The sequence below is a fragment of the Ochotona princeps genome, chromosome 3 (assembly GCF_030435755.1).
Source record: "Ochotona princeps isolate mOchPri1 chromosome 3, mOchPri1.hap1, whole genome shotgun sequence".
NCBI lineage: Eukaryota > Metazoa > Chordata > Mammalia > Lagomorpha > Ochotonidae > Ochotona > Ochotona princeps.
The window spans coordinates 1,026,869-1,095,267 of record NC_080834.1 but is presented as its reverse complement, the minus strand read 5'-3'; positions in this window follow the sequence as shown (position 1 = coordinate 1,095,267).

Sequence of the window (68,399 nt, the reverse complement as noted above, 5' to 3'; positions counted from 1 at the left end):
CGGTAGGGTTTAGGGTTCCAGATAGGCTTAGGGTTAGGGTTAAGGTTAGTCTGTGGTTTAGGGTTTTTGTTAGGGTTAACGTTAGGTTTAGGGTTGGTATAAGCATTAGGGTTAGGGTTAGGGTTAGGGTTGTGTAAGCATTTGGGTTACGATTTGGCTAGGGTTACAGATAGGCTTAAGGTTGGGGTTAGGATTAGGGTTTGGGTTTGTGTTACTGTTAGGGTGAGGGTCAGGGTTCATGTAAGCATTAGGTTGAGGGTTAGGTTTAAGATTTTGTGTTAGGGTTAGGGTTAGGGTTAGGTTTTGCGTGAGGGTAGGGTTAGGGTTAGTGTAAGCATTAGGGTTAGGGTTAGGGTTTGTGTTAGGTTTAGGCTTAGGGTTAGGTTTTGTGTTAGTGTTAGTGTTAGGCTTAGGGTTGGGGTTAGGGTTGGTGTAAGCATTAGGTTGAGGTTTATAGTTTTGGTTTATGTTAGGGATAGTGTTAGTTTTAGGGTTAGAGAATGTTAAGGTTAGGGTTAGGCTTAGTGTAGGCATTTGGGTTTCGGTTTGGGTTAGGATTCCAGGTAGGCTTAGGGTAAGGGTTAGAGTTAGGGTGAGGGTGTGTGTTAGGGTTAGGGTTAGGGTTTGATTTACTTTTGGTGTTAGATTTAGCGTTAGGGTAAGCGTTAGGGATAGGGTGTGGGTTAGGTTTAGGGTTAGGGTTGGTGTAAGCAATCGGTTTAGGGTTAGGGTTTGTTTTAGGTTTAGGGTTAGGCTTAGGGTTAGAGAGTGTTAGGGCTAGGGTTAGGCTTGGTATAAGCATTAGGGATAGGGATATGGTTAGAGAATGTTAGTGTTAGGATTTGGCTTGGTGTATGCATTAGGGTTAGGGTTAGGGTTCGTGTAAGCATTCGGTTTAGGGTTAGTGTTAGGGTTTGTGTTAGGGTTTCTGTTAGTGTTATGGTTAGGCTTAGGTTTAGAGAGTGTTAGGGCTATGTTTAGGCTTGGTATAAGCATTAGAGTTAGGGATATGGTTAGAGAGATTTAGGGTTAGGATTAGGCTTGGTGTATGCATTAGGGTTTGGTTTAGGTTTGGTGTAAGCATTAGGTATAGGGTTAGTGTTAGGGTTTGTGTTTGTGTTTTGTTAAGGTTAGGTTTAGGCTTAGGGTTAAAGAGTGTTAAGGTTAGGGTTAGGCTTGGTGTAAGCATTTGGATTAGCGTTTTAGTTAGGGTACCAGGTAGGCCTAGGGTTAGGGTTAGTGTTAGGGTAAGGGTTAGGGTTGGCGTAAGCAATACTGTTATGGTTAGGTTTACCGCTAGGGTTAGGGTTTGTGTTAGAGTTAGGGTTAGGGTTAGGTTTTTTCTAAGGGTTAGGCTTAGGCATAGGGTTAGAGAGGGTTAGGCTTAGGGATATGCTTGGTGTAAGCATGTGGGTTACTGTTGGAGTTAGGGTTCCAGGTAGGCTTAAGGTTAGGGTTAGGGCTAGGGTTTGTGTTAGGGTTAGGGTTGGCCTTAGTATTACCGTTAGGGTTAGGGTTAGGTTTGGTGTAAGCATTAGGTTTAGGGTTAGGGTTAGGGTTTGTGTTAGTATTAGGATTAGGGCTAGCATTGGTGTAAGCATTAGATTTAGGGTTTGGGTTAGGGTGAGGGTTAGGTTTAGGGATAGGTTTGGTGTAAGCATTAGTTTTATGGTTAGGTTTGTGGTTAGGGTTAGTGTTTGTGTTAGGGTTAGGGTAGTGATAGGATTAGGCTTAGGGTTAGGCTAGGTGTAAGCATATGCGTTACTGTTGGGGTTAGGGTTCAAGGTAGGCTTATTGTTAGCGTTAGTGTTAGAGTTAGGGTTTTTGTTAGGGTTAGGATTAGGTTAGGGTTAGGATTGGTGTTAGTTTTAGGGTTAGAGTTAGGGTTAGGTTTGGTGTAAGCATTAGGTTTATTGTTAGGGTTAGGGTTTGTGTTAGTGTTAGGATTATGGCTAGGGTTGGTGTAAGCATTAGATTTAGGGTTAGGGTTAGGGTTTCTGTTAGGGTTAGGGTTAGGCTTAGAGTTAGAGAGTGTTGGGGTTAGGGGTAAGCTTGGTGTAAGCATTAGGGTTAGGGTTAGTGTTAGAGAGGTTTTGTGTTAGGGTTAGTGTTAGTGTTAGGGTTATGGTTCGGGTTAGGGTTGGGGTAAGGATAATGGATAGGGTTATGGTTAGGGTGGTGTAAGCATTAGGTTTAGTGTTTGGGTTAGGTTTTGTGTTAGGGTTAGGGTTAGGGATATGGTTAGGTCTAGGTTAGTGTTTGTGTTAGGGATAGGGTTATAGTTAGGATTAGGGTTAGAGTTGTTGTAAGCATTACGTTTAGTGTTAGGATTCGTGTTTTTGTTAGGGTTAGGGTAAGGCTTGTGGTTAGAGAGTATTAGGGTTGGAGATAGGCTTGGTGTAAGCATTTGGGTTACGGATTCGGTTAGGATTCCAGGTAGGTTTAGGGTTTATGTTAGGTTTAGGGTTAAGCTTACGGTTTGTGTGAGGGTTAGGGTCAGAGTTAGGGTTAGGTTTAGGGTTGGTGTAAGCATTAGGTTTAGGGTTAGGAGTAGGTTTGTGTTAGGGTTAGGGTTAGGCTTAGAGTTAGAGAGTGTTAGGGTTAGGGTTAGGGTTGGTGTAAGCCTTTGGGTTATGGATGGGTTAGGGTTCCAGGTAGGCTTAGGGTTAGGGTTAGGGTTAGGGTTAGGCTTTGTTTAGCATTAAGGTGAGGAATAGGTTAACTTTAGTGTTGGTGTAAGCATTAGGTTTAGGGTTAAGGTTAGTGTTAGGGTTAGTGTTAGGGTTAGTGTTACGGTTAGGGATTGTGTTAAGGTTAGGATTATTGTTGGTATAAGCATTAAGGTTAAGGTTAGGGCTAGTGTTTGTGTTACGGTTTTATTATGGTTAGGGTTAGGGTTAGGTTTAGGGTGAGGGTTAGGGTTAGTGTTAGGTTTGGTGTAAGCATGAGGGTTAGGGTTAGAGTTAGGGTTAGGTTTAGGGTTGGTGTAAGCATTAGGTTTAGGGTTAGGATTAGGGTTTGTGTTAGGATTAGGGTTAGGCTTAGAGTTAGAGAGTGTTAGGGTTAGGGTTAGGGTTGGTGTAAGCCTTTGGGTTACCCTTGTGTTGGGGTTCCTGGTAGGCTTAGGGTTAGGGTTAGGGTTAGGGTTAGCGTTTGTGTTAGGGTTAGGGTGAGGGTCAGGGTTGGTGTAAGCATTAGGTTTAGGGTTAGGTTTAGGATTTTGTGTTAGGGTTAGTGTTAGGGTTCGGATTAGGGTTAGGGTTCATGTAAGCATTAGGTTTAGTGTTAGGGTTAGGGTTAGTGTTAGGGTTAGGGTTAGGTTTAGGATGAGGGTTTGGGTTAGGGTTAGTGTAAGCATTAGGGTTAGGGTTACGGTTTGTGTTAGGTTTAGGCTTATGGTTAGGTTTTGTGTTAGGTTTAGGCTTATGGTTAGGCTTAGGGTTAGGGTTAGGTTTGTTGTAAGCATTAGGTTTACGTTTAGGGTTTTGGTTTATGTTATTTATAGGGTTAGTTTTAGCATTATAGAATGTTAAGGTTTGGTTTAGGCTTGATGCAAGCATTTGGGTTACAGTTTGGCTTAGGGTTCCAGGTAGGCTTAGGGTAAGGGTTAGGTTTAGGGTGAGGGTGTGTGTTGGGGTTAGGGTTAGGGTTTGATTTAGAGTTGGTGTTAGATTTAGGGTTAGGGTAGCGTTAGGGTTAGGGTGAGGGTTAGGGTTAGGGTTAGGATTAGGGTTGGTGTAAGCATTAGGTTTAGGGTTAGGGTTAGTGTTTGTGTTAGGTTTAGGGTTAGACTTTTGGTTAGAGAGTGTTAGGGCTAGGGTTAGGCTTGGTATTAGCATTAGGGTTAGGGATATGGTTAGAGAGTGTTAGGTTTAGGATTAGGCTTGTTGTATGCATTAGGGTTATGGTTAGGGTTGGTGTAAGCATTAGGTTTAGGGTTAGTGTTATGGTTTGTGTTAGGGTTTGTGTTAGAGTTAGGGTTAGGCTTAGGGTTAGAGAGTGTTAAGGTTAGGGTTAGGCTTGGTGTAAGTGTTTGTGTTACCATTTGGTTTAGGGTACCAGGTAGGCCCAGGGTTAGGGTGAGTGTTAGGGTTAGTGTTAGGGTGGCGTAAGCATTAGATTTAGGGTTTGGGTTAGGGTGAGGGTTAGGGTTAGGGATAGGGTTGGTATAAGCATTAGTGTTATGGTTAGGTTTATTGTTAGGGTTGGGGTTTGTGTTAGGGTTAGGTTTAGTGATAGGGTCAGGGTTAGAGTTAGGTTTTTTTCTAAGGGTTAGGCTTTGGCTTAGGGTTAGAGAGGGTTAGGCTTAGGGTTATGCTTGTTGCAAACATATGGGTTACTGTTGGGGTTAGGGTTCCAGATGGCTTAGGGTTAGGGTTAGTGTTAGGGTTAGGGTTTTTGTTAGGATTAGGTTAGGTTCAGGTTAGGATTGGTGTTAGTGTTAGGGTTACGGTTAGGGTTAGGTTTGGTGTAAGCATTACGTTTAGGATTTGGGTTAGGTTTTGTGTTAGGGTTAGTATCAGGGATATTGTTAGGGTTGGGGTTAGTGTTTGTGTTAGGGATAGGGTTATAGTTAGGGTTAGGGTTAGATTTGTTGTAAGCATTACGTTTAGTGTTTGGATTAGTGTTTGTGTTAGGGTTAGGGTTAGGCTTGGGGTTAGAGAGTACTAGGGTTGGAGATAGGCTTGGTGTAAGTATTTGGGTTATGGATTCGGTTAGGGTTCCAGGTAGGTTTAGGGTTTATGTTAGGTTTAGGGTTAAGCTTACGGTTTGTGTGAGGGTTGGAATTAGTTTACGGTTAGGTTTAGGGTTGGTGTAAGCATTAGGTTTAGGTTTAGATGTAGGTTTGTGTTAGGGTTAGGGTTAGGCTTAGAGTTAGAGAGTGTTAGGGTTAGGGTTAGGGTTGGTGTAAGCTTTTGGCTTACGGTTGGGTGAGGGTTCCAGGTAGGCTTAGGGTTAGGGTTGTGTTAGGTTTAGAGTTAGGCTTTGTTTACGATTAGCGTGGTTGTTAGGGTTAGCGTTAGTGTTTGTGTAAGCATTAGATTTAGGGTTAAGGTTAGTGTTAGGGTTTGTGTTAGGGTTAGTGTTAGGCTTAGGGTTTATGTTAGGTTTAGGGTTATTGTTGTTGTAAGCTTTAAGGTTAAGGTTAGGGTTAGTGTTTGTGCTAGGGTTATTATTAAGTTTAGGGTTAGGGTTAGGTTTAAGGTGAGGTTTAGGGTTAGGTTAAGGGATGGTGTAGGCAATAGGGTTAGGGTTAGGGTTAGGGTTAGGGTTAGGGTTTGTGTTAGGGTTTGAGTTAAGGTTTGTGTTAGGGTTAGGGTTAGATTTACGGTTATGGTAAGGGTTGGTGTAAGCATTAGGTTTAGGGTTAGGCTTAGGGTTTTTGTTAGGGTTAGGGTTAATCTTAGGGTTAGAGAATGTTAGGGTTAAGTTTAGGCTTTGTGTAAGCATTTGGGTTACAGTTTGGCTTAGGGTTCAAGGTAGGGTTAGGGTTATGGTTTGGGTTTGTTTTAGGGTTAGGGTTAGGTTTTGTTTTATAATTGGTGTTAGGGTTACGGTTAGGGTTAGTGTTATGGTTAGGGTTAGGGTTAGGGTTAGGGGTGATGTAAGCAATATGTTTATGTTTAAGGTAGGGTTTGTGTTAGGGTTAGGGTTAGGGTTGGTGTAAGCTTTAGGTTTAGGTTTAGGGTTAGGGTTTTTGTTAGATAAGGGTTAGCGTTAGGGTTAGAGTTAGAGATTCAGTATTAGGGTTAGGCCTGGATTAAACATTAGTGTTAGGGTTAAGGTTAGAGAGTGTTAGGGTTAGGGTTAGACTTGGTGTAAGTTTTAATGTTTGGGTTAGGCTTGGTGTAAGCCTTAGGTTTAGTTTTAGGATTAATGTTTGTGTTAGGGTTAGGGTTAGTGTTAGGGTTAGAGTTAGGGTTAGGATAAGGGTGAGGGTTAAGATTAGGGTTAGGGTTGGTGTCAGCATTAGATTTAGTGTTAGGGTTAGGGTTTGTGTTAGGATTAGGGATAGGGTTAGGGTTATGGTTAGTGTTGGTGTAAGCATTAGCTTTAGGGTTAGGGTTTGTGTTATGGTTAGGGTTTGGCTTAGGGTTAGAGAGGGTTAGGGTTAGGGTTAGGCTTGGTGTAAGCATTTGGGTCAGTTTGGTTTATGGTTCCATGTAGGCTAAGGGTTAGGGTGAGGGTTAGGGTGAGGATGAGGGTTAGGGTTGGTGTAAGCATTAGTGTTATGGTTACGTTTGTGGTAAGGTTAGGGTTTGTGTTAGGATTAGGAATAGGATTAGGGTTAGGGTTAGGTTTAGAGAATGTTAGTGTAGGGTTAGGTTGGGGTAAGTAATTGGGTTACAGTTGGGGTTAGGGTTTGTGTTAGGGGTTGTGTTAGGGTTAGGGTTAGTTTTACGGTTAGGGTTATTGTTAGAGAGTGTTTGGTTAGAGTTAGTGTTGGTGTAAGCATCTGGTTACGGTTAGGGTTAGGGTTCCTGGTAGGTTTAGAGTTAACGTTAGGGTCAGGGTTAGGGTTAGGGTTAGGGTTAGGGTTTGTGCCAAGTTTAGGGTTTTTGTTAGGGTTAGTGTTCGGGTTTGTGTTAGGGTTAGGTTTAAAGTTAGGGTTAGGGTTGGTGTAATAGTTTGGATTACGGTTGGAGTTAGGGTTCCAGATAGTTTTAGGGTAAATGTTAGGGCTACGAATAATGTTAGGGTTTGTGTTAGGGTTAGGGTTAGGGATAGGGTTAGGTTTGGTGTAAGCATTAGTATTAGGTGTAGGGTTTGTGTTAGGGTTAGGGTTAGTGTTAGGGTTAGTTTTAGGGTTTGGTTTAGGGTTCGGGTTAGGGTTATGGTTAGGGTTATGATTAGGGTGGTGTATGCATTCGATTTAGGGTTTGGGTTAGGTTTTTTTTATGGTTAGGGTTAAGGATATGGTTAGGGTTAGTGTTTGTGTTAGGGATAGTGTTATAGTTAGGGTTAGGGTTATATTTGTTCTAAGCATTACGTTTAGTGTTAGGATTAGTGTTTGTGTTAGGGTTAGGGTTAGGCTTGGGGTTAGAGAGTATTAGGGTTGGAGATAGGCTTGGTGTAAGCATTTGGGTTACGGATTTGGTTAGGATACCAGGTAGGTTTAGGATTTATGTTAGGTTTAGGGTTAGGCTTACGGTTTGTGTGAGGGTTAGGGTTAGAGTTAGGGTTAGGTTGAGGGTTGGTGTAAGCATTAGGTTTAGGGTTAGGGTTAGGGTTTGTGTTAGGGTTAGGGTTAGGCTTAGAGTTAGAGAGTGTTAGGGTTAGGGTTAGGGTTGGTGTAAGCCTTTGGGTTACGGTTGGGTTAGGGTTCCAGGTAGGCTTAGGGTTAGTGTTAGGGTTAGGGTTAGGGTTAGGGTTAGGGTTATTGTTAGGCTTGGTTTAAGGTGTGGTGAGGGTTAGGGTTAGCGTTAGTGTTGGTGCAAGCATTAGAGTTAGGGTTAAGGTTAGTGTTAGGGTTTGTGTTAGGGTTAGTGTTAGTCTTGGGGTTTGTGTTAGGGTTAGGGTTATTGTTGGTGTAAGCGTTAAGATTAGGGTTAAGCTTAGTGTTTGTGTTAGGGTTACTTTTAGGGTTAGGGTTAGGGTGAGGGTTAGGGTTATGTTTAGGGATGTTGTAAGCATTAGGGTTAGGGTTAGTGTTAGAGTTAGGGTTTGTGTTAGGGTTTGAGTTAAGGTTTGTGTTAGGGTTAGGCTTAGATTTACGGTTAGGGTTAGGATTGGTGTAAGCATTAGGTTTAGGGTTAGGCTTAGGGTTTTTGTTAGGGTTAGGGTTAATCTTAGGGTTAGCGAATGTTAGGGTTTAGTTTAGGCTTTGTGTTAGCATTTGGGTTAGAGTTTGGCTTAGGGTTCAAGGTAGGGTTAGGGTTAGGGTTTGTGTTAGGGTTATTGTTAGGTTTTGTTTTATAATTGGTGTTAGGGTTAAGGATAGGGTTAGTGTTATGGTTAGGGTTAGGGTTAGGTTTAGGGGTGGTGTATGCAATAGGTTTATGGTTAGGGTTAGTGTTTGTGTTAGGGTTAGGGTTAGGGTTGGTGTAAGCTTTAGGTTTAGGTTTAGGGTTAGGGTTTGTGTTAGATTAGGGTTAGCGTTAGGGTTAGTGTTAGAAATTTAGGATTAGGGTTAGGCCTGGTATAAGGGTTAGAGTTAGGGTTATTGTTAGTGTTGGTGTAAGCATTAGCTTTAGGGTTAGGATTTGTGTTAAGGTTAGGGTTAGGCTTAGGGTTAGTTAGGCTTAGGGTTAGGGTTAGGCTTGGTGTAAGCATTTGGGTCAGTTTGGTTTATGGTTTCATGTAGGCTTAGGGTTAGGGTTAGGGTGAGGGTGAGGGTGAGGGTTAGGGTCGGTGTAAGCATTAGTGTTAGGGTTTGGGTTAGGGTGAGGTTTCGGGTTAGGGATAGGCTTGGTGTAAGCATTAGTGTTATGGTTAGGTTTGTGGTAAGGTTAGGGTTTGTGTTAGGTTTAGGAATAGGGTTAGGGTTAGGGTTAGGTTTAGAGAATGTTAGTGTAGGGTTAGTGTTGGGGTAAGTAATTGGGTTACAGTTGGGGTTAGGGTTTTTGTTATGGTTTGTGTTAGGTTTACGGTTAGGTTTACGGTTAGGGTTATTGTTAGAGAGTGTTAGGTTTAGAGTTAGTGTTGGTGTAAGCATCTGGTTTACGGTTAGGTTTAGGGATCCTGTTAGGTTTAGAGTTAACGTTAGGGTCTGTGTTAGGGTTAGGTTTAGGATTTGTGTTAGGGTTAGGGTTTGTGTTAGGGTTAGTGTTAGGGTTTGTGTTAGGGTTAGGGTTAGGTTTAGAGTTAGGGTTAGGGTTGGTGTAATCCTTTGGATTATGGTTGGAGTAAGGGTTCCAGGTAGTTTTAGGGTTAAGGTTAGGGTTAGGAATAATGTTAGGGTTTGTGTTAGGGTTAGGGTTAGGGATAGTGTTAGGTTTGGTGTAAGCATTAGTGTTAGGTGTAGGGTTTGTGTTAGGGTTAGGGTTAGTGTTTGTGTTAGGGTTAGAGTTAGAGTTAGAGTTAGGGTTAGGGTTGGTGTTAGTATTAGGTGTAGTGTTAGGTTTTGTGTTAGGGCCAGGGTTAGGCTTTGGGTTAGAGAGTATTAGGTTTGGGTTAGGCTTGGTGTAAGCATTTGAGTTACAGTTTGGGTTAGGGTTCCTGTTAGGCTTATTGTTAGGGTTCGGCTTAGTGTTAGGGTTGGCGTAAGCATTAGTGTTAGGTTGAGGGTTAGGCTTAGGGTTAGGGTGAGGGTTATGTTATGGTTAGGTTTAGGGTGAGGCTTACTGTTATGGTTAGGTTTTAGGGTTATTGTTAGGTTTAGGTTTTGGGTTAGGGTTAGGGTTAGGGTTTGGTTAGGGTTTTTGTTTGGTTTAGGGTAAGGCTTAGATTTAGAGAGTGTTAGGTTTAGGATTAGGCATGGTGGAAGCATTTGGGTTAATGTTGGTGTTATAGTTCCAGTTAGGCTTAGGGTTAGGGTTAGGGTTCGGGTTTCTGTTAGGTTTAGGCTTAGGGTTGGGTTTTGTGTTAGGGTTAGGTTAGGGTTGGTTTAAGCAGTAGGTTTAGGTTTATGGTTGGTTTATGCTAGGGATAGGGTTAATTTTAGGGTTAGAGAATGTTAAGGTTAGGGTTAGGCTTGGTGTAAGCATTCGGGTTACGGTGGGTTAGGGTTTCAGGTAGGCTTAGGGTAAGGGTTAGGGTTAGGGTGAGGGTGTGTGTTAGGGTTAGGGTTAGGGTTTCATTTAGGTTTGGAGTTAGATTTAGCGTTAGGTAAGCGTTAGGGTTAGGGTTAGGGTTAGGGTTAGGGTTAGGGTTAGTGTAAGCAATAGGTTTATGGTTAGGGTTAGGGTTTGTGTTAGTGTTAGGGTTAGGGAAAGGGAAAGGGTTGGTTTAAGAATTAGGTTTAGGGTTAGGGTTAGGGTTTGTGTTAGGTTTAGGGTTAGGCTTACTGTTAGAGAGTGTTAGGGCTTGGGTTACGCTTGGTATAATCATTAGGGTTAGGGATATGGTTAGAGAGTGTTAGGGTTAGGATTAGGCTTGTTGTATGCATTAGGGTTAGGGTTAGGGTTAGGGTTGGTGTAAGCATTAGGTTTAGGGTTAGTGTTAGGGTTTGTGTTAGGGTTTGTGTTAGGGTTAGTGTTTTGGTTAGGTTTATCGTTAGGGTTAGGGTTTGTGTTAGGGTTAGGTTTAGGGATAGGGTTAGGGTTAGGTTTAGGTTTTTTCTAAGGGTTATGATTAGGCTTAGTGTTAGAGAGGTTCTGGCTTAGGGTTATGCTTGGTGTAAGCATATGGGCTACTGTTGGGTTTAGGGCTCCAGGTAGGCTTAGGGTTAGGGTTAGGGTTAGGGTTTGTGTTATGGTTAGGGTTTTTTTAGGGTTAGGCTTGGTGTTAGGGTTAGAGTTAGGTAAGTGTTAGGGTTGGTGTTAGTGTTAGGGTTAGGGTTAGGGTTAGGTTTGGTGTAAGCATTAGATTTAGGGTTTGGTTAGGGTTTGTGTTAGGATTGGGGTTAGGCTTAGAGTTAGAGAGTGTTGGGGTTAGGGTTAGGCTTGGTGTAAGCATTAGGGTTGGGGTTAGTTTTAGAGAAGTTTTGTGTTAGGGTTAGTGTTAGCGTTCGGGTTAGGGTTAGGGTTCGGGTAAGGGTGATGGTTACTGTTATGGTTAGGGTGGTGTAAGCATTAGGTTTAGGGTTTTGGTTAGGTTTTGTGTTAGGGTTAGGGTTAGTGTTTGTGTTAGGGATAGGGTTATAGTTAGGATTAGGGTTAGGTTTGTTGTAAGCATTACGTTTAGGGTTAGGATTAGTGTTTGTGTTAGGGTTTGGGTTAGGCTTGGGGTTAGAGAGCATTAGGGTTGGAGATAGGCTTGGTGTAACCATTAGGGTTACAGATTCGGTTAGGGTTCCAGGTAGGTTTAGGGTTTAGGTTAGCTTTAGGGTTAGGCTTACAGTTTGTGTGAGGGTTAGGATTAGAGTTAGGGTTAGGTTTAGGGTTGGTGTAAGCATTAACTTAAGGGTTAAGGTTAGGGTTTGTGTTAGGCTTAGGGTTAGGCTTAGAGTTAGAGAGTGTTAAGGTTAGGGTTAGGCTTTGTGTAAGCATTTGGGTTACCGTTTGGGTTAGGGTACCAGGTAGGCCTAGGGTTAGGGTAGTGTTAGGGTTAGGGTTAGGGTTGGCGCAAGCATTAGATTTAGCGTTTGGTTTAGGGTGAGGGTTAGACTTAGGAATAGGGTTGGTGTAAGCATTAGTGTTATGGTTAGGTTTTTCGTTAGGGTTAATGTTTGTGTTAGGGTTATGTTTATTGATAGGGTTAGGGTTAGGTTAGGGTTTTTTCCAAGGGTTAGGGTTAGGCTTAGGGTTGGAGAGGGTTAGGCTTAGGGTTAGGCTTGGTGTAAGCATATGGGTTACTGTTGGGTTTAGGGTTCCAGGTAAGCTTAGGGTTAGTGTTAGGGTTAGGGTTTGTGTTAGGGTTAGGGTTGGTATTAGTGTTAGGGTTAGGGTTAGGGTTAGGCTTGGTGTAAGCATTAGATTTAGTGTTAGGGTTAGGGTTTGTGTTAGTGTTAGGGTTAGGGCTAGCGTTGGTGTAAGCATTAGATTTAGGGTTAGGGTTAGGGTTTGTGTTAGGGTTAGGGTTAGGCTTAGAGTTAGAATGTGTTGGGGTTAGGGTTAGCCTTGGTGTAAGCATTCTGGTTATGGTTAGTCTTAGACAGGTTTTGTTTTAGGGTTAGTGTTAGTGTTAGGGTTAGCCTTAGGGTTAGGGTTAGGTTTCGGGTAGGGGTGATGGTTAGGGTTATGATTAGGGTAGTGTTTGCATTCGTTGTAGGGTTTGGGTTAGGTTTTGTGTTAGGGTTAAGGTTAGGGATATTTTTAGGGTTAGGGTTAGTGTTTGTGTTAGGGATAGGGTTATAGTTAGAGTTAGGGTTAGATTTGTTGTAAGCATTACATTTAGTGTTAGGATTAGTGTTTGTGTTAGGGTTAGGGTTAGGCTTGGGGTTAGAGAGTATTAGGGTTGGAGATAGGCTTGGTGTAAGCATTAGGGTAATGGATTCGGTTAGGATACCAGGTAGGTTTAGGGTTTATGTTAGGTTTAGGGGTAGGCTTACGGTTTGTGTGAGGGTTAGGGTTAGAGTTAGGGTGAGGTTTAGGGTTGGTGTAAGCATCAAGTTTAGGTTTTGTGTTAGGGTTAGGCTTAGGCTTAGAGTTAGAGAGTGTTAGTGTTAGGGTTAGGGTTGGTGTAAGCCTTTGGGTTACGGTTGGGTTAGGATTCCAGGTAAGCTTTGGTTTAGGGTTAGGGTTAGCGTTAGTGTTGGTGTAAGCATTAGAGTCAGGGTTAAGGTTAGTGTTAGGGTTTGTGTTAGGGTTAGTTTTAGGCTTAGGGTTTGTGTTAGGGTTTGTGTTAGGGTTAGGGTTATTGTTGGTGTAAGCATTAAGATTAGGTTTAGGCTTAGTATTTGTGTTAGTGTTACTATTAGGGTTAGGTTTAGGGTGAGGGTTAGGATTAGGTTTAGGGATGGTGAAAGCATTAGGGTTAGGGTTAGGGTTAGAGTTAGGGTTTGTGTTAGGGTTAGAGTTAAGGAATGTGTTAGGGTTAGATTTACTGTTAGGGTTAGGATTGGTGTAAGCATTAGGTTTAGGGTTAGGCTTAGGGTTTTTGTTAGGGTTAGGGTTAATCTTAGGGTAAGAGAATATTAAGGTTATGTTTAGGCTTTGTGTTAGCATTTGGGTTAGAGTTTGGCTTAGGGTTCAAGGTAGGGTTAGGGTTAGGGTTAGGGTTTGTTTTAGGCTTAGGGTTAGGTTTTGTTTTATAATTGATGTTAGGTTTAAGGTTAGGGTTAGTGTTATGGTTAGGGTTAGGGTTAGGTTTAGGGGTGGTGTATGCAATAGTTTTATGGTTAGGGTAGGGTTTGTGTTAGGGTTAGGGTAAGGGTTCATGTAAGCTTTAGGTTTAGGTTTAGGGTTAGGGTTCTTGTTAGTTAGGGTTAGCGTTAGGGTTAGGGTTAGAGATTTAGGATTAGGGTTAGGCCTGGTATAAGCATTAGGGTTAGGCTTAACATAGGAGAGTGTTAGGGTTAGGGTTAGACTTGGTGTAAGGTTCGTGTTTCGGTTAGGCTTGATGTACGCCTAAGGTAGTTTTAGGGTCAATGTTTCTGTTAGGGTTAGGGTTAGAGTTAGGGTTAGGGTAAGGATGAGGGTTAGGATTAGGGTTAGGGTTGGTGTCAGCATTATATTTAGTGTTAGGGTTAGGGTTTGTGTTAGGATTAGGGATAGGGTTAGGTTTAGGGTTTGGGTTTGTGTTAGGGTTAAGGTTAGAGTTAGGGTTATGGTTAGTGTTGGTGTAAGCATTAGCTTTAGGGTTAGGATTTGTGTTACGATTAGGGTTAGGCATAGTGTTAGAGAGTGTTAGGGTTAAGGTTAGGCTTGGTGTAAGCATTTGGGTCAGTTTGGTTTATGGTTCCATGTAGGCTTAGGGTTATTGTTAGGGTTAGGGTCAGGGTTAGGGTTGGCGTAAGCATTAGTGTTAGGGTTAGTGCTAGGGTTAGGGTTAGGGTTTGTGTTAGTGTTAAGGTTTGTGTTAGGGTTAGTGTTAGGGTTTGTGTTAGGGTTAGGTTTAGAGTTAGGGTTAGGGTTTGTGTAATCCTTTGGATTACGGTTGAAGTTAGGGTTCCAGGTAGTTTTAGGGTTAATGTTAGGGTTAGGAATAATGTTAGGGTTTGTGTTAGGGTTAGGGTTAGGGATAGGGTTAGGTTTGGTGTAAGCATTAGTGTTAGGTGTAGGGTTTGTGTTAGGGTTAGGGTTAGTGTTAGGGTTAGGGTTGGCGTAAGCATTAGTGTTAGGGTTTGGGTAAGGGTGAGGTTTCGGGTTAGGGCTTAGGGTTGGTGTAAGCATTAGTGTTATGGTTAGGTTTGTGGTAAGGTTAGGGTTTGTGCTAGGGTTAGGAATAGGGTTAGGGTTAGGTTTAGAGAATGTTAGGGTAGGGTTAGTGTTGGGGTAAGTAATTGGGTTACAGTTGGGGTTAGGATTTGTGTTAGGGTGTGTGTTAGGGTTAGGGTTAGATTTACATTTAGGGTTATGGTTAGAGAGTGTTAGGGTTAGGGTTAGGGTTGGTGTAAGCCTTTGGGTTACTGTTGGTTAGGGTTCCAGGTAGGCTTAGGGTTAGGGTTAGGGTTAGGGTTAGGGTTAGGGTTAGGGTTAGGCTTGGTTTAGAGTGAGTGTGAGAATTAGAGTTAGCGTTAGTGCTGGTGTAAGCATTAGAGTTAGGGTTAAGGTTAGTGTTAGGGTTTGTGTTAGGGTTAGTGTTAGGCTTAGGGTTTGTGTTAGGGTTAGGGTTATTGTTGGTGTAAGCATTAAGGTTAGGGTTAGGCTTAGGGTTTGTGTTAGGGTTACTATTAAGGTTATGTTTAGGGTGAGGGTTAAGGTTAGGTTTAGGGATGGTGTAAGCATTAGGGTTAGGGTTAGTGTTAGAGTTAGGGTTTGCATTAGGGTTAGAGTTAAGGTTTGTGTTAGGCTTAGGGTTAGATTTACGGTTAGGGTTAGGATTGGTGTAAGCATTAGGTTTAGGGTTAGTGTTAATGTTAGTGTTATGGTTAGGGTTAGGGTTAGGGTTAGGTTTAGGGGTGGTGTATGCAATAGGTTTATGGTTAGGGTAGGGTTTGTGTTAGGGTTAGGGTAAGGGTTCATGTAAGCTTTAGGTTTAGGTTTAGGGTTAGGGTTCTTGTTAGTTAGGGTTAGCGTTAGGGTTAGGGTTAGAGATTTAGGATTAGGGTTAGGCCTGGTATAAGCATTAGGGTAGGCTTAACATAGGAGAGTGTTAGGGTTAGGGTTAGACTTGGTGTAAGGTTCGTGTTTCGGTTAGGCTTGATGTACGCCTAAGGTAGTTTTAGGGTCAATGTTTCTGTTAGGGTTAGGGTTAGAGTTAGGGTTAGGGTAAGGATGAGGGTTAGGATTAGGGTTAGGGTTGGTGTCAGCATTATATTTAGTGTTAGGGTTAGGGTTTGTGTTAGGATTAGGGATAGGGTTAGGTTTAGGGTTTGGGTTTGTGTTAGGGTTAAGGTTAGAGTTAGGGTTATGGTTAGTGTTGGTGTAAGCATTAGCTTAGGGTTAGGATTTGTGTTACGATTAGGGTTAGGCTTAGTGTTAGAGAGTGTTAGGGTTAGGGTTAGGCTTGGTGTAAGCATTTGGGTCACTTTGGTTTATGGTTCCATGTAGGCTTAGGGTTATTGTTAGGGTTAGGGTCAGGGTTAGGGTTGGCGTAAGCATTAGTGTTAGGGTTAGTGCTAGGGTTAGGGTTAGGGTTTGTGTTAGTGTTAAGGTTTGTGTTAGGGTTAGTGTTAGGGTTAGGTTTAGAGTTAGGGTTAGGGTTTGTGTAATCCTTTGGATTACGGTTGAAGTTAGGGTTCCAGGTAGTTTTAGGGTTAATGTTAGGGTTAGGAATAATGTTAGGGTTTGTGTTAGGGTTAGGGTTAGGGATAGGGTTAGGTTTGGTGTAAGCATTAGTGTTAGGTGTAGGGTTTGTGTTAGGGTTAGGGTTAGTGTTAGGGTTAGGGTTGGCGTAAGCGTTAGTGTTAGGGTTTGGGTAAGGGTGAGGTTTCGGGTTAGGGCTTAGGGTTGGTGTAAGCATTAGTGTTATGGTTAGGTTTGTGGTAAGGTTAGGGTTTGTGCTAGGGTTAGGAATAGGGTTAGGGTTAGGTTTTGAGAATGTTAGGGTAGGGTTAGTGTTGGGGTAAGTAATTGGGTTACAGTTGGGGTTAGGATTTGTGTTAGGGTGTGTGTTAGGGTTAGGGTTAGGTTTACAGTTAGGGTTATGGTTAGAGAGTGTTAGGGTTAGAGTTAGTGTTGGTGTAAGCATCTGGTTTACGGTTAGGGTTAGGGTTCCTGGTAGGTTTAGAGTTAACGTTAGGGTTATGGTTAGGGTTAGGTTTAGGGTTTGTGTTAGGGTTAGGGTTTGTGTAAGGGTTAGTGTTAGGGTTTGTGTTAGGGTTAGGTTTAGAGTTAGGGTTAGGGTTGCTGTAATCCTTTGGATTACGGTTGGAGTAAGGGTTCCAGGTAGTTTTAGGGTTAATGTTAGGGTTACGAATAATGTTAGGGTTTGTGTTAGGGTTAGGGTTAGAGTTAGAGTTAGGGTTAGGGTTGGTGTTAGTATTAGCTGTAGTGTTAGGTTTTGTGTTAGGGCCAGGGTTAGGCTTTGTGTTAGAGAATGTTAGGTTTGGGTTAGGCTTGGTGTAAGCATTTGAGTTACAGTTTGGGTTAGGGTTCCTGGTAGGCTTATTGTTAGGGTTCGGCTTAGTGTTAGGGTTGGCGTAAGCATTAGTGTTAGGGTGAGGGTTAGGCTTAGGGTTAGGGTGAGGGTTAGGGTTAGGGATAGGGTTGGTGTAACCTTAGTGTTATGGTTAGGTTTAGGGTTATTGTTAGGTTTAGGGATAGGGTTAGGGTTAGGGTTAGGGTTTTTGTTTGGGGTAGGGTAAGGCTTAGGTTTAGAGAGTGTTAGGCTTAGGATTAGGCATGGTGGAAGCATTTGGGTTAATGTTGGGGTTACAGTTCCATTTAGGCTTAGGGTTAGGGTTAGGGTTTGTGTTAGGGTTACGGTTAGGCTGAGGTTTAGGGTTTTTGTTAGGGTTAATGTTAGGGTTAGGGTTGGTGTAAGCATTAGGTTTAGGGTTACGCTTAGGGTTTGTGTTAGGGTTAGTGTAAGGATTAGGGTTAGCGTTAGGGTTGGTGTAAGCATTAGGTTTAGGGTTAGGGTAAGGGTTTGTATTAGGGTTAGCTTTGTCCTTAGAGTTACAGAGTGTTGGGTTTAGGGTTAGGGTTAGGGTTGTGTAAGCATTTGGGTTACGGTTTGGTTAGGGTTGCAGGTAGGCTTAGGGTTAGGGTTAGGATTAGGGTTTGGGTTTGGGTTTGTGTTATTGTTAGGGTTTGGGTTAGGGTTGGTGTAAGCATTAGGTTTAGCGTTAGGTTTAAGATTTTGTGTTAGGGTTAGTGTTAGGGTTAGGATTAGGGTTAGGGTTAGTGTAAGCATTAGGGTTAGGGTTAGTGTTAGTGTTAGTGTTAGGCTTAGGGTTAGGATTAGGGTGAGGGTTTGGGTAGGTTTAGTGTAAGCATTAGGGTTAGGGTTTCTGTTAGGTTTAGGCTTAGGGTTAGGTTTTGTGTTAGCGTTAGGGTTAGGGTGGGTGTAAGCATTAGGTTTAGGTTTATGGTTTTGGTTTATGCTAGGGGTAGGGTTAGTTTTAGGGTTAGCGAATGTTAAGGTTAGGGTTAGGCTTGGTGTAAGCATTTGGATTACGGTTTGGTTTAGGGTTCCAGGTAGGCTTAGGGTAAGGGTTAGTGTTAGGGTGAGGGTCTGAGGGTTAGGGTTAGGGTTTCCTTTAGGGTTGGAGTTAGATTTAGCGTTAGGGTAAGCGTTAGGGTTAGGGTGAGGGTTAGGGTTAGGGTTAGGGTTGGTGTAAGCAATAGGTTTAGGGTTAGGCTTAGGGTTTGTGTTAGTGTTAGGGTTAGTGTTAGGGTTGGTGTAAGCATTAGATTTAGGATTAGGGTTAGCGTTTGTCAAAGGGTTAGGGTTAGGCTTAGACTTAGAGAGTGTTGGGGTTAGGGTTAGGCTTGGTGTATGCATTAGGGTTGGGGTTAGTGTTAGAGAAGTTTTGTGTTAGGGTTAATGTGTTAATGTTAATGTTGTGGTTAGGGTTAGGGTTCGGGTTAGGGTTCGGGTAAGGGTGATGGTTAGGGTTATGGTTAGGGTGGTGTATGAATTAGGTTTAGGGTTTGGGTTAGGTTTTGTGTTAGGGTTAGGGTTCGGGATATGGTTAGGGTTAGGGTTAGTGTTTGTGTTAGTGATAGGGTTATAGTTAGGATTAGGGTTAGGTTTCTTGAAAGCATTACGTTTAGGGTTAGGATTAGTGTTTGTGTTAGGGTTAGGGTTAGGCTTGGGGTTAGAGAGTATTAGGGTTTCAGATAGGCTTGATGTAAGCATTTGGGTTTCAGATTCGGTTAGGGTTCCAAGTAGGATTAGGGTTTATGTTAGGTTTAGGGTTAGGCTTACCTTTTGTGTGAGGGTTACGGTTAGAGTTAGGGTTAGGTTGAGGGTTGTTGTAAGCATTAAGTTTAGGGTTAGCGTTAGGGTTTGTGTTAGCGTTAGGGTTAGGCTTAGAGTTAGAGAGTGTTAGGGTTAGGGTTAGGGTTGGTGTAAGCCTTTGGGTTACAGTTGGGTTAGGGTTCCAGGTAGGCTTAGGGTTAGGGTTAGGGTTAGGCTTTGTTTAGGGTTAGGGTGAGGGTTAGGGTTAGGGTTATTGTTGGTGTAAGCATTAAGGTTAGGGTTAGGTTAGGGTTTGTGTTAGCGTTAGTGTTAGGCATTAGGGTTAGGTTTAGGGTGAGGGTTAGGGTTAGGGTTAGGGTTTGTGTTAGGGTTTGAGTTAAGGTTTGTGTTAGGGTTATGGTTAGATTTATGGTTAGGGTTAGGGATTGGTGTAAGCATTAGGTTTAGGGTTAGGCTTAGGGTTTTTTTTTAGGATTAGGGTTAAACTTAGGGTTAGAGAATGTTAGGGTTAAGTTTAGGCCTTGTGTAAGCATTTGGGGTACAGTTTTGCTTAGGGTTCAAGGCAAGGTTAGGGTTAGGGTTAGGGTTATTACTAGGTTTTGTGTTAGGGTTAGTGTTAGGTTTGGTTTTATAATTGTCATTAGGGTTAAGGTTAGGGTTAGTGTTATGGTTAGGGTTAGGGTTAGGGTTTTTGTAAGCAATAGGTTTATGGTTAGGGTAGAGTTTGTGTTAGGGTTAGGGTTAGGGTTAGGGTTGGTGTAAGCATTAGGTTTAGGGTTAGGGTTAGGTTTTGTGTTAGATTAGGGTTAGCGTTAGGGTTAGGGTTAGAGATTTAGGATTAGGATTAGGCCTGGTATAAGCATTAGGCTTAGAGTTAAGGTTAGAGAGTGTTAGTGTTAGGGTTAGACTTGGTGTAAGTTTTAGTGTTTGGGTTAGGCTTGGTGTAAGGCTTAGGTTTAGTTTATGGTTAATGTTTGTGTTAGGGTTCGTGTTAGGGTTAGTGTTAGTTTTAGAGTTAGGGTTAGGGTAAGGATGAGGGTTAGGATTAGGGTTAGGGTTGGTGTCAGCATTAGATTTAGTGTTAGTGTTAGGGTTTGTGTTAGGATTAGGGATAGGGTTAGGTTTAGGGTTGGGGTTTGTGTTAGAGTTAGGGTTAGAGTTAGGGTTATGGTTAGTGTTGGTGTAAGCATTAGCTTTAGGGTTAGGGTTTGTGTTATGGTTAGGGTTAGGTTTAGGGTTAGAGAGTGTTAGGGTTAGGGTTAGGCTTGGTGTAAGCATTTGGGTCAGTTTGGTTTATGGTTCCATGTAGACCTAGGGTTAGGGTTAGGGTTAGGGTGAGGGTTAAGGTCGGCCTAAGCATTAGTGTTAGGGTTTGGGTTAGGGTGCGGTTTCGGGTTAGAGATAGGGTTGGTGTAAGCATTAGTGTTATGGTTAGGTTTGTGGTAAAGTTAGGGTTTGTGTTAGGGTTAGGAATAGGGTTAGGGTTAGGTTTAGAGAATGTTAGGGTAGGGTTAGTGTTGGGGTAAGTAATTGGGTTACAGTTGGGGTTAGGATTTGTGTTAGGGTTTGTGTTAGGGTTAGGGTTAGGTTTAGGGTTAGGTTTATGGTTAGAGAGTGTTAGGGTTAGAGTTAGTGTTGGTGTAAGCATCTGGTTTACAGTTAGGTTTAGGGTTCCTGGTAGGTTTAGAGTTAATGTTAGGATCAGGGTTAGGGTTAGGGTTTGTGTTAGGGTTTGTGTTAGGGTTAGGGTTAGGGTTTGTGTTAGGGTTAGGGTTAGAAGTAGGGTTAGGGTTGGTGTAATCCTTTGGGTTACGGTTGGGGTTAGGGTTCCAGGTAGTTTTAGGGTTAATGTTAGGGTTAGGAATTATTTTAGGGTTTGTGTTAGGGTTAGGGTTAGGGATAGGGTTAAGTTTGGTGTAAGCATTAGTGTTAGGTGTAGGGTTTGTGTTAGGGTTAGGGTTAGTGTTTGTGTTAGGGTTAGGGTTATAGTTAGAGTTAGGGTTAGGGTTGGTGTTAGTATTAGCTGTAGTGTAAGGTTTTGTGTTAGGGCCAGGGTTAGGCTTAGGGTTAGAGAGTGTTAGGTTTGGGTTAGGCTTGGTGTAAGCATTTGAGTTACAGTTTGGGTTAGGGTTCCTGGTAGGCTTATTTGTTAGGGTTCGGCTTAGTGTTAGGGTTGGCGTAAGCATTAGTGTTAGGGTGAGGGTTAGGCTTAGGGTTAGTGTGAGGGTTAGGGTTAGGGATAGGGTTGGTGTAACCTTAGTGTTATGGTTAGGTTTAGGGTTATTGTTAGGTATAGGGATAGGGTTAGGGTTAGTGTTAGGGTTTTTGTTTGGGGTAGGGTAAGGCTTAGGTTTAGAGAGTGTTAGGCTTAGGATTAGGCATGGTTTAAGCATTTGGGTTAATGTTGGGGTTACAGTTCCAGTTAGGCTTAGGGTTAGGGTTAGGGTTAGGGTTAGGGTTTGTGTTAGGTTTAGGCTTAGACGTAGGGTTAGAGAGTGTTAAGGTTAGGGTTTGGCTAGGAGTAAGCATTTGGGTTACAGTTGTGTTTAGGGTTCCAGATAGGCTTAGGGTTAGGGTTAACGTTAGGCTGAGCTTTAGGCTTTTTGTTAGGGTTAATGTTTGGGTTAGGGTTGGTGTAAGCATTAGGGTTAGGGTTAGTTTTAGGGTTTGTGTTAGGGTTAGTGTAAGGGTTAGGGTTAGCATTAGGGCTGGTGTAAGCATTAGGTTTAGGGTTAGGCTTAGGGTTTGTATTAGGGTTAGCTTTATCTTTAGAGTTACAAAGTGTTAGGGTAAGGGTTAGGGTTAGGGTTGTGTAAGCATTTGGGTTACGGTTTTGTTAGGCTTCCAGGTAGGCCTAGGGTTAGGGTTAGGGTTAGGGTTAGGGTTAGGGTTTGCGTTTGTGTTATTGTTAGGGTGAGGGTCAGGGTTGGTTTAAGCATTAGGTTTATGGTTAGGTTTAAGATTTTGTGTTAGGGTTAGTGTTAGGGTTAGGCTTAGGGTTAGGTATATGGTGAGGGTTTGGGTTAGGGTTAGTGTAAGCATTAGGGTTAGGGTAGGGTTTCTGTTATGTTTAGGCTTAGGGTTAGGTTTTGTGTTAGGGTTAGGGTTAGGGTTGGTGTAAGCATTAGGTTTAGGTTTATGGTTTTGGTTTATGCTAGGGATAGGGTTAGTTTTAGGGTTAGAGAATGTTAAGGTTAGGGTTAGGCTTGGTGTAAGCATTTGGGTAAGCGTTAGGATTAGGGTGAGGGTTTGGGTTAGGGTTAGGGTTGGTGTAAGTAATAGGTTTAGGGTTAGGATTAGGGTTTGTGTTAGTGTTAGGGTTAGGGTTAGCGTTGGTGTAAGCATTAGATTTAGGGTTAGGGTTAGGGTTTGTCTTAGGGTTAGGGTTAGGCTTAGAGTTAGAGAGTGTTGGGGTTAGGGTTAGGCTTGGTGTAAGCATTAGGGTTGGGGTTAGTGTTAGAGAAGTTTAGTGTTAGGGTTAGTGTTAGTGTTATGGTTAGGGTTAGGGTTCGGGTTAGGATTCTGGGTAGGGTGATGGTTAGGGTTATGATTAGGGTGGTGTATGCATTCGGTTTAGGGTTTGGGTTAGGTTTTGTGTTAGGGTTAGGGTTAGGGATATGGTTAGGTTTAGGGTTAGTGTTTGTGTTAGTGATAGGGTTATAGTTAGGATTAGGGTAGGTTTGTTGTAAGCATTACGTTTAGTGTTAGGATTAGTGTTTGTGTTAGGGTTAGGGTTTTGCTTGGGGTTAGAGAGTATTAGGGTTGGAGATAGGTTTGGTGTAAGCATTTGGGTTTCAGATTCGGTTAGGGTTCCAGGTAGGTTTAGGGTTTATGTTAGGTTTAGGGTTAGGCTTACGGTTTGTGTGAGGGTTATGGTTAGATTTAATGTTAGGTTTAGGGGTTTTGTAAGCAATAGGTTTATGGTTAGGGTAGGGTTTGTGTTAGGGTTAGGGTTAGGCTTAGAGTTAGAGAGTGTTAGGGTTAGGGTTAGGGTTGGTGTAAGCCTTCGGGTTACGGTTGGGTTTGGGTTCCAGGTAGGCTTTGGGTTAGGGTTAGGGTGAGGGTTAGGGTAAGGGTTATTGTTGTTGTAAGCATTAAGGTTAGGGTTAGGGTTAGGGTTTGTGTTAGGGTTAGTGTTAGGCATTAGGGTTAGGTTTAGTGTTAGGGTTGGTGTCAGCATTAGATTTAGTGTTAGGGTTAGGGTTTGTGTTAGGATTAGGGATAGGGTTAAGTTTAAGGTTGGGGTTTGTGTTAGGGTTAGGATTAGAGTTAGGGTTATGGTTAGTGTTGTTGTAAGCATTAGCTTTAGGGTTAGGGTTTGTGTTATGGTTAGGGTTAGGTTTAGGGTTAGAGACTGTTAGGGTTAGGGTTAGGCTTGGTGTAAGCATTTGGGTCAGTTTGGTTTATGGTTCCATGTAGGGTTAGGGTTAGGGTTAGGGTGAAGGTGAGGGTAAGGGTCGGCCTAAGCATTAGTGTTAGGGTTTGGGTTAGGGTGAGGTTTCGGGTTAGGGATAGGGTTGGTGTAAGCATTAGTGTTATGGTTAGGTTTGTGGTAAGGTTAGGGTTTGTGTTAGGGTTAGGAATAGGGTTAGGGTTAGGGTAAGGTTTAGAGAATGTTAGGGTAGGTTTAGTGTTGGGGTAAGTAATTGGGTTACAGTTGGGTTAGGATTTGTGTTAGGGTTAGGGTTAGCGTTAGGTTTAGGGTTAGGGTTATCGTTAGAGAGTGTTAGGATTAGAGTTAGTGTTGGTGTAAGCATCTGGTTTACAGTTAGGGTTAGGGTTCCTGGTAGGTTTAGAGTTAATGTTAGGATCAGGGTTAGGGTTAGGAATTATTTTAGGGTTTGTGTTAGGGTTAGGGTTAGGGTTTGTGTTAGGGTTAGGGTTAGAAGTACGGTTAGGGTTGGTGTAATCCTTTGGGTTACGGTTGGGGTTAGGGTTCCAGGTAGTTTTAGGGTTAATGTTAGGATTAGGAATTATTTTAGGGTTTGTGTTAGGGTTAGGGTTAGGGATAGGGTTTGGTTTGGTGTAAGCATTAGTGTTAGGTGTAGGGTTTGTGTTAGGGTTAGGGTTAGTGTTTGTGTTAGGGATAGGGTTATAGTTAGGATTAGGGTAGGTTTGTTGTAAGCATTACGTTTAGTGTTAGGATTAGTGTTTTTGTTAGGGTTAGTGTTAGGCTTGGAGTTAGAGAGTATTAGGGTTGGAGATAGGCTTGGTGTAAGCATTTGGGTTTCAGATTCGGTTAGGGTTCCAGGTAGGTTTAGGGTTTATGTTAGGTTTAGGGTTAGGCTTACGGCTTGTGTGAGGGTTAGGGTTAGATTTAAGGTTAGGTTTAGGACTGGTGTAAGCATTAAGTTTAGTGTTAGCGTTAGGGTTTGTGTTAGGGTTAAGGTTAGGCTTAGAGTTAGAGAGTGTTAGGGTTAGGGTTAGGGTTGGTGTAAGCCTTTGGGTTACGGTTGGGTTAGGGTTCCAGGTAGGCTTTGGGTTAGGGTTAGGGTTAGGGTTAGGCTTTGTTTAGGGTTTGGGTGAGGGTTAGGGTTATGCTTATTGTTGTTGTAAGCATTATGGTTAGGGTTAGGGTTAGGGTTTGTGTTAGGGTTAGTGTTAGGCATTAGGGTTAGGTTTACGGTGAGGGTTAGGGTTAGGGTTAGGGTTTGTGTTAGGGTTTGAATTAAGGTTTGTGTTAGGGTTAGGGTTAGATTTATGGTTAGGGTTAGGATTGTTGTAAGCATTAGGTTTAGGGTTAGGCTTAGGGTTTTTTTGGGGGTTAGGGTTAATCTTAGGGTTAGAGAATCTTAGGGTTAAGTTTAGGCCTTGTGTAAGCGTTTGAGGTACAGTTTGGCTCTGGGTTCAAGGTAAGTTTAAGGTTAGGGTTAGGGTTTTTGTTAGGTTTTGTGTTAGGGTTAGTGTTAGGTTTTGTTTTATAATTGTTGTTAGGGTTAAGGTTAGGGTTAGTGTTATGGTTAGGGTTAGGGTTAGGGTTTTTGTAAGCAATAGGTTTATGGTTAGGGTAGGGTTTGTGTTAGGGTTAGGGTTAGGGTTGGTGTAAGCATTAGGTTTACGGTTAGGGTTAGGGTTTGTGTTAGCGTTAGGGTTAGGCTTAGAGTTAGAGAGTGTTAGGGTTAGGGTTAGGGTTGGTGTAAGCCTTTGGGTTACGGTTGGGTTAGGATTCCAGGTAGGCTTAGGGTTAGGGTTAGGGTTAGGCTTGGTTTAGGGTGAGAGTGATGGTTATAGTTAGCGTTAGTGTTGGTGTAAGCATTAGAGTTAGGGTTAGGTTTAAGGTTAGTATTAGGGTTTGTGTTAGGGTTAGTGTTAGGCTTAGGGTTTGTGTTAGGGTTAGGGTTATTGTTGGTGTAAGCATTAAGGTTAGGGTTTGGCTTAGTGTTTGTCTTAGGGTTACTATTAGGGTTAGGTTTAGGGTGAGGGTTTGGGTTAGGTTTAGGGATGGTGTTAGCATTAGGGTTAGGGTTAGTGTTAGAGTTAGGGTTTGCATTAGGGTTAGAGTTAAGGTTTGTGTTAGACTTAGGGTTAGATTTACGGTTAGGGTTAGGATTGGTGTAAGCATTAGGTTTAGGGTTAGGGTTAGTGTTTTTTTTTTTTAATTTTATTTTAAATTCATTAATTACATTGTATTATGTGACACAATTTCATAGGTACTGGGATTCTCCCCACCCCTCCCCAAACCCTCCCACCATGGTGGATTCCTCCACCTTGTTGCATAACCACAGTTCAAGTTCAGTTGAGATTCCCCCATTGCAAGCATATACCAAACATAGAGTCCAGCATCTTATTGTCCAGTCAAGTTCAACGGCTTCTTAGGTGTACACTCTCTGGTCTGAAGACAGAGCCAGCAGATTATCATCCCGATCAATTAAAAGCTCCAACATACCATCAGCAAAAATTTACATCACCATGGAATTAATTGACATAGTAATGAGTAACCAATATGTTAAAAGTAAATGCGAGTTCCCAGCCACCTTCTGTGACCACCTCATTGACATTTCAATTTTAGTTTATACACAACCTATAACATTCAAAACATAACATGTTATACATAAGATCATATCATCTTAAATTAAGGCAAACATGTGGTATTTAACCTTTTGGGATTGGCTCATTTCCCTTAGCATTATGGTTTCCAGTTTGGCCCATTTGGCCACAAAGAACTGCATTTTGTTTTTTTTAATAGCTGAGTAGTATTCCATGGAGTAGATGAACCATAGCTTTCTTATCCAATCCTCTGTTGATGGGCATTTTGGCTGCTTCCATGTTTTTGCAATTACTGATTGTGCTGCTATGAACATAGGAGTGCATGTTGGTTTCTCATAAGACAAGTGTTCTGGATATATTCCTAGGAGTGCTATTGCCGGGTCATACGGTATGTTGTATTTGAGTTGTTTGAATGTTCTCCATACTGATTTCCATAGAGGCTGTACCAGCCTGCAGCCCCACCAGCAGTGGAGTAGGGTTCCCTTTTCCCCACAACCTCGCCAACAAGTGTTGTTGGTGCTTTTATTCATGTGGGCCAGTCTTACTGGTGTTAGGTGGTACCTCATTGATGTTTTAATTTGGATTTTCTTATTGCCAGGGAACTTGAGCATTTTTCATATGTTTATTTGCCATTTAGGATTGTTCCTTTGTGAAGTGTTTGCCCATTTCCCGTGCGGTTAGGGTTAGTTTTAGTGTTATGGTTAGGGTTAGGGTTAGGTTTAGGGGTGGTGTATGCAATAGGTTTATGGTTAGGGTAGGGTTTGTGTTAGGGTTAGGGTTAGGGTTGATGTAAGCTTTACGTTTAGGTTTAGGGTTAGGGTTCTTGTTACATTAGGGTTAGCGTTAGGGTTAGGGTTAGAGATTTAGGATTAGCGTTAGGCCTGGTATAAGCATTAGGGTTAGGCTTAACATAGGAGAGTGTTAGGGTTAGGGTTAGACTTGGTGTAAGGTTTGTGTTTCGGTTAGGCTTGATGCAAGCCTTAGATAGTTTTAGGGTTAATGTTTCTGTTAGGGTTAGGGTTAGAGTTAGGGTTAGGGTAAGGATGAGGGTTAGGATTAGGGTTAGGGTTGGTGTCAGCATTAGCTTTAGTGTTAGGGTTAGGGTTTGTGTTAGGATTACGGATAGGGTTAGGTTTAGGGTTGGGGTTTGTGTTAGGGTTAAGGTTAGAGTTAGGCTTATGGTTAGTGTTGGTGTAAGCATTAGCTTTAGGGTTAGGGTTTGTGTTATGATTAGGGTTAGGCTTAGTGTTAGAGAGTGTTAGGGTTAGGGTTAGGCTTGGTGTAAGCATTTGGGTCAGTTTGGTTTATGGTTCCATGTAGGGTTAGGGTTAGGGTTAGGGTTAGGGTGAGGGTTAAGGTTGGCGTAAGCATTAGTGTTAGGGTTAGTGTTAGGGTTAGGGTTAGTTAGTGTTACGGCTTGTGTTAGGGTTAGTGTTAGGCTTTGTGTTAGGGTTAGGTTTAGAGAATGTTAGGGTTGGTGTAATCCTTTGGATTACGGTTGGAGTTAGGGTTCCAGGTAGTTTTAGGGTTAATGTTAGGGTTACGAATAATGTTAGAGTTTGTGTTAGGGTTAGGGTTAGGGATAGGGTTAGGTTTGGTGTAAGCATTAGTGTTAGGTGTAGGGTTTGTGTTAGGGTTAGGGTTAGTGTTAGGGTTATGGTTAGGGTTCGCTTTAGGGTTCGGGTAAGGGTGATGGTTAGGGTTATATTTAGGGTGGTGTATGCATTCGGTTTAGGGTTAGGGTTAGGTTTTGTGTTAGGGTTAGGGTTCGGGATATGGTTAGGGTTAGGGTTAGTATTTGTGTTAGGGATAGGGTTATAGTTAGGCTTAGGGTTAGATTTGTTGTAAGCATTACGTTTATTGTTAGGATTAGTGTTTGTGTTAGGGTTAGGGTTAGGCTTGGGGTTAGAGAGTATTAGGGTTGGAGATAGGTTGGTGTAAGCATTTGGGTTACGGATTCGGTTAGGATACCAGGTAGGTTTAGGGTTTATGTTAGGTTTAGCGTTAGGCTTACGGTTTGTGTGAGGGTTAGCGTTAGAGTTAGGGTTTGGTTTAGGGTTTGTGTTAGCGTTAGGTTTAGGGTTAGGGTTAGGGTTTGTGTTAGCTTTAGGGTTAGGCTTAGAGTTAGAGAGTGTTAGGGTTAGGGTTAGGGCTTGGTGTAAGCCTTTGGGTTACGGTTGGGTTAGGGTTCCAGGTAGACTTAGGGTTAGGGTTAGGGTTAGGGTTAGCGTTAGTGTTAGTTTAAGGTGTGGGTTAGGGTTAGGGTTAGCGTTAGTGTTGGTGTAAGCATTAGATTTAGGGTTAAGGTTAGTGTTACGGTTTGTGTTAGGGTTAGTGTTAGGTTTAAGGTTTGTGTTAGGGTTAGGGTTATTGTTGGTGTAAGCGTTAAGGTTAGGGTTAAGCTTAGTGTTTGTGTTAGGGTTACTATTAGGGTTAGGTTTAGGGTGAGGGTTAGGGTTAGGTTTAGGGATGGTGTAAGCATTAGGGTTAGGGTTAGTGTTAGAGTTAGGGTTTGTGTTAGGGTTTCAGTTAAGGTTTGTGTTAGGGTTAGGCTTAGATTTACGGTTAGTGTTAGGATTGGTGTACGCATTAGTTTTAGGGTTAGGCTTAGGGTTTTTGTTATGGTTAGGGTTAATCTTAGGGTTAGCGAATGTTAGGGTTTAGTTTAGGCTTTGTGTTAGCATTTGAGTTAGAGTTTGGCTTAGGGAACAAGGTAGGGTTAGGGTTAGGGTTAGGGTTGTTTTAGGCTTAGGGTTAGGTTTTATTTTATAATTGATGTTAGGGTTAAGGTTAGGGTTAGTGTTATGGTTAGCGTCAGGGTTAGGTTTAGGGGTGGTGTATGCAATAGGTTTATGGTTAGGGTTAGGGTTTGTGTTAGGGTTAGGGTTAGGGTTGGTGTAATCAATAGGTTTAAGTTTAGGGTTAGGGTTTGTGTTAGATTAGGGTTAGCGTTAGGGTTAGGTTTAGAGATTTACGATTAGGGTTAGGCCTGGTATAAGCATTAGGGTTAGGCTTAAGATTAGAGAGTGTTAGGGTTAGGGTTAGACTTGGTGTAAGTTTAGTGTTTGGGTTAGGCTTGGTGTAAGCTTTAGTTAGTTTTAGGGTTAATGTTTCTGTTAGGGTTAGGGTTAGTGCTAGGGTTAGAGTTAGGGTTAGGATAAGGATGAGGGTTAGGATTAGGGTTAGGGTTGGTGTCAGCATTAACTTTAGTGTTAGGGTTAGGGTTTGTGTTAGGATTAGGGATAGGGTTAGGTTTAGGGTTGGGGTTTGTGTTAGGGTTAGGGTTAGAGTTAGGGTTATGGTTAGTGTTGGTGTAAGCATTAGCTTTAGGGTTAGGGTTTGTGTTATGGTTAGGGTTAGGCTTAGTGTTAGAGAGTGTTAGGGTTAGGGTTAGGCTTGGTGTAAGCATTTGGGTCAGTTTGGTTTATGGTTCCATGTAGGGTTAGGGTTAGGGTTAGGGTTAGGGTTAGGGTTAGGGTTGGCGTAAGCATTAGTGTTATGGTTATGGTTAGGGTGAGGTTTCGGGTTAGGGCTTAGGGTTGGTGTAAGCATTAGTGTTATGGTTAGGTTTGTGGTAAGGTTAGGGTTTGTGCTAGGGTTAGGAATAGGGTTAGGGTTAGGTTTAGAGAATGTTAGGGTAGGGTTAGTGTTGGGGTAAGTAATTGGGTTACAGTTGGGGTTAGGGTTTTTGTTAGGGTTTGTGTTAGGGTTAGGGTTAGGTTTAGGGTTAGGGTTATTGTTAGAGAGTGTTAGGGTTAGAGTTAGTGTTGGTGTAAGCATCTGGTTTATGGTTAGGGTTAGGGTTCCTGGTAGGTTTAGAGTTAACGTTAGGGTTATGGTTAGGGTTAGGTTTCGGATTTGTGTTAGGGTTAGGGTTTGTGTTAGGGTTAGTGTTAGGGTTTGTGTTAGGGTTAGGTTTAGAGTTAGAGTTAGGGTTAGGGTTGGTGTTAGTATTAGGTGTAGTGTTAGGTTTTGTGTTAGGGCCAGGGTTAGGCTTACGGTTAGAGAATGTTAGGTTTGGGTTAGGCTTGGTGTAAGCATTTGAGTTACAGTTTAGGTTAGGGTTCCTGGTAGGTTTATTGTTAGGGTTCGGCTTAGTGTTAGGGTTGGCGTAAGCATTAGTGTTAGGGTGAGGGTTAGGCTTAGGGTTAGGGTTAGGTTTAGGTTTAGGGATAGGGTTGGTATAAGCTTAGTGTTATGGTTAGGTTTAGGGTTATTGTTAGGTTTAGGGATAGGGTTAGGGTTAGGGTTAGGGTTAGGGTTAGGGTTAGGGTTTTTGTTTGGTTTAGGGTAAGGCTTAGGTTTAGAGAGTGTTATGCTTAGGATTAGGCATGGTGGAAGCATTTGGGATACAGTTTGGCTTAGGGTTTAAGGTAAGGTTAGGGTTAGGGTTAGGGTTTTTGCTAGGTTTTGTGTTAGGGTTAGTGTTAGGTTTGGTTTTATAATTGTTGTTAGGGTTAAGGTTAGGGTTAGTGTTATGGTTAGGGGTAGGGTTAGGGTTTTTGTAAGCAATAGGTTTATGGTTAGGGTAGGATTTGTGTTAAGGTTAGGGTTAGGGTTAGGGTTGGTGTAAGCATTAGGTTTAGGGTTAGGGTTAGGGTTGTGTTAGGGTTAAGGTTAGGCTTAGAGTTAGAGAGTGTTAGGATTAGGGTTAGGGTTAGGGATTGTGTAAGCCTTTGGGTTACGGTTGGGTTAGGATTCTGGGTAGGCTTAGGGTTAGGGTTAGGGTTAGCGTTAGGGTTAGGCTTTGTTTAGGGTTAGGGTTTGTGTTATGGTTAGGGTTATTGTTGGTGTAAGCTAAGATTAGGGTTAGGGTTAGTGTTTGTGTTAGGGTTAGTGTTAGTGTTAGGGTTAGGGTTAGTTTTAGGGTTAGGCTTAGGGTTTTTGTTAGGGTTAGAGAATGTTAGGGTTAAGTTTAGGCTTTGTGTAAGCATTTGGGTTACAGTTTGGCATAGGTTTCAAGGTAGGGTTAGGGTTAGTGTTATGGTTAGGGTTAGGGTTAGGTTTTGTTTTATAATTGGTGTTAGGGTTAAGGTTATGGTTAGTGTTATGGTTTGTGTTAGGGTTAGGTTTAGGGGTGGTGTAAGCAATAGGTTTATGGTTAGGGTAGTGTTTGTGTTAGGGTTAGGGTTAGGCTTGGTGTAAGCATTAGGTTTATGGTTAGGGTTAGGTTTTGTGTTAGATTAGGGTTAGCGTTAGGGTTAGGGTTAGAGATTTAGGATTAGGATTAGGCCTGGTATAAGCATTAGGGTTAGAGTTAAGGCTAGAGAGTGTTATTGTTAGGGTTAGACTTGGTGTAAGTTTTAGTGTTTGGGTTAGGCTTGGTGTAAGACTTAGGTTTAGTTTATGGTTAATGTTTCTGTTAGGGTTAGGGTTAGGGTTAGTGTTAGTTTTAGAGTTAGGGTTAGCGTAAGGATGAGGGTTAGGATTAGGGTTAGGGTTGGTGTCATCCTTAGATTTAGTGTTAGTGTTAGGGTTTGTGTTAGGATTAGGGATAGGGTTAGGTTTAGGGTTGGGGTTTGTGTTAGGGTTAGGATTAGTGTTAGGGTTATGGTTAGTGTTGGTGTAAGCATTAGCTTTAGGGTTAGGGTTTGTGTTATGGTTAGGGTTAGGTTTAGGGTTAGAGAGTGTTAGGGTTAGGGTTAGGCTTGGTGTAAGCATTTGGGTCAGTTTGGTTTATGGTTCCATGTAGGCTTAGTTTTAGGGTTAGGGTTAGGGTGAGGGTGAGGGTCGGTCTAAGCATTAGTGTTAGGGTTTGGGTTAGGGTGCGGTTTCGGGTTAGGGATAGGGTTGGTGTAAGCATTAGTGTTATGGTTAGGTTTGTGGTAAGGTTAGGGTTTGTGTTACGGTTAGGAATAGGGTTAGGGTTAGGGTTAGTTTTAGAGAATGTTAGGGTAGGGTTAGTGTTGGGGTAAGTAATTGGGTTACAGTTGGGGTTAGGATTTGTGTTAGGGTTTGATTTGGGTTAGGGTTAGGTTTACTGTTAGGGTTATTGTTAGAGAGTGTTAGGGTTAGAGTTAGTGTTGGTGTAAGCATCTGGTTTACGGTTAGGGTTAGGGTTCCTGGTAGGTTTAGAGTTAATGTTAGGGTCAGGGTTAGGGTTAGGGTTTGTGTTAGGGTTTGTGTTAGGGTTAGTGTTAGGGTTTGTGTTAGGGTTTGGTTTAGAAGTAGGGTTAGGGTTGGTGTAATCCTTTGGGTTACGGTTGGTGTTAGGGTTCCAGGTAGTTTTAGGGTTAATGTTAGGATTAGGAATTATTTTAGGGTTTGTGTTAGGGTTAGGGTTAGTGTTTGTGTTAGGGTTAGGGTTAGAGTTAGAGTTAGGGTTAGGTTTGGTGTTAGTATTAGGTGTAGTGTTCGGTTTTGTGTTAGGGCCAGGGTTAGGCTTAGGGTTAGAGAGTGTTAGGTTTGGGTTAGGGTTGGTGTAAGCATTTGAGTTACAGTTTGGTTTAGGGTTCCTGGTAGGCTTATTGTTAGGGTTAGGCTTAGTGTTATGGTGGTGTAAGCATTAGTGTTAGGGTGAGGGTTAGGCTTAGGGTTAGGGTGAGGGTTAGGGTTAGGGATAGGGTTATTGTTAGTTTCGGGTTAGGCATAGGGTTTTGGTTAGTGTTAGGGTTTTTGTTTGGTTTAGTGTAAGGCTTAGGTTTAGAGAGTGTTAGGCTTAGGATTAGGCATGGTTTAAGCATTTGGGTTAATGTTGGGGTTACAGTTCCAGTTAGGCTTAGGGTTAGGGTTAGGGTTAGGGTTTGTGTTAGGTTTAGGCTTAGACTTAGGGTTTGAGAGTGTTAAGGTTAGGGTTTGGCTAGGAGTAAGCATTTGGGTTACAGTTGTGTTTAGGGTTCCAGATAGGCTTAGTGTTAGGGTTAACGTTAGGCTGAGCTTTAGGCTTTTTGTTAGGGTTAATGTTTGGGTTAGGGTTGGTGTAAGCATTAGGGTTAGGGTTAGTGTTAGGGTTTGTGTTAGGGTTAGTGTAAGGGTTAGGGTTAGCATTAGGGCTGGTGTAAGCATTAGGTTTAGGGTTAGGGTTAGGGTTTTTATTAGGATTTACTTTATCTTTAGAGTTACAGAGTGTTAGGGTAAGGGTTAGGGTTAGGGTTGTGTAAGCATTTGGGTTACGGTTTGGTTAGGGTTCCAGGTAGGCTTAGTGTTAGAGTTAGGGTTAGGGTTAGGGTTTGGGTTTGTGTTATTGTTAGGGTGAGGGTCAGGGTTGGTTTAAGCATTAGGTTTATGGTTAGGTGTAAGATTTTGTGTTAGGGTTAGGGTTAGGGTTAGGGTGAGGGTAGGGTTAGGTTTAGGGATGGTACAAGCATTAGGGTTAGGATTAGTGTTAGAGTTTGGGTTTGTGTTAGGGTTTGAGTTAAGGTTTGTGTTAGGGTTAGGGTTAGATTTACGTTTAGGGTTAGGATTGGTGTAAGCATTAGGTTTAGGGTTAGGCTTAGGGTTTTGTTAGGGTTAGGGTTAATCTTAGGGTTAGAGAATGTTAGGGTTAAGTTTAGGCTTTCTGTTAGCATTTGGGTTACAGTTTGGCTTAGGGTTCAAGGTAGGTTTAGGGTTAGGGTTAGGGTTTGTTTTAGGCTTAGGGTTAGGTTTTGTTTTATAATTGATGTTAGGGTTAAGGTTAGGGTTAGTGTTATGGTTATGGTTAGGGTTAGGTTTAGGGGTGGTGTATGCAATAGGTTTATGGTTAGGGTAGGGTTTGTGTTAGGGTTAGGGTTAGGGTTGGTGTAATCAACAGGTTTAGGTTTAGGGTTAGGGTTTGTGTTAGATTAGGGTTAGCGTTAGGGTTAGGGTTAGAGATTTAGGATTAGTATTAGGCCTGGAATAAGCATTAGGGTTAGGCTTAAGATTAGAGAGTTTAGGGTTAGGGTTAGACTTGGTGTAAGTTTAGTGTTTGGGTTGGGCTTGGTGTAAGCCTTAGGTAGTTTTAGGGTTAATGTTTTTCTTAGGGTTAGGGTTAGTGTTAGGGTTAGAGTTATGGTTAGGGTAAGGATAAGGGTTAGCATTAGGGTTAGGGTTGGTGTCAGCATTAGATTTAGTGTTAGGGTTATTGTTTGTGTTAGGATTAGGGATAGGGTTAGGTGTAGGGTTGGGTTTTGTGTTAGGGTTAGGATTAGAGTTAGGGTTATGGTTAGTGTTGGTGTAAGCATTAGCTTTAGGGTTAGGGTTTGTTTTATGTTTAGGGTTAGGCTTAGTGTTAGAGAGTGTTAGGGTTAGGGTTAGGCTTGATGTAAGCATTTGGGTCAGTTTGGTTTATGGTTCCATGTAGGCTTAGGTTTAGGTTTAGGGTTAGGTTGAGGGTTAGGGTTGGTGTAAGCATTAGTGTTAGGGTTTGGGTAAGGGTGAGGTTTCGGGTTAGGGCTTAGGGTTGGTTTAAGCATTAGTGTTATGGTTATGGTTTGTGGTAAGGTTAGGGTTTGTGCTAGGGTTAGGAATAGGGTTAGGGTTAGGTTTAGAGAATGTTAGGGTAGGGTTAGTGTTGGGGTAAGTAATTGGGTTACAGTTGGGGTTAGGATTTGTGTTAGGGTTTGTGTTAGGGTTAGGGTTAGGTTTACTGTTAGGGTTATGGTTAGAGAGTGTTAGGGTTAGAGTTAGTGTTGGTGTAATCATCTGGTTTACGGTTAGGGTTAGGGTTCCTGGTAGGTTTAGAGTTAACGTTAGGGTTATGGTTAGGGCTAGGTTTAGGGTTTGTGTTAGGGTTAGGGTTTGTGTTAGGGTTAGTGTTAGGGTTTGTGTTAGGGTTAGGGTTAGGTTTAGAGTTAGGGTTAGGGTTGGTGTAATCCTTTGGGTTATGATTGGGGTTAGTGCTCCAGGTAGTTTTAGGGTTAATGTTAGGGTTAGGAATTATTTTAGGATTTGTGTTAGGGTTAGGGTTAGGGATAGGGTTAGGTTTGGTGTAAGCATTAGTGTTAGGTGTAGGGTTTGTGTTAGGGTTAGGGTTAGGGTTAGAGTTAGAGTTAGGGTTAGGGTTGGTGTTAGTATTAGGTGTAGTGTTAGGTTTTGTGTTAGGGCCAGGGTTAGGCTTACGGTTAGAGAATGTTAGGTTTGGGTTAGGCTTGGTGTAAGCATTTGAGTTACAGTTTGGGTTAGGGTTCCTGGTAGGCTTATTGTTAGGGTTCGGCTTAGTGTTAGGGTTGGCGTAAGCATTAGTGTTAGGGTGAGGGTTAGGCTTAGGGTTAGGGTGAGGGTTAGGGTTAGGGATAGGGTTGGTGTAACCTTAGTGTTATGGTTAGGTTTAGGGTTATTGTTAGGTTTAGGGATAGGGTTAGGGTTTGGGTTAGGGTTTTTGTTTGGTTTAGGGTAAGGCTTAGGTTTAGAGAGTGTTAGACTTAGGATTAGGCATGGTTTAAGCATTTGGGTTAATGTTGGTGTTACAGTTCCAGGTAGGCTTAGGGTTAGGGTTAGGGTTTGTGTTCGGGTTACGGTTAGGCTGAGGTATAGGGTTTTTGTTAGGGTTAATGTTTGGGTTAGAGTTGGTGTAAGCATTAGGGTTAGGGTTATGGTTAGGCTTAGGGTTTGTGTTAGGGTTAGTGTTAGGGTTGGTGTAAGCATTAGGTTTAGGGTTAGGGTAAGGGTTTGTATTAGGGTTGGCTTTGTTCTTAGAGTTACAGAGTATTAGGTTTAGGATTAGGGTTAGGGTTGTGTAAGCATTTGGGTTACGGTTTGGTTAGGGTTCCAGGTAGGCTTAGTGTTAGAGTTAGGGTTAGGGTTAGGGTTTGGGTTTGTGTTATTGTTAGGGTTTGGGTTAGGGTTGGTGTAAGCATTAGGTTTAGGGTTAGGTTTAAGATTTTGTGTTAGGGTTAGTGTTAGGGTTAGGATTAGGGTTAGGGTTTGTGTAAGCATTAGGGTTAGGGTTAGTGTTAGTGTTAGTGTTAGGATTAGGGTTAGGTTTAAGGTGAGGGTTTGGGTTAGGGTTAGTGTAAGCATTAGGGTTAGGATTAGGGTTTCTGTTAGGTTTAGGCTTAGGTTTAGGTTTTGTGTTAGGATTAGGGTTAGGGTTGGTGTAAGCATTAGGTTTAGGTTTATGGTTTTGGTTTATGCTAGTTATAGGGTTAGTTTTAGGGTAAGAGAATGTTAAGGTTAGGTTTAGGCTTGGTGTAAGCATTTGGGTTACGGTTTGGGTTAGGGTTCCAGGTAGGCTTAGGGTAAGGGTTAGGATTAGGGTGAGGGTGTGAGGGTTAGGGTTAGGTTTTCCTTTAGGGTTGGAGTTAGATTTAGCGTTAGGGTAAGCGTTAGGATTAGGGTGAGGGTTAGGGTTAGGGTTAGGGTTAGGGTTGGTGTAAGCAATAGGTTTAGGGTTAGGCTTAGGGTTTGTGTTAGTGTTAGGGTTAGGGTTAGCGTTGGTGTAAGCATTAGATTTAGGGTTAGGGTTAGGGTTTGTCTTAGGGTTAGGGTTAGGCTTAGAGTTAGAGAGTGTTGGGGTTAGGGTTAGGCTTGGTGTAAGCATTATGGTTGGGGTTAGTGTTAGAGAAGTTTTGTGTTAGGCATTAGTGTTAGTGTTATGGTTAGAGTTAGGGTTAGGCTTAGGGTTCTGGTAAGGGTGATGGTTAGGGTTATGATTAGGGTGGTGTATGCATTCAGTTTAGGGTTTGGGTTAGGTTTTGTGTTAGGGTTAGAGTTAGGGATATGGTTAGGGTTAGGGTTAGTGTTTGTGTTAGTGATAGGGTTATAGTTAGGATTAGGGTTAGGTTTCTTGAAAGCATTACGTTTAGGGTTAGGATTAGTGTTTGTGTTAGGGTTAGGGTTAGGCTTGGGGTTAGTGAGTATTAGGGTTGGAGATAGGCTTGGTGTAAGCATTTGGGTTACGGTTTCGGTGAGGATACCAGGTAGGTTTAGGGTTTATGTTAGGTTTAGGGTTAGGCTTGCGGTTTGTGTGAGGGTTAGCGTTAGAGTTAGGGTTTGGTTTAGGGTTGGTGTAAGCATTAGGTTTAGGTTTATGGTTAGGGTTTGTTTTAGCGTTATGGTTATGCTTAGAGTTAGAGAGTGTTAGGGTTAGGGTTAGGGTTGGTGTAAGCCTTGGGTTACGGTTGTGTTAGGGTTCCAGGTAGGCTTAGGGTTAGGGTTAGGGTTAGGGTTAAGCTTTGTTTAGGGTTATGGTGAGGGTTAGGGTCACGCTTATTGTTGTTGTAAGCATTAAGGTTAGGGTTAGGGTTTGTGTTAGGGTTAGTGTTAGGCATTAGGGTTAGGTTTAGGGTGAGGGTTAGGGTTAGGGTTAGGGTTTGTGTTAGGGTTTGAGTTAAGGTTTGTGTTAGGGTTAGGGTTAGATATATGGTTAGGGTTAGGATTGCTGTAAGCATTAGGTTTAGGGTTAGGCTTAGGATTTTTTTAGGGTTAGGGTTAATCTTAGGGTTATAGAATGTTCGGGTTAAGTTTAGGCTTTGTGTAAGCATTTGGGGTACAGTTTGGCTTAGGGTTCAAGGTAAGGTTAGAGTTAGGGTTAGGGTTTTTGTTAGGTTTTGTGTTAGGGTTAGTGTTAGGTTTGGTTTTATAATTGTTGTTAGGGTTAAGGTTAGGGTTAGTGTTATGGTTAGGGTTAGGGTTAGGGTTTTTGTAAGCAATAGGTTTATGGTTAGGGTAGGGTTTGTGTTAGGGTTAGGGTTAGGGTTAGGGTTGGTGTAAGCATTAGGTTTAGGGTTAGGGTTAGGGTTTGTGTTAGGGTTAAGTTTAGGCTTAGAGTTAGAGAGTGTTAGGGTTAGGGTTAGGGATTGTGTAAGCCTTTGTGTTACGATTGGGTTAGGATTCCAGTTAGGCTTAGGGTTAGGGTTAGAGTTAGGGTTAGGGTTAGGCTTTGTTTAGGGTTAGGGTTTGTGTTATGGTTAGGGTTATTGTTGGTGTAAGCTAAGGTTAGGGTTAGGGTTAGTGTTTGTGTTAGGGTTAGTGTTAGTGTTAGGGTTAGTTTTAGGGTTAGCCTTAGGGTTTTTGTTAGGATTAGGGTTAATCTTAGGGTTACAGAATGTTAGGGTTAAGTTTAGGCTTTGTGTAAGCATTTGAGTTACAGTTTGGCTTAGGTTTCAAGGCAGGGTTAGGGTTAGGGTTAGTGTTATGGTTATTGTTAGCGTTAGGTTTTGTTTTATAATTGGTGTTAGGTTTAAGGTTAGGGTTAGTGTTATTGTTAGGGTTATGGTTAGGTTTAGTGGTGGTTTATGGTTAGGGTAGGGTTTGTGTTAGGGTTAGTGTTAGGCTTGGTGTAAGCATTAGGTTTATGGTTAGGGTTAGGTTTTGTGTTAGATTAGGGTTAGCGTTAGGGTTAGGGTTAGAGATTTAGGATTAGGATTAGGCCTGGTATAAGCATTAGGGTTAGAGTTAAGGTTAGAGAGTGTTAGTGTTAGTGTTAGACTTGGTGTAAGTTTTAGTGTTTCGGTTACGCTTGGTGTAAGCCTTAGGCTTAGTTTTAGGGTTAATGTTTGTGTTAGGGTTAGGGTTAGGGTTAGGGTTAGAGTTAGGGTTAGAGTTAGGGTTAGGGTTAGGATGAGGGTTAGGATTAGGGTTAGGGTTGGTGTCAGCCTTAGATTTAGTGTTAGTGTTAGGGTTTTTGTTAGGATTAGGGATAGGGTTAGGTTTAGGGTTGGGGTTTGTGTTAGGGTAACTGTTAGAGTTAGGGTTATGGTTAGTGTTGGTGTAAGCATTAGCTTTTAGGTTAGAGTTAGGGTTATGGTTAGGGTTAGGTTTAGGGTTAAAGAGGGTTAGGGTTAGGGTTAGGCTTGGTGTAAGCATTTGGGTCAGTTTGGTTTATGGTTACACGTAGGCTTTGGGTTAGGGTTAGGGTGAGGGTGAGGGTTAGGGTTGGCACAAGTATTAGTGTTAGGGTTTGGGTTAGGGTGAGGTTTCGGGTTAGGGATAGGGTTGGTGTAAGCATTAGTGTTATGGTTAGGTTAGTGGTAAGGTTAGGGTTTGTGTTAGGGTTAGGAATAGGGTTAGGAATAGGGTTAGGTTTACAGAATGTTAGGGTAGGGTTAGTGTTGGAGTAAGTAATTGGGTTACAGTTGGGGTTAGGGTTTGTGTTAGGGTTTGTGTTAGGGTTAGGGTTAGGTTTAGGGTTAGGGTTATTGTTAGAGAGTGTTAGGGTTAGAGTTAGTGTTGGTGTAAGCATCTGGTTTAGGGTTAGGGTTAGGGTTCCTGGTAGGTTTAGAGTTCATGTTAGGGTCAGGGTTAGGGTTAGGGTTAGGGTTTGTGTTAGGGTTAGGTTTAAAGTTAGGGTTAGGGTTGGTGTAATAGTTTGGGTTTTGATTGGGGTTAGGGTTCCAGTTAGTTTTAGGGTTAATGTTAGGGTTAGGAATTATTTTAGGGTTTGTGTTAGGGTTAGGGTTAGGGATAGGGTTAGGTTTGGTGTAAGCATTAGTGTTAGGTGTAGGGTTTGTGTTAGGGTTAGGTTAGTGTTTGTGTTATGTTAGGGTTAGAGTTAGAGTTAGGGTTAGGGTTGGTGTTAGTATTAGGTGTAGTGTTAGGTTTTGTGTTAGGGCCAGGGTTAGGCTTAGGGTTACAGAATGTTAGGTTTGGGTTAGGCTTGGTGTAAGCATTTGAGTTACAGTTTGGTTTAGGGTTCCTGATAGGCTTATTGTTAGGGTTAGGCTTAGTGTTAGGGTGGCGTAAGCATTAGTGTTAGGGTGAGGGTTAGGCTTAGGGTTAGTGTGAGCGTTAGGGTTAGGGATAGGGTTGGTGTAACCTTAGTGTTATGGTTAGATTTAGGGTTATTGTTAGGTTTCGGGTTAGGCATAGAGTTAGAGTTAGTGTTAGGGTTTTTGTTTGGTTTAGGGTAAGGCTTAGGTTTAGAGAGTGTTAGGCTTAGGATTAGGCATGGTTTAAGCATTTGGGTTAATGTTGGGGTTACAGTTCCAGTTAGGCTTAGGGTTAGGGTTAGGGTTAGGGTTTGTGTTAGGTTTAGGCTTAGACTTAGGGTTAGAGAGTGTTAAGGTTAGGGTTAGGCTTGGTGTAAGCATTTGGGTTACGGTTTGGGTTAGGGTTCCAGGTAGGCTTAGGGTAAGGGTTAGGGTTAGGGTGAGGGTGTGAGGGTGTGAGGGTTAGGGTTAGGGTTACATTTAGGGTTCGAGTTAGATTTAGCGTTAGGGTAAGCGTTAGGGTTAGGGTGAGGGTTAGGGTTAGCATTAGGGCTGGTGTAAGCATTAGGTTTAGGGTTAGGCTTAGGGTTTGTGTTAGTGTTAGGGTTAGGGTTAGCGTTGGTGTAAGCATTAGATTTAGGGTTAGGGTTAGGGTTTGTCTTAGGGTTAGGGTTAGGCTTAGAGTTAGAGAGTGTTGGGGTTAGGGTTAGGCTTGGTGTAAGCATTAGGGTGGTATTAGTGTTAGAGATGTTTTGTGTTAGGGTTAGTGTTAGTGTTATGGTTAGGGTTCGGGTAAGGGTGATGGTTAGGGTTATGATTAGGGTGGTGTATGCATTCGGTTTAGGGTTTGGGTTAGGTTTTGTGTTAGGGTTAGGGTTCGGGATATGGTTAGGGTTAGGGTTAGTGTTTGTGTTAGTGATAGGGTTATAGTTAGGATTAGGGTTAGGTTTCTTGTAAGCATTACGTTTAGGGTTAGGATAAGTATTAGGGTTAGGGTTAGGGTTAGGCTTGGGGTTAGAGAGTACTAGGGTTGGAGATAGGCTTGGTGTAAGCATTTGGGTTTCAGATTCGGTTATTGTTCCAGGTAGGTTTAGGGTTTATGTTAGGTTTAGGGTTAGGCTTACGGTTTGTGTGAGGGTTAGGGTTAGATTTAAGGTTAGGTTCAGGGTTGGTGTAAGCATTAAGTTTAGGGTTAGCGTTAGGGTTTGTGTTAGGGTTAAGGTTAGGCTTAGAGTTAGAGAGTGTTAGGGTTAGGGTTAGGGTTGGTGTAAGCCTTTGGGTTACGGTTGGGTTAGGGTTCCAGGTAGGCTTAGGGTTAGGGTTAGGGTTAGGGTTAGGGTTAAGCTTTGTTTAGAGTTATGGTGAGGGTTAGGGTTACGCTTATTGTTGTTGTAAGCATTAAGGTTAGGGTTAGGGTTAGGGTTAGGGTTTGTGTTAGGGTTAGTGTTAGGCATTAGGGTTAGGTTTATGGTGAGGGTTAGGGTTAGGGTTAGGGTTTGTGTTAGGGTTTGAGTTAAGGTTTGTGTTAGGGTTAGGGTTAGATATATGGTTAGGTTTAGGATTGGTGTAAGCATTAGGTTTAGGGTTAGGCTTTGGGTTTTTTTTAGGGTTAGGGTTAATCTTAGGGTTATAGAATGTTAGGGTTAAGTTTAGGCTTTGTGTAAGCATTTGGGGTACAGTTTGGGTTAGGGTTCAAGGTAAGGTTAGGGTTAGGGTTAGGGTTAGGGTTTTGTTAGGTTTTGTGTTAGGGTTAGTGTTAGGTTTTGTTTTATAATTGTTGTTAGTGTTAGGGTTAGGGTTAGGGTTTTTGTAAACAATAGGTTTATGGTTAGGGTAGGGTTTGTGTTAGGGTTAGGGTTAGGGTTAGAGTTGGTGTAAGCATTAGGTTTAGGTTTAGGGTTAGGGTTTGTGTTAGTGTTAAGGTTAGGCTTAGAGTTAGAGAGTGTTAGGGTTAGGGTTAGGGATTGTGTAAGCCTTTGGGTTACGATTGGGTTAGGATTCCAGGTATGCTTAGGGTTAGGGTTAGGGTTAGGGTTAGACTTTGTTTAGGGTTAGGGTTTGTGTTATGGTTAGGGTTATTGTTGGTGTAAGCTAAGGTTAGTGTTAGGGTTAGTGTTTGTGTTTGGGTTAGTGTTAGTGTTAGGGTTAGGGTTAGTTTTAGGGTGAGGCTTAGGGTTTTTGTTAGGGTTTTTGTTAGGGTTAGGGTTAATCTTAGGGTTAGAGAATGTTAGGGTTAAGTTTATGCTTTGTGTAAGCATTTGGGTTACAGTGTGGCATAGGTTTCAAGGTAGGGTTAGGGTTAGGGTTAGTGTTATGGTTATTGTTAGCGTTAGGTTTTATTTTATAATTGGTGTTAGGTTTAAGGTTAGGGTTAGTGTTATGGTTTGGGGTAGGGTTAGGTTTAGGGGTGGTGTAAGCAATAGGTTTATGGTTAGGGTAGGGTTTGTGTTAGGGTTAGGGTTAGGCTTGGTGTAAGCATTAGGTTTATGGTTAGGGTTAGGTTTTGTGTTAGATTAGGGTTAGCGTTAGGGTTAGGGTTAGAGATTTAGGATTAGTATTAGGCCTGGTATAAGCATTAGGGTTAGAGTTAAGGTTAGAGAGTGTTAGTGTTAGTGTTAGACTTGGTGTAAGTTTTAGTGTTTGAGTTAGGCTTGGTGTAAGCCTTAGGTTTAGTTTATGGTTAATGTTTGTGTTAGGGTTCGGGTTAGGGTTAGAGTTAGGGTTAGAGTTAGGGTTAGGCTAAGGATGAGGGTTAGGATTAGGGTTAGGGTTGGTGTCAGCATTAGATTTAGTGTTAGTGTTAGGGTTTGTGTTAGGATTAGGGATAGGGTTAGGTTTAGGGTTGGGGTTTGTGTTAGGGTTAGGGTTAGAGTTAGGGTTATGGTTAGTTTTGGTGTAAGCATTAGCTTTAGGGTTAGGGTTTGTGTTATGGTTAGGGTTAGGTTTAGGGTTAAAGAGTGTTAGGGTAAGAGTTAGGCTTGGTGTAAGCATTTGGGTCAGTTTGGTTTATGGTTCCATGTAGGCTTAGTTTTAGGGTTAGGGTGAGGGTGAGGGTTAGGATAGGCGGAAGCATTAGTGTTAGGGTTTGGGTTAGGGTGAGATTTCGGGTTAGGGATAGGGTTAGCGTAAGCATTAGTGTTATGGTTAGGTTTGTGGTAAGGTTAGGGTTTGTGTTAGGGTTAGGAATAGGGTTAGGGTTAGGGTTAGGTTTACAGAATGTTAGGGTAGGGTTAATGTTGGGGTAAGTAATTGGGTTACAGTTGGGGTTAGGGTTTGTGTTAGGGTTTGTGTTAGGGTTAGGTTAGGTTTAGGGTTAGGGTTATTGTTAGAGAGTGTTAGGGTTAGAGTTAGTGTTGGTGTAAGCATCTGGTTTAGGGTTAGGTTTAGGGTTCCTGGTAGGTTTAGAGTTCATGTTAGGGTCAGGGTTAGGGTTAGGGTTTGTGTTTGTGTTAGGGTTAGTGTTAGGCTTTGTGTTAGGGTTAGGGTTAGAAGTAGAGTTAGGGTTGGTGTAATCCTTTGGGTTATGGTTTGGGGTTAGGGTTCCAGTTAGTTTTAGGGTTAATGTTAGGGTTAGGAATTATTTTAGGGTTTGTGTTAGGGTTAGTGTTAGGGATAGGGTTAGGATTGGTGTAAGCATTAGTGTTAGGTGTAGGGTTTGTGTTAGGGTTAGGGTTAGTGTTTGTGTTAGGGTTAGCGTTAGAGTTAGAGCCAGGGTTAGGGTTGGTGTTAGTATTAGGTGTAGTGTTAGGTTTTGTGTTAGGGTTAGGGTTAGACTTCGTGTTAGAGAGTGTTAGTTTTGGGTTAGGCTTGGTGTAAGCGTTTGAGTTACAGTTTGGGTTAGGGTTCCTGGTAGGCTTATTGTTAGGGTTAGGCTTAGTGTTATGGTGGCGTAAGCATTAGTGTTAGGGTGAGGGTTAGGCTTAGGGTTAGGGTGATGGTTAGGGTTAGGGATAGGGTTGGTGTAACCTTAGTGTTATGGTTAGGTTTAAGGTTTTTGTTAGGTTTCGGGTTAGGCATAGGGTTAGGGTTAGTGTTAGGGTTTTTGTTTGGTTTAGGGTAAGGCTTAGGTTTAGAGAGTGTTAGGCTTAGGATTAGGCATGGTTTAAGCATTTGGGTTAATGTTGGGGTTACAGTTCCAGTTAGGCTTAGGGTTAGGGTTAGGGTTAGGGTTTGTGTTAGGTTTAGGCTTAAGCTTAGGGTTAGAGAGTGTTAAGGTTAGGGTTTGGCTAGGAGTAAGCATTTGGGTTACAGTTGTGTTTAGGGTTCCAGATAGGCTTAGGGTTAGGGTTAGCGTTAGGCTGAGCTTTAGGCTTTTTGTTATGGTTAATGTTTGGGTTAGTGTTGGTGTAAGCATTAGGGTTAGGGTTAGTGTTAGGGTTTGTGTTAGGGTTAGTGTAAGGGTTAGGGTTAGCATTAGGGCTGGTGTAAGCATTAGGTTTAGGGTTAGGGTTAGGGTTTTTATTAGGGTTAGCTTTATCTTTAGAGTTACAGAGTGTTAGGGTTAGGGTTAGGGTTGTGTAAGCATTTGGGTTATGGTTTGGTTAGAGTTCCAGGTAGGCTTAGGGTTAGGGTTAGGGTAGGGTTAGGATTTGGGTTTGTGTTATTATTAGGGTGAGGGTCAGGGTTGGTTTAAGCATTAGGTTTAGGGTTAGGTTTAAGAGTTTGTGTTAGGGCTAGTGTTAGCGTTAGGATTAGTGTTAGGGTTTGTGTAAGCATTAGGGTTAGGGTTAGGATTAGTGTTAGTGTTAGGCTTAGGGTTAGGTTTAGGGTGAGGGTTTGGGTTAGGGTTAGTGTAAGCATTAGGTTTAGGGTAGGGTTTCTGTTAGGTTTAGGCTTAGGGTTAGGTTTTGTGTTAGGGTTAGGGTTAGGGTTGGTGTAAGCATTAGGTTTAGGTTTATGGTTTTGGTTTATGCTAGGGATAGGGTTAGTTTTAGGGTTAGAGAATGTTAAGGTTAGGGTTAGGCTTGGTGTAGGCATTTGGGTTACGGTTTGGGTTAGGGTTCCAGGTAGGCTTAGGGTTAGGGTTAGGGTTAGGGTGAGGGTGTGTGTTAGGTTAGGGTTAGGGTTTCCTTTAGGGTTGGAGTTAGATTTAGCGTTAGGGTAAGTGTTAGGGTTATGGTGAGGGTTAGGGTTAGGGTTGGTGTAAGCAATAGGTTTAGGGTTCGGGTTAGGGTTTGTGTTATGGTTATGGTTATTGTTAGGGAAAGTGTTGGTGTAAGCATTAAGTTTAGGGTTAGGGTTAGGGTTTGTGTTAAGTTTAGGGTTAGGCTTAGGGTTAGAGAGTGTTAGGGCTAGGGTTATGCTTGGTATAAGCATTAGGGTTAGTGATATGGTTAGAGAGTGCTAGGGTTAGGATTAGGCTTGGTGTATGCATTAGGTTTAGGATTAGTGTTGGTGTAAGCATTAGGTTTAGGGTTAGTGTTAGGGTTTGTGTTATGGTTTGTGTTAGGGTTAGGGTTAGGCTTAGGGTTAGAGAGTGTTAAGGTTAGGGTTTGGCTTGGTGCAAACATTTGAGTTACTGTTTGGGTTAGGGTACCAGGTAGGCCTAGGGTTAGGTTTAGTGTTAGGGTTAGGGTTAGCGTTGGCGTAAGCATTAGATTTAGGGTTTGGGTTAGGGTGAGGTTTAGGGTTAGGGATAGGGTTGGTGTATGCATCAGTGTTCTGGTTAGATTTATCGTGAGGGTTAGGGTTTGTGTTAGGGTTAGGTTTAGGGATAGGGTTAGGGTTAGATTTTTTCTAAGGGTTAGGAATAGGCTTAGGATTAGAGAGGGTTAGGCTTCCGGCTATGCTTGGTGTAAGCATATGGGTTACAGTTGGAGTTAGGGTTCCAGGTAGGGTTAGGGTTAGGAATAGTGTTAGGGTTTTTGTTAGGGTTAGTGTTGGTACCTGTGTTACGTTTAGGGTTAGGGTTAGGTTTGGTTTAAGCATTAGATTTAGGGTTAGGCTTAGGGTTAGGGTTAGGGTTAGTGTTAGGGTTGGGGTAAGCATTAGTTTAGGGTTAGGTTTATAATAAGGTTAGGGTTTCTGTTATGGTAAGGGATAGGGATTGGGTTAGTGTTAGGCTTAGGTTTTGTGTTAGGCTTACGGTTAGGCTTAGGGTGAGAGAGTGTTAGGGTTAGGGTTAGGGTTAGCCTTGGTTAAGCATTTGGGTTATGGTTGGGTTTAGAGTTCCAGGTAGGCTTAGTGTTGGGGTTAGGGTTAGGGTTAGTGTTAGCGTTTGTCTTAGGGTTAGGATTAGGGTTAGGGTTAGGATTGGTGAAAGCATTAGGATGAGGGTTATGGTTAGAGGTTGTGTTAGGATTAGTGTTAGGGTTAGTGTTAGGGTTAGTGTTTTGGTTGGTGTAAGCAATAGGTTTACGGTTTTTGTCAGGGTTTGTGGTAGGGTTAGGTTTAGGGTTATGTTTCGGGTTGGTGTAAGCATTAGGTTTAGGGTTAGCTTTATTGTTTGTGTTAGCGTTAGGGTTAGGGTTAGGGTTGGTGTAAGCTTTAGGCTTAGGCATAAGGTTAGGCTTAGAGTGAAGGTTAGGGTTAGGTTTAGGGTTAGGGTTAGGGTTTGTTTTAGGTTTAGGGTTAATATTAGGGTTAGGGTTAGAGTTAGGGTGAAATTGATGGTTAGGGTTAAGATTAAGGTTGGTGTAAGCATTAGGTTTAGGGTTAATGTTAGGGTTTGTTTTAGGGTTAGGGATAGGTGTAGTTTTAGGGTTTGTGTTAGGGTTAGGGTTAGGGTTAAGGTTGGTGTAAGAATTAGGTTTAAGTTTAAGATAAGTGTTTGTGTTAGGGTTAGGGTTAGGCTTGCTGTAAGCTTTTCGGTTAGGGTTCGGGTTAGGGTTTGTTTTAGGGTAATGGTTAATGTTAGGGTTAGGGTTTGTTTTAGGGTTAGATTTAGGGATAGGGTTAGGGTTAGACTTAGGGTTAGGGTTAGAGTTGGTGTACGCATTAGGTTTAGGTTTAAGTTTAGGCTTTGTGTTAGAGTTAGGGTTAGGCTTAGAGTTAAAGTGTGTTAGGGTTAGGGTTAGGCTTGGAGTAATCATTTGTGTTAAGGTTGAAGTTAGGGTTCCAGATAGGCTTAGGGTTACGGTTAGTGTTAGTGTTAGGGTTTGTGTTAGGGTTAGGGTTAGGTTAAGGGTTATTGTTTGTGTAAGCATTAGGGTTATTGTTAGGGTTAGGGTTAGTGTTAGTGTTAGGGTTAGGGTTAGGTTTTGGGTTGGTGTAAGCATTAGTTTATGGTTAGGGTTAGGGTTTGTGTTAGGGTTTTGGTTAGGCTTAGAGTTAGAGAATGTTAGGGTTTAGGGTTAGGGTAGGGGAGGTTTAAGTTTGGTGTAAGCATTAGGGTTAAGGATTAGGGTTAGGTTTTGTGTTAGGGTTAGGGATAGCATTAGAGTTAGGGTTAGAGAATGTTAGGGTAGGGTTAGGTTTGGTGGAAGTTATTGGTTTACAGTTGGGGTTAGGGTTAGGGTTAGGGTTTGGGTTTGTTTAGGGTTAGGGTTAGGTTTAGGGTTAGGGTTAGGGTTAGAGAGTGTTAGGTTTAGGGTTAGTGTTGGTGTAAGCATTTGTTTTATGGTAGGGTTAGTGTTCGATGTATTTTTAGGGTTAATGTTGCTGTTAGGGATAGGGTTAGGGCTTGTGTTAGGGTTAGGGTTAGGGTTAGTGTTAGAGAATGTTAGGGTTAGGGTTAGGCTTGGTGTAAGCATTTAAGTTACAGTTTGTGTTAGGGTTCCAGGTAGGCTTATTGTTACGATTATGGTTAGTGTTAGGGTTTGCGTAAGCGTTAGTTTTAGGGTGAAGGTGAGGGTTAATTTGAGTGTTATGGTTAGGGATAGGGTGGTGTATGCTTAGTGTTATTGTTAGGTTTAGTGATATTGTTAGGATTTATGTTAGGGTTAGGGTTAGGGATAGGGTTAGGGTTAGGTTTAGGGTTTGTGTTAGGGTTAAGGTTAGGATTAGGGTTAGAGAGAGTTAAGCTTAGGGTTAGGCTTTTTGTAAGCATTTGGATAAATGTTGGTGTTAGGGTTCCAGGTTGGCTTAGGGTTAGGGTTAGGGTTTATGCTAGGGTTAGTGTTGGTGTAATCATTAGTGTAAGGGTTAGGCTTAGTGTTTGTGTTAGTGTTAGTGGTAGTGTTAGGGCTAGGGTTAGGGTTAGCGTTAGGATTAGGGTGAGGTTTAGGGTTAGGGTTGGTGTAAGCATTAGATTTTGCATTAGGGTTTGGGTTTATATTAGCGTTATGGTTGCTGTTAGGGTTAGTGTTGGTGTAAGCATTAGGTTAGGGTTAGGGTTAGGGTTTGTGTTAGGGTTAGGGTTAGGCTTAGGGTCAGAGAGTGTTAGGGTTAGGGTTAGGCTTGGCGTAAAAATTTGGGTTAGGGTTTAGGATAGGGTTAGGGTTAGGTGAGGGTTAGGGTTAGGGTTAGTGTAAGCATTAAGTGTAGGGTTGGGCTTAGGGTTTGTGTTAGGGTTAGGGTTAGTGTTAGTGTTAGCGTTAGGGTTAGGGTAAGGTTGATGATTAGGCTTAGCATTAGGGTTGGTGTAAGCATTATATTTGGGTTAGGGTTTTTCTTAGGGTTACGGGTATGGTTGGGGTTAGGGTTAGTGTTTGTGTTAGGGTTAGGGCTAGGCTTAGGGATAGAGATTGTTAAGCTTAGGGTTAGGCTTGGTGTAAGCATTTGGGTTTAGTTGCTGTTATTCTTCCAGGTAAGTTTAGGGTTAATGTTAGGGTTAGGGTTAGGGTTTTTGTTAGGGTTAAGTTTAGGGTTAGTGTTACTGTAAGCATTAGGGTTAGGTTTAAGGTTAGGGTTAGGGTGAGGGTTTGTGTTAGGGTAAGGGTTAGGGTTAGGGTTAGGTTTAGGGTTGGTGTAAGCATTAGGTTTAAGGTTAAGGTTAGGGTTTGTGTTAGTGTTAGGCTTAGGGTTAGGGTTAGTGTTAAGGTATTGGTTAAGTTTAGGTTTATGGTTAGGGTTTGTGTTAGGGTTAGGGTTAGTTTAGGGTTTGGGTTAGTTTTAAGGTTAGGGTTATTGTTGGTGTAAGCAATTGGCTTACAGTTGGCGTTAGGTTTTCAGGTAGGCTTAGGTTTTGGTTAGGTTTAGGGTTTCAATTAGGGTTAGGGGTGGTTTTATGGTCTGGGTTCCTTTAAGATTAAGGGTTAAGGTTTGGGTTAGGGTTTGTGTTAGAGTTAGAGTTAGGGTTAGGGTTTGGGTGAGGGTGAGGGGGAGGTTTAGGTTTAGGGCCATGGTTAGTGTGAGGTTAGGGTTATGGTTAGGTTGGTGTAAGCATTAGGATGAGGGTTAGGGTTAGGCTTAGGGTTTGTGTTAGGGTTGGTGTAAGCATTAGGTTTAGTGTTAGGGTGGGGTTTATGTTAGGTTTAGGGTTAGTTTTAGGGTTAGGGTTAGAGTTAGGGTAAGGGTGATGGTTAAGGTTAAGAATTGGGCTTGTGTAAGCATTAGTTTTAGGTTTAGGGTTAGGGTTTGTTTTAGGGTTAGGAATAGGTTTTAGGGTTTGTGTTAGGGTTAGGTTAGGGTTAGGGTTAGTGTAATAATTAGGTTTAAGTTTAGGATTAGTGTTTGTGTTAGGGTTATGGTTATGCTTAGTTTTAGAGAGTGTTAGGGTTAGGGTTAGGCTTAGTGTAAGCATTTGGGTTAGGGTTAGGTTTAGGGTTTGTTTTAGGGTTAGGGTTATGGTTAGGTTTTGTGTTAGGGTTAGGGATAGTGTTTGTGTTAGGGTTAGACTTAGGGTTGGTGTACACATTAGGTTTATGGTTAAGGTTAGGGTTTGTGTTAGAGTTAGGGTTAGGCTTAGGGTTAGAGTGTGTTAAGGTTAGGGATAGGCTTGGAGTAATCATTTGTGTTATGGTTGAAGTTAGGGTTCCTGATAGGCTTAAGGTTACGGTTAGGGTTAGTGTTAGGGTTTGTGTTAGCATTAGGGTTAGTGTTAAGATTAGGGTTGGTGTAAGCATTAGGGTTAAAGGTTAGTGTTAGGTTTTGTGTTAGGGTTAGGGATATCATTAGGGTTAGGGTTATACAATGTTAGGGTAGGGGTATGGTTGGTGGGAGCATTTGGGTTACAGTTGGGGTTAGGGTTAGGGTTAGGGTTTGTGTTAGGTTTAGGGTTAGGTTTAGGGTCAATGTTAGGGTTAGAGTGTTTAGGGTTAGTGTTAGTGTTGGTGTAAGCATTTGGTTTATGGTTAGGGTTAGGGTTAAGGTTCGAGGTAGGTTTAGTGTTGATGTTGGGGTTAGGGTTAGGGTTAGGGTTAGTGTTAGAGAGTGTTAGGGTGAGTTAAGCTTGGTGTAAGCATTTGAGTTACAGTTTTTGTTCGGGTTCCAGGTAGGCTTATTGTTACGGTTAGGGCTAGTGTTAGGGTTGGGGTAATTGTTAGTTTTAGGGTGAGGGTGAGGGTGAGGGTTAGGTTGAGGGTTAGGTTTAGGGATAGGGTGGTGTAAGCTTAGTGTTATTGTTAGGTTTAGGGTTATTGTTAGGGTTTGTTTTAGGGTTAGGGTTAGGGATAGGGTTAGGGTTAGGTTTAGGGTTTGTGTTAGGGTTAAGGTTAGGATTAGGTTTAGAGAGAGTTAGGCTTAGGGTTAGGGTTTTTTAAAGGTTCGGGTTAGGGTTAGGGTTAGGGTTGGTGTAAGCATTAGGTTTAGTGTTAAGGTTAGGGTTTGTGTTAGTGTTAGGGTTAGGGTTAGTGTTAAGGTTTGGGTTAAGTTTCGGGTTAGGATTAGGGTTTGTGTTAGGGTTAGGGTTAGTTTAGGGTTAGGGGTAGTGTTAAGGTTAGGGTTAGTGTTGTTGTAAGCAATTGGGTTACGGTTGGGGTTAGGTTTCCAGGTAGGCTTAGGGTTTTGTTTAGGGTTAGGGTTTCAATTAGGGTTAGGGTTGACTTTATGGTCTGGGTTCGTGTAGGATTTAGGGTTAAGGTTACGGTTAGGGTTTGTGTTAGGGTTAAGGTTAGGGTGATGGTGAGGTTTAGGGTTAGGGTTAGTGTAAGCATTAGGTTTAGCTTTAGGGTTAAGGTTAGGGTGAGGTTTTGTGTTAGGGTAAGGGTTCAGGTTACGGTTAGAGTTAGGGTTAATGTTAGGATTGGTATAAGAATTAGGCTTAGGGTTAAGGTTAGGGTTTGTGTTAGGCTTAGGGTTAGGGTTAGGGTTAGTGTTAAGGTTTGTGTTAAGTTTAGGGTTAGAGTTAGGGTTTGTGTTATGGTTAGGGTTTGTTTAGGGTTATGGTTAGTGTTAAGGTTTTGGTTAGTGTTGGTGTAAGCAATTGGGTTACGGTTCGGGTTAGGTTTCGAGCTATGCTTAGGGTTTTGTTTAGGGTTAGGATTTGATTTTTAGGTTAGGTTTGTCTTTATGATCTGGGTTCGTGTAAGATTTAGGGTTAAGGTTAGGGTTAGGGTTTGTGTTAGGGTTAGGGTTAGTGTGAGGTTTAGGGTTAGGGTTAGTGTGAGGTTAGGGTTAGGGTTAAGGTTGGTGTAAGCATTAGGTTTAGGTTTAGGGTTAAGGGTTTAGGTTTAGGTTTAGGTTTAGGGTTAGAGTGTGTAACTGTTAGTGTTAGGGTTGGTGTAAGCATTTGTAAAATGATTGGAGTTAGGGTTCCAGGTAGGTTTAGGGTTAATGTTACGTTCAGTGTTAGGGTTAGGGTTTGTGTTAGGGGAGTGTTAGGGTTAGGGTTGGTGTCAGCATTATTGTTAGTGTTAGGGTTAGGTTTAGGGTTAGGGTTTGTGTTAGGGTTAGGGTTATGGTTAGGGTTCTGATTAGGGTTAGGGTTATAAAGTGTTAGGGTTAGGGTTAGGGTTGCAGTAAGCATTTGGGTTATGGTTGGGGTTAGGGTTCCTGGTAGGCTTAGGGTTAAGGTTAACGTTTGGGTTTGTGTTAAGGTTTTTGGTTATGATTAGGGTTAGGGTTTGTGTTAGGGTTAGGTTTAGTTTTAGTGTGAGGGCTTATGTTAGGGTTAGGGTTTAGGTTTGGTGTAAGCATTAGGTTTAGTGTAAGGCTAGGGTTTCTGTTAGGGTTATGTTTAAGCTTATGGAGAGAGAATGTTAGGGTTAGGGTTATTGTTGCTGTAAGCATTAGGTTTAGGGTTAGGTTTAGGGTTTGTGTTAGGGTTAGGGATAGTCTTATGGTTAATGTTATCGTTTGTGTTAGGGTTAGGGTTAGGATTAGTATTAGGGTTAGGGTTGGTGTTAGCATTAGGTTTAAGGTTAGGGTTGGATTTGTGTTAGGGTGAGGGTTAAACTTAATGTTAGAGAGTGTTGAGTTATCATTAGGCTTGGTGTAAGCATTTGGGTTAGGGTTAGTTTTAGGGTTAGCGTTAGTGTTTGTGTTAGGGTTAGGGTTAGTGTTGGTGTAAGCATTAGGGTTACTGTTAGGGTTAGGGTTAGGGTTGGTGTAAGCATTAGTTTTTGTTTGAGTTAGTGTTATGGTTAGGGTTACTGGTTTGGTGTTAGGGTGCTTGATTCAAACCAAATGCATGGTGGGTCCCACTTCACAAATCTTCACGACTTCACACGTTTTGCATGAAAAACTGGATTGGTCACAGTATGCATAATGTCCATACAATGAATTTTATTGAAAAGAGCTGATTATATCTTGCATAGAAAGAAATGCTCTTGCTGCTCCTTTGAAAGGCAGCCAACTCCACTCACAAAAAGAAATTCAATGCCAAAGCCATTTTCAGCTGCGCTTGAGAACCAAGCTTCTGCCTCCACTTCCAGAACTAAGTGCATGTTCTCTATGGTTTCTCAACTCAGCATTTGGATGAAGCTTTTACGCAAATGAATAAGCAGTGTTGTGCTTCTGTGAAACCAACTCCATTGAGGTCTCTCACCTCCCACTCCTTCATGATTCTACCCAGCACGCACGAAAACCCAGTTTTGAATTCTGTGTATTATGGCCATAGAATGCATTGTAGTGAAATAGAGCTGATTCTGCTTCTAAACAAAGCAATTCTCTAGCTGCTCTTTTGAAATGGAGCCAACACGTGGGTTCAGGGAGAACTTCAGTGCCAAAGCCATTTTCAGCTGCACTTGAGAATCAAACTTCTGTCTCCAGTTCCAGCATTAAGTACATGTCCGCTACAATGACGCAACTCAGCATGTTTATGACGCTTATACTCAAGATGACTGGGCAGTGTGGTGCTTGTGTGAAATCACCTCCATTGATGTTTCTGTCACATCACACATCACGATGACAGCCACTTCACACGTAAACACATTTATGTCACAGCGTGCTTAATGGCCTTAGAACGCATTGCTGTGAAAAGAGCTGATTGAGTATCCCACTCAAGGCAATGCTCTTGCTGCTCCTTTGAAAGACAGCCAAGTATACCATCAGAGAGAACTTCAATTTCAAAGCCATTCTCAGCTGCGCTTGAGAACCAAGCCTCTGGTTCCAATTCCAGAACTAAGTACATGTTAGCTATGGTGACGCAACACAGCATGTGGATGAATCTTGTATTCAAAATGACTTGGCAGTGTACTGCTTGTGTGAAACCAACACGATTGAAGTCTCTACTTTGCCCACCCTTATACGAATACGCCTGTTTCGCACAAAAAACAAGTTTTGACACAATTTGTGTGTAATGGCCTTAGTGTGCATTGTGAAATACAGCTGATGGGGTCTTCCAAACAAATCGATGCTCTAGCTGCTCCTTTGAAACGCAGCCAACTCCACGCTGGTAGGGAACATCAGTGCCTAAGCCATTTTCAGCTACGCTTATAAACCAAGCCTCTGGCTCCAGTTGCAGCACTAAGTACATGTAAGTTAGAGTTACGCAACGCAGCATGTGGATGAAGCTTATTCTCAAAATGACAGGTCAGGGCTTGGCAGCGTGGCCTGGTGGCAAAGGTCCTCGCCTTGATCCCATATGGCCGCTGGTTCAAATCCCGGCAGCTCGACTTGCTAACTCTATCTCCTCCTCTCAGTATATCTGACTTTGTAATAGAAATAAAACAAATCTTTAAAAAAAATGACTGGTCAGCGTCTCGTTTCTGTGAAACCAACTCCATGGAAGTCTCTCGCTTAGCATGAAAAACCAGATTTGTCCCAGTGTGCGAAATAGCCATAGAACACATTATAGTGAAACAGAGCTTATTGTGCTTCTACTCAAAGCAATGCTCTAGCTGCTCCTTTGAAAGGCAGTCAACTCCACGTTCAGAGATAGAATGTCAGTACCTAGCCATTTTCAGCTGCACTTGAAACCAAGCGACTGGCACCAGCTCCTGGAATAGTTGCATGTTACTGACGGAAGAAACTCAGAGTGTGGATGAAGCTTATACTCAAAATAACAGGGCAGCGTGTTGCATGTGTGAAACCACCTCCATTGAAGTCTCTCACTATAAACAACTCACGATTACACTAGTTTTGCACGAAAACCTGATTTTGTCAAACTGTGCAAAAAGGACACAAAGGCATTGCTGTGAAAAGAGCTGACTTAGTCTGCCACACAAAGCAATGCTCTAGCTGTTTTTTTGAAAGGCAGCCAAATCCACATTCAGGGAGAACATCACCACCAAAGCCATTTTCAGCTGCGCTTGGAAACCAAGCGTCTGGCTCCAGTTGTACCACTAAGTACATGTTAACTGCAGCGATGCAACTCAGCATGTGGATGAAGCTTATACTCAAGATGACTGGGCTACGTAGTACTCACGTGAAACCACCTCCATTGAGGTCTCTCACTTCACACAATTACACGTTTACAATTAGCACGAAAAACAAGTTTTGTCAAACAGTGCATAATAAACACAGAGTACATGGAGTGAAAATGCTGATTCACTCTTCCACACAAAGCAATGATCCAGCTGCTCCTTTGAAAGGCAGCCAAAAAAAACCTTCAAAGAGAACTTCGCGCCAAAGCCATTTTAAGCTACGCTTGGAAACCAAGCCTCTGGCTCCAGTTGCAGCACTAAGTACATGTTAGCTAGAGTGACGCAACTCAGCATGCGGATGAAATTAAACTCAAGATGACAGGTCATGCGTCTCGTTTATGTGAAACCAACTCCATGGAAGTTTCTCAACAAAGAAAGAGCTTCACGATTAAACCCATTTCGTACGAAAAACCACATTGTCCCAATGTGCATAATGGCTATAGAATACATTGCAGTTAAAAGAGTTAATTGAGTCTTTCACACAAAGCAATGCTCTAGCTGCTCCTTTGAAAGGCTTCCAACTCCACCTTGAGAGAGAACTTCAGCCCGAGAGCCATTTTCAGATACCTTTGAAACCAAGCCTCTGGCTCCAGTTGCAGCACTAAGTACATGTTAGCTAGAGTGATGCAACGCAGCATGTGGATGAAACTGATGCTCCGGATGACAGGGCAGCGTGGTGCCTATGAGAAACCAACACTTTTGAGGTCTCTCACTTCACACAATTACACGTTTACAATCGCTTGGCACGAAAAACCAGTTTTGTCCCAATGTGCTAAATAGCCATAAAACACATTGCAGTGAAACAGAGCTTATTGTGCTTGCACTCAAAGCAATGCTCTAGCTGCTCCTTTGAAAGGCAGACAACTCAACCTTCAGAGAGAACTTCAGCACCAAAGCCATTTTCAGCTACGCTTATAAACCAAGCCTCAGGCTCCAGTTGCAGCACTAAGTACATGTTAGCTAGAGAGACGCCACTCAGCATGTGGATGAAGCTTATACTCCGGATGACTGGGCAGCGTCGCGTTTGTTTGAAACCAACTTCATTGAACTCTCACCTATGAAACACCTTCATGATGAAACCAGTTTCGCTCGAAAATCGAGTTTTGTCATACTGTGCATAATGGCTATAGAATGCATTGCAGTTTAAAGAGCTGATTGAGGCTTTCACACAAAGCAATGCTCTAGCTGCTCCTTTGAAAGGCAGCCAACTCCACGTTCAAAGAGAACTTCAGCGCCAAAGCCATTTTCAGCTACGCTTATAAACCAAGCCTCTGGCTCCAGAAGCAGCACTAAGTACGTGTTAGATAGAGTAATGCTATGCAGCATGTGGATGAAACTGATGCTCCGGATGACAGGGCAGAGTGGTGCTTATGTGAAACCAACTCCTATGAGGTCTCTCACTTCACACAATTAATGTTTACAATCGCTTAGCACGAAAAACCAGTTTTGTCCCAATGTGCGAAATAGCCAGAGAACACATTATAGTGAAACAGAGCTTATTGTGCTTCTACTCAAAGCAATGCTCTAGCTGCTCCTTTGAAAGGCAGCCAACTCCACGTTCAAAGAGAACTTCAGCGCCAAAGCCATTTTCAGCTACGCTTATAAACCAAGCCTCTGGCTCCAGAAGCAGCACTAAGTACGTGTTAGATAGAGTAATGCTATGCAGCATGTGGATGAAACTGATGCTCCGGATGACAGGGCAGAGTGGTGCTTATGTGAAACCAACTCCTATGAGGTCTCTCACTTCACACAATTAATGTTTACAATCGCTTAGCACGAAAAACCAGTTTTGTCCCAATGTGCGAAATAGCCAGAGAACACATTATAGTGAAACAGAGCTTATTGTGCTTCTACTCAAAGCAATGATCTAGCTGCTCCTTTGAAAGGCAGACAACTCCACGTTCAGAGAGAACGTCAGCGCCAAAGCCATTTTCAGCTACGCTTATAAACCAAGCCTGTGGCTCCAGTTGCAGCATTAAGTACATGTTAGCTAGAGTGACGCAACTCAGCATGTGGATGAAGCTTATACTCCGTGTGACTGGGCAGCGTCGCGTTTGTTTGAAACCAACTTCATTGAGTCTCACCTGAGAAACAGCTTTACGATGAAACACGTTTCACACGAAAAACCAGTTTTGTACCAAAGTGCGAAATAGCCATAGAACACATTATAGTGAAACAGAGCTTATTGTGCTTCTACTCAAAGCAATGCTCTAGCTACTCCTTTGAAAGGCAGACAACTCCACCTTCAGAGAGAACTTCAGCGCCAAAGCCATTTTCAGCTACGCTTATAAACCAAGCCTCTAGCTCCAGTTGCAGCACTAAGGACATGTTAGCTAGAGTGACACAACTCAGCATGTGGATGAAACTGATGCTCCGGATGACAGGACAGCGTCGCGTTTGTTTGTAACCAACTTCATTGAAGTCTCACCTGAGAAACAGCTTCATGATTTAACCCGTTTCCACAAATATCCAGTTTTGTCCCAATGTGCGAAATAGCTATAGAACACATTATAGTGAGACAGAGCTTATTGTGCTTCTACTCAAAGCAATGCTCTAGCTGCTCCTTTGAAAGGCAGCCAACTCCACCTTCAGAGAGAACTTCAGCGCCAAAGCCATTTTCAGCCACGCTTATAAACCAAGCCTCTGGCTCCAGTTGCAGCAGTAAGTACATGTTAACTACAGTGACACAATGCAGCATGTGGATGAAGCTTATACTCCGGAAGACAGGTCAGCATGGCGTTTGTTTGAAACCAACTTCATTGAAGTCTCACCTGAGAAACAGCTTCACGATTAAACCCGTTTCAAGTCTCACCTGAGAAACAGCTTCACGATTAAACCCGTTTCGCACGAAAAACCAGTTTCTCATACTGTGCATAATGGCTATAGAATGCATAGCGATCAAAAGAGCCGATTGAGTCGTTCACACAAAGCAATGCTCTAGCTGCTCCTTTGAAAGGCAGGCAACTCCACCTGCAGAGAGAACTTCAGCGCCAAAGCCATTTTCAGCCACGCTTATAAACCAAGCCTCTGGCTCCAGTTGCAGCACTAAGGACATGTTAGCTAGAGTGACGCAACTCAGCATGTGGATGAAACTGATGCTCTGGATGACAGGGCAGCATGGCGTTTGTGTGAAACCAACTCCTTTGAGGTGTCTCACCTGAGAAACAGCTTCACGATGAAACCCGTTTCGCACGAAAAACCAGTTTTGTCCCAATGTGCAAATTAGCCATAGAACACATTGCAGTGAAACAGAGCTTATTGTGCTTGCACTCAAAGCAATGCTCTAGCTGCTCCTTTGAAAGGCAGACAACTACACATTCAGAGACAACTTCAGCGCCAAAGCCATTTTCAGCCACGCTTATAAACCAAGCCTCTGGCTCCAGTTGCAGCACTAAGGACATGTTAGCTAGAGTGATGCAATGCAGCATGTGGATGAACCTTATATTCCGGATGACTGGGCAGCGTGGTGCTTATGGGAAACCAACTCCTTTGAGGTGTCTCACCTGTGAAACAGCTTCACGATGAAACCCGTTTGAAGTCTCACCTGAGAAACAGCTTCACGAATAAAACCGTTTCGCACGAAAAACCAGTTTCTCATACTGTGCATAATGGCCATAGAATGCATTGCACTTAAAAGAGCTGATTGAGTCTTTCTCACAAAGTAATGCTCTAGCTGCTCCTTTGAAAGGCAGCCAACTCCACCTTCAGAGAGATCTTCAGCGCCAAAGCCATTTTCAGCTACGCTTATAAACCAAGCCTCTGGCTCCAGTTGCAGCACTAAGTACATGTAAGCTTCAGTGCCAAAACGCAGCATGTGGATGAAGCTTATAATCCGGATGACTGGGCAGAATCACGTTTGTTTGAAGCCAACTTCATTGAAGTCTCATCTGAGAAACAGCTGCACGATGAAATCCGTTTCTCACGAAAAACCAGTTTTGTCCCAATGTGCTAAATAGAAATAGAACACGTTACAGTGAAACAGAGCTTATTGTGCTTGCACTCAAAGCAATGCTCTAGCTGCTCCTTTGAAAGGCAGAGAACTCCACGTTCAGAGAGAACTTCAGCGCCAAAGCCATTTTGAGCTACGCTAATAAACCAAGCCTCTGGCTCCAGTTGCAGCACTAAGTACATGTTAGCTAGAGTGACGCAACTCAGCATGTGTATGAAGCCTATACTCCAGATGACTGGGCAGCGTCGTGTTAGTTTGAAATCAACTTCATTGAAGTCTCACCTGAGAAACAACTTCACGATGAAACCCGTTTCGCACGAAAATCCAGTTTTGTCATACTGTGCATAATGGCTATAGAATGCATTGCACTTAAAAGAGCTGATTGAGTCGTTCACAAAAAGCAATGCTCTAGTTGCTCCTTTGAAAGGCAGCCACCTCCAAGTTCAGAGAGAACTTCAGCGCCAAAGCCATTTTCAGCTACACTTAAAAACCAATCCTCTGGCTCCAGTTGCAGCACTAAGTACATGTTAGCTAGAGTGACGCAATGCAACTCAGCATGTGGATGAAACTGATGCTCTGGATGACAGGGCAGCATGGCGTTTGTGTGAAACCAACTCTTTCAGGTGTCTCGCCTGAGAAACAGCTTCACGATGAAACCCGTTTCGCAAGAAAAACCAGTTTTGTCCCAATGTGCGAAATAGCCATAGAGCACATTACAGTGAAACAGAGCTTATTGTGCTTCTACTCAAAGCAATGCTCTAGCTGCTCCTTTGAAAGGCAGACAACTCCACCTTCAGAGAGAACTTCAGTGCCAAAGCCATTTTCAGCCACGGTTATAAACCAAGTCTCTGGCTCCAGTTGCAGCACTAAGTACATGTTAGCTAGACTGACGCAACTCAGCATGTGAATGAAGCTTATACTCTGGAAGACAGGCAGCGTCGCTTTTGTTTGAAACCAACTTCATTGAAGTATCACCTGAGAAACAGCTTCACGATTAAACACGTTAGGAACAAAAATATAGTTTTGTCCCATTGTGTGAAATAGCCATAGATTGCATTAAAGTGAAACAGAGCTTATTTTGCCTGTAGTCAAAGCAATACTGTAGCTGCTCCTTTGAAAGACAGACAACTCCACCTTCAGAGAGAACTTCAGCGCCAAAACCATTTTCAGCTACGCTTATAAACCATCCTCTAGATCCAGTTGCAGCACTAAGGACATGTTAGCTAGAGTGACGCAACTCAGCTTGTGGATGAAACTAATGCTCTGGATGACAGGGCGGCATGGCGTTTGTGTGAAACCAACTTATTCAGGTGTCTCACCTGAGAAACAGCTTCACGATGAAACCCGTTTCGCACGAAAAACCAGTTTTGTCCCAATGTGCGAAATAGCCATAGAGCACATTATAGTGAAACAGAGCTTATTGTGCTTCTACTCGAAGCAATGCTTTAGCTGCTGCTTTGAAAGGCAGCCAACTCCACCTTCAGAGAGAACTTCAGCGCCAAACCCATTTTTAGCCACGCTTATAAACCAAGCCTCTGGCTCCAGTTGCAGCACAAAGGACATGTTAGCTAGAGTGACCAAACTCAGCATGTAGATGAAGCTTAAATTCCTGATGACTGGGCAGTGTGGCGCTTCTTTGAAACCAACTCCATTGAAGTCTCACCTGAGAAACAGCTTCACGATTAAACCCGTTTGAAGTCTCACCTGAGAAACAGCTTCACGATTAAACCCGTTTCGCACGAAAAACCAGTTTCTCATACTGTGCATAATGGCTATAGAATGCATTGCACTTAAAAAAGCTGATTGAGTCTTTCACACAAACCAATGCTCTAGCTGCTCCTTTGAAAGGCAGACAACTCCACGTTCAGAGAGAACTTCAGCGCCAAAGCTATTTTCAGGTACCTGTGAAACCAAGCCTCTGGCTCCAGTTGCAGCACTAAGTACATGTTAGCTACAGTGACGCAACTCAGCATGTGGATGAAGCTTATTCTCGAGATGACAGTTCAGCATGGCGTTTGTGTGAAACCAACTCCTTTCAGGTGTCTCGCCTGAGAAACAGCTTCACGATGAAACCCATTTCGCACGAAAAACCAGTTTGGTCCCAATGTGCGATATAGCCAGAGAACACATTGCAGTGAAACAGAGCTTATTGTGCTTGCACTCAAAGCAATGCTCTAGCTGCTCCTTTGAAAGGCAGACAACTACACATTCAGAGAGAACTTCAGCGCCAAAGCCATTTTCAGCCACGCTTATAAACCAAGCCTCTGGCTCCAGTTGCAGCACTAAGGACATGTTAGCTAGAGTGATGCAATGCAGCATGTGGATGAAGCTTATATTCCGGATGACTGGGCAGCGTGGAGCTTATGGGAAACCAACTCCTTTGAGGTGTCTCACCTGTGAAACAGCTTCACGATGAAACCCGTTTGAAGTCTCACCTGAGAAACAGCTTCAGGATTAAACCCGTATCGCAAGAAAAACCAGTTTCTCATACTGTGCATAATGGCTATAGAATGCATTGCACTTAAAAGAGCTGATTGAGTCTTTCACACAAAGCAATGCTCTAGCTGCTCCTTTGAAAGGCAGCCAACTCCACCTTCAGAGAGAACTTCAGCGCCAAAGCTATTTTCAGGTACCTGTGAAACCAAGCCTCTGGCTCCAGTTGCAGCACTAAGGACATGTTAGCTAGAGTGACGCAACTCAGCATGTGGATGAAGCTTATACTCCGGATGAGTGGGCAGAATCACGTTTGTTTGAAACCAACTTCATTGAAGTCTCATCTGAGAAACAGCTTCACAATGAAACCCGTTTCTCACGAAAAACCAGTTTTGTCCCAATGTACGAAATAGCCATAGAGCACATTACAGTGAAACAGGGCTTATTGTGCTTGCACTCAAAGCAATGCTCTAGCTGCTCCTTTGAAAGGCAGCCAACCCCACCTGCAGAGAGAACTTCATCGCCAAAACCATTTTCAGGCACCTTTGAAACCAAGCCTCTGGCTCCAGTTGCAGCACTAATACATGTTAGCTACAGTGACGCAACTCAGCATGTAGATGAAGCTTATTTTCAAGATGACAGGTCACCATGGCGTTTGTGTGAAACCAACTCCTTTCAGGTGTCTCGCCTGAGAAACAGCTTCACGAAGAAATCCGTTTCACACGAAAAACTAGTTTTGTCCCAATGTGCGAAATAGCCATAGAACACATTGCAGTGAAACAGAGCTTATTGTGCTTGCACTGAAACCAGTGCTCTAGCTGCTCCTTTGAAAGGCAGACACTACACATTCAGAGAGAACTTCAGCGCCAAAGCCATTTTCAGCCACGCTTATAAACCAAGCCTCTGGCTCCAGTTGCAGCACTAAGGACATGTTAGCTAGAGTGATGCAATGCAGCATGTGGATGAAGCTTATATTCCGCATGACTGGGCAGCGTGGTGCTTATGGGAAACCAACTCCTTTGAGGTGTCTCACCTGTGAAACAGCTAAACGATGAAACCCGTTTGAAGTCTCACCTGAGAAACAGCTTCACGATTAAACCCGTTTCGCACGAAAAACCAGTTTCTCATACTGTGCATAATGGCTATAGAATGCATTGCACTTAAAAGAGCTGATTGAGTCTTTCACACAAAGCAATGCTCTAGCTGCTCCTTTGAAAGGCAGCCAACTCCACGTTCAGAGAGAACTTCATCGCCAAAACCATTTTCAGGCACCTTTGAAACCAAGCCTCTGGCTCCAGTTGCAGCACTAAGGACATGTTAGCTAGAGTGACGCAACTCAGCATGTGGATGGAGCTTATTCTCAAGATGACAGGTCACCATGGCGTTTGTGTGAAACAAACTCCTTTCAGGTGTCTCGCCTGAGAAACAGCTTCACGATGAAACCCATTTCGCACGAAAAACCAGTTTGGTCCCAATATGCGAAATAGCCATAGAACACATTGCAGTGAAACAGAGCTTATTGTGCTTGCACTCAAACCAGTGCTCTAGCTGCTCCTTTGAAAGGCAGACAACTCCAACTTCAGAGAGAACTTCAGTGCCAAAGCCATTTTCAGCCACGCTTATAAACCAAGCCTCTGGCTCCAGTTGCAGCACTAAGGACATGTCAGCTAGAGTGATGCAATGCAGCATGTGGATGAAGCTTATATTCCGGATGACTGGGCAGCTTGGTGCTTATGTGAAACCAACTCCTTTGAGGTGTCTCTCCTGAGAAACAGCTTCATGATGAAACCCGTTTGAAGTCTCACCTGAGAAACAGCTTCACGATTAAACCCGTTTCGCACGAAAAACCAGTTTCTCATACTGTGCATAATGGCTATTGAATGCATTGCACTTAAAAGAGCTGATTGAGACTTTCACACAAAGCAATGCTCTAGCTGCTCCTTTGAAAGGCAGCCAACTCCACCTTCAGAGAGATCTTCTGGGCCACAACCATTTTCAGGCACCTTTGAAACGAAGCCTCTGGCTCCAGTTGCAGCACTAAGTACATGTTAGCTACAGTGAAAAAACGCAGCATGTGAATGAAGCTTATACTCCGGATGACTGGGCAGAATCACGTTTGTTTGAAACCAACTTCATTGAAGTCTCATCTGAGAAACAGCTTCAAGATGAAACCCGTTTCTCATGAAAAACCAGTTTTGTCCCAATGTGCTAAATAGCCATAGAACACATTGCAGTGAAACAGAGCTTATTGTGCTTGCACTCAAAGCAATGCTCTAGCTGCTCCTTTGAAAGGCAGACAACTCCACCTGCAGAGAGAACTTCAGCGCCAAAGCCATTTTCAGCCACGCTTATAAGCCAAGCCTCTGGCTCCAGTTGCAGCACTAAGTACATGTTAGCTAGAGTGACGCAGCTCAGTATGTGGATGAAGCTTAGACTGCAGATGACTGGGCAGCGTCGCGTTTGTTTTTTAACCAACTGCATTGATGTCTCACCTGAGAAACAGCTTCACGATTAAACCCGTTTCACACGAAAATCCAGTTTTGTCATACTGTGCATAATGGCTATAGAATGCATTGCACTTAAAAGAGCTGATTGAGTCTTTCACACAAAGCAATGCTGTAGCTGCTCCTTTGAAAGGCAGCCAACTCCACCTTCAGAGAGATCTTCAGCGCCAAAGCTATTTTCAGCTACGCTTATAAACCAAGCCTCTGGCTCCAGTTGCAGCACTAAGTACATGTTAGCTACAGTGCCAAAACGCAGCATGTGGATGAAGCTTATACTCCGGATGAGTGGGCAGAATCACGTTTGTTTGAAACCAACTTCATTGAAGTCTCATCTGAGAAACAGCTTCACAATGAAACCCGTTTCTCACGGAAAACCAGTTTTGTCCCAATGTACGAAATAGCCATAGAACACATTACAGTGAAACAGAGCTTATTGTGCTTCTACTCAAAGCAATGCTTTAGCTGCTTCTTTGAAAGGCAGACAACTCCACCTGCAGAGAGAACTTCAGCGCCAAATCCATTTTCGGGTACCTTTGAAACCAAGCCTCTGGCTCCAGTTGCAGCACTAAGTACATGTTAGCTGGGGTGAAGCAACACAACATGTGAATGAAGCTTATACTCTAGAAGACGGGAAGAGTCGCATTTGTTTGAAACCAACTTCATTGAAGTCTCACCTGAGAAACAGCTTCACGATTAAACCCGTTGCGCACGAAAAACCAGTTTGGTCCCAATGTGCGAAATAGCCATAGAACACATTGCAGTGAAACAGAGCTTATTGTGCTTGCACTCAAAGCAATGCTCTACCTGCTCCTTTGAAAGGCAGACAACTCCACCTTCAGAAAGAACTTCAGCGCCAAATCCAATTTCAGCCATGCTTATAAACCAAGCCTCTGGCTCCAGTTGCAGCACTAAGTACATGTTAGCTACAGTGACGCAGCTCAGCATGTGGATGAAGCTTATTCTCAAGATGACAGGTCAGCATGGCGTTTCTGTGAAACCAACTCCTTTCAGGTGTCTCGCCTGAGAAACAGCTTCACGATGAAACCATTTTCGCACGAAAAACCAGTTTGGTCCCAATGTGCGAAATAGCCATAGAACACATTGCAGTGAAACAGAGCTTATTGTGCTTGCACTCAAAGCAATGCTCTAGCTGCTCCTTTGAAAGGCTACAACTACACATTCAGAGAGAACTTCAGCGCCAAAGCCATTTTCAGCCACGCTTATAAACCAAGCCTCTGGCTCCAGTTGCAGCACTAAGGACATGTTAGCTAGAGTGATGCAATGCAGCATGTGGATGAAGCTTATATTCCGGATGACTGGGCAGCTTGGTGCTTATGTGAAACCAACTCCTTTGAGGTGTCTCACCTGTGAAACTGCTTCACGATGAAACCCGTTTGAAGTCTCACCTGAGAAACAGCTTCACAATTAAACCCGTTTCGCACGAAAAACCAGTTTCTCATACTGTGCATAATGGCTATTGAATTCATTGCACTTAAAAGAGCTGATTGAGTCTTTCACACAAAGCAATGCTCTAGCTGCTCGTTTGAAAGGCAGCCAACTCCACCTTCAGAGAGATCTTCAGCGCCAAAACCATTTTCAGGCACCTTTGAAACCAAGCCTCTGGCTCCAGTTGCAGCACTAAGTACATGTTAGCTGGGGTGACGCAACTCAGCATGTGAATGAAGCTTATACTCCGGATGACTGGGCAGAATCACGTTTGTTTGAAACCAACCTCATTGAAGTCTCATCTGAGAAACAGCTTCACGATGAAACCCGTTTCGCACAAAAAACCAGTTTGGTCCCAATGTGCGAAATAGCCATAGAGCACATTGCAGTGAAACAGAGCTTATTGTGCTTGCACTCAAAGGAATGCTCTAGCTGCTCCTTTGAAAGGCAGACAACTACACATTCAGAGAGAACTTCAGCGCCAAAGCCATTTTCAGACACGCTTATAAGCCAAGCCTCTGGCTCCAGTTGCAGCACTAAGTACATGTTAGCTAGAGTGACGCAACTCAACATGTGAATGAAGGTTATACTCTGGAAGACGGGGAGATTCGCCTTTGTTTGAAACCAACTTCATTGAAGTCTCACCTGAGAAACAGCTTCACGATTAAACCCGTTTCGCACGAAAAAACAGTTTTGTCCCAATGTGCGAAATAGCCATAGAAAACATTATAGTGAAACAGGGCTTATTGTGCTTGCACTCAAAGCAATGCTCTACCTGCTCCTTTGAAAGGCAGCCACCTCCAAGTTCAGAGAGAACTTCAGCGCCAAAGCCATTTTCAGCCACACTTATAAACCAAGCCTCTGGCTCCAGTTGCAGCACTAAGGACATGTTAGCTACAGTGACGCAACTCAGCATGTGGATGAAGCTTATTCTCGAGATGACAGGTCACCATGGCGTTTCTGTGAAACCAACTCCTTTCAGGTGTCTCGCCTGAGAAACCGCTTCACGATGAAACCCATTTCGCACGAAAAACCAGTTTGGTCCCAATGTGCGAAATAGCCATAGAACACATTGCAGTGAAACAGAGCTTATTGTGCTTGCACTCAAAGGAATGCTCTAGCTGCTCCTTTGAAAGGCAGACAACTCCACCTTCAGAGAGAACTTCAGTGCCAAAGCCATTTTCAGCTATGCTTATAAACCAAGCCTCTGGCTCCAGTTGCAGCACTAAGTACATGTTAGCTAGAGTGATGCAATGCAGCATATGGATGAAGCTTAAACTCCGGATTACAGGGCAGCGTGGCGCTTCTTTGAAACCAACTTCATTGAAGTCTCACCTGAGAAACAGCTTCACGATTAAAACCGTTTCGCCGAAAAACCAGTTTCTCATACTGTGCATAATGGCTATAGAATGCATTGCACTTGAAAGAGCTGATTGAGTCTTTCACACAAAGCAATGCTCTAGCTACTCCTTTGAAAGGCAGACAACTCCACGTTCAGAGAGAACTTCATCGCCAAAACCATTTTCAACCACGCTTAAAAACCAAGCCTCTGGCTCCAGTTGCAGCACTAAGGACATGTTAGCTAGAGTGACGCAACTCAGCATGTGGATGAAACTGATGCTCTGGATGATAGGGCAGCATAGTGTTTGTGTGAAACCAACTTAATTGAAGTCTCACCTGAGAAAGAGCTTCACGATGAAAACCGTTTCACAGATAAATCTAGCTTTGTCCCATTGTGCGAAATAGCCATAGAACACATTATAGTGAAACAGAGCTTATTTTGCTTCTTTTCAAAGCAATACTGTAGCTGCTCCTTTGAAAGGCAGCCAACTCCACCTGCAGAGAAAACTTCAGCGCCAAAGCTATTTTCAGGTACCTGTGAAACCAAGCCTCTAGCTCCAGTTGCAGCACTAAGTACATGTTAGCTGCATTGCCAAAACGCAGCATGTGGATGAAGCTTATACTCCGGATGACTGTGTAGAATCACGTTTGTTTGAAACCAACTTCATTGAAGTCTCATCTGAGAAACAGCTTCACAATGAAACCCGTTTCTCACGAAAAACCAGTTTTGTCCCAATGTACGAAATAGCCATAGAGCACATTACAGTGAAACAGAGCTTATTGTGCTTCTACTCAAAGCAATGCTTTAGCTGCAACTTTGAAAGGCATACAACTCCACCTGCAGAGAGAACTTCAGCGCCAAAGCCATTTTCGGGTACCTTTGAAACCAAGCCTCTGGCTCCAGTTGCAGCACTAAGTACATGTTAGCTAGAGTGACGCAACTCAGCATGTGAATGAAGCTCATACTCTGGAAGACGGGGAGAGTCGCGTTTGTTTGAAACCAACTTCATTGAAGTCTCACCTGAGAAACAGCTTGACAATTAAACCCGTTGCGCACGAAAAACCAGTTTTGTCCCAATGTGCGAAATAGCCATAGAACACATTATAGTGAAACAGGGCTTATTGTGCTTGCACTCAAAGCAATGCTCTACCTGCTCCTTTGAAAGGCAGACAACTCCACCTTCAGAAAGATCTTCAGCGCCAAAGCCATTTTCAGCCACGCTTATAAACCAAGCCTCTGGCTCCAGTTGCAGCACTAAGTACATGTTAGCTACAGTGACGCAACTCAGCATGTGGATGAAGCTTATTCTCAAGATGACAGGTCAGCATGGCGTTTGTGTGAAACCAACACCTTTCAGGAGTCTCGCCTGAGAAACCGCTTCACGATGAAACCCGTTTCGCACAAACAACCAATTTGGTCCCAATGTGCGAAATAGCCATAGAACACATTGCAGTGAAACAGAGCTAATTGTGCTTGCACTCAAACCAGTGCTCTAGCTGCTCCTTTGAAAGGCAGACAACTCCACCTTCAGAGAGAACTTCAGTGCCAAAGCCATTTTCAGCTACGCTAATAAACCAAACCTCTGGCTCCAGTTGCAGCACTAAGGACATGTTACCTAGAGTGACTCAACTCAGCATGTGGATGAAACTTAAACTCCGGATGACTGGGCAGCGTGGCGCTTCTTTGAAACCAACTTCATTGAAGTCTCACCTGAGAAACAGCTTCAGGATTAAACCCGTTTCGCAAGAAAAACCAGTTTCTCATACTGTGCATAATGGCTATAGAATGCATTGCACTTAAAAGAGCTGATTGAGTCTTTCACACAAAGCAATGCTCTAGCTGCTCCTTTGAAAAGCAGACAACTCCACCTGCAGAGAGATCTTCAGCGCCAAAGCCATTTTCAGCTACGCATATAAACCAAGCCTCTGGCTCCAGTTGCAGCACTAAGTACATGTTAGCAAGAGTGACGCAACTCAGTATGTGGATGAAACTGATGCTCTGGATTACAGGGCAGCATGGCGTTTGTGTGAAACCAACTCTTTCAGGTGTCTCACCTGATAAACAGCTTCACAATTAAACCTGTTTCGCACGAAAAAACAGTTTTGTCCCAATGTGCGAAATAGCCATAGAGCACATTATACTGAAGTAGAGCTTATTGTGCTTCTACTCAAAGCAATGCTCTAGCTGCTCCTTTGAAAGGCAGACAACTCCACCTTCAGAGAGAACTTCAGCGCCAAAGCCATTTTCGGGTACTTTTGAAACCAAGCCTCTGGCTCCAGTTGCAGCACTAAGTACATGTTAGCTACAGTGACGCAACTCAGCATGTGGATGAAGCTTTTTCTCAAGATGACAGGTTAGCATGGCGTTTGTGTGAAACCAACTCCTTTCAGGTGTCTCGCCTGAGAAACAGCTTCACGATGAAACCCGTTTCGCACGAAAAACCAGTTTTGTCCCAATGTGCTAAATAGCCATAGAACACATTGCAGTGAAACAGAGCTTATTGTGCTTGCACTCAAAGCAATGCTCTAGCTGCTCCTTTGAAAGGCAGACAACTCCACCTTCAGAGAGAACTTCAGTGCCAAAGCCATTTTCAGCCACGCTTATAAACCAAGCCTCTGGCTCCAGTTGCAGCACTAAGGACATGTTAGCTAGAGTGATGCAATGCAGCATGTGGATGAAGCTTATATTCCGGATGACAGGGCAGCGTGGTGCTTATGTGGTGTGTGAAGTCAGTGAGCCAAATGGAGTTGTGCTGACACAAGAACCACTCGGCTGATTCTTCTTCAATATGCAATTCAGCAACATGCAGTGTTGCTTGATGGAATTAGCTCTTACAGCAACATTTGCGTCTAGGGCCTTTGTATTTAGGGCTAGCTGAAAACGGCTTTGGCGCTGAAGTGGTTTCTGAATGTGGAGTTGGTGGCATGTGAAACCCGCCTGTGGAGCCTTCGTTTGTGTGGGATGCTCACCAACCTGCATTTCAGGACAATGCACTCAAACGGCGTTAAGCATAGTGTGTGAACTCGTAGTTTGCTTGAGAGCTGCCTGTCATCCTAATGGTCTGTGAAGTAGGTGAGCCAAATGGAGTTGTGCTATCAGAAGAACCACTCGGCTGATTCTTCTTCAATATGCATTTCAGCAACATGCAGTGTTGCTTGATGGAATTAGCTCTTACAGAAACATTTGCGTCTAGAGCCTTTGTATTTAGGGCTAGCTGAAAACGGCTTTGGCGCTGAAGTGGTTTCTGAATGTGGAGTTGGTGGCATGTTAATCAAGGCTGTGTAGCCTTCATTTGTGTGGGATGCTCACCAAGCTGCATTTCAGGACAATTCACTCAAACGGCATTAAGCATAGTGTGTGAACTCGTAGCTTGCTTGAGAGCTGCCTGTCAGCCTGATGGTGTGTGAAGTCAGTGAGCCAAATGGAGTTGTGCTGCCACAAGAACCACTCGGCTGACTCTTCTTCAATATGCAATTCAGCAACATACAGTGTTGCTTGATGGAATTAGCTCTTACAGCAACATTTGTGTCTAGGGCCTTTGTATTTAGGGCT